Source organism: Capricornis sumatraensis, chromosome 2 (genome assembly GCF_032405125.1).
Source record: "Capricornis sumatraensis isolate serow.1 chromosome 2, serow.2, whole genome shotgun sequence".
NCBI lineage: Eukaryota > Metazoa > Chordata > Mammalia > Artiodactyla > Bovidae > Capricornis > Capricornis sumatraensis.
The window spans coordinates 87,518,332-87,572,576 of record NC_091070.1 but is presented as its reverse complement, the minus strand read 5'-3'; the positions used below and the strand labels follow the sequence as shown (position 1 = coordinate 87,572,576).

The 54,245-nt window shown below is 42.3% G+C and overlaps 2 protein-coding genes and 1 non-coding gene across 5 annotated transcripts; 1 reads left to right on the top strand and 2 right to left on the bottom strand.

Annotated features, from left to right (window-relative positions):
- The first annotated feature begins 4,910 nt into the window (after window positions 1-4,910).
- DIS3L (DIS3 like exosome 3'-5' exoribonuclease) lies at window positions 4,911-35,011 on the top strand. 3 transcript variants are annotated; one of them, XM_068964472.1, is made up of 16 exons: window positions 4,911-4,969; window positions 13,518-13,646; window positions 15,179-15,314; window positions 17,386-17,562; window positions 18,945-19,023; window positions 20,326-20,505; window positions 22,550-22,719; window positions 23,812-23,973; window positions 25,882-26,129; window positions 27,149-27,241; window positions 30,068-30,601; window positions 31,356-31,510; window positions 31,618-31,796; window positions 32,961-33,106; window positions 34,201-34,375; window positions 34,462-35,011. In XM_068964472.1, the coding sequence occupies exons 1-16, from the start codon at window positions 4,926-4,928 to the stop codon at window positions 34,765-34,767; spliced, it is 2,913 nt and encodes a 970-aa protein (XP_068820573.1). In that variant the 5' UTR covers window positions 4,911-4,925; the 3' UTR covers window positions 34,768-35,011. The 3 variants fall into 3 exon arrangements, with proteins under 3 accessions (XP_068820573.1, XP_068820574.1, XP_068820575.1); XM_068964473.1 differs by lacking the exon at window positions 13,518-13,646; XM_068964474.1 differs by lacking the exons at window positions 4,911-4,969; window positions 13,518-13,646; window positions 15,179-15,314; ... (1 more) ...; window positions 18,945-19,023; window positions 22,550-22,719 and having other exon boundaries at window positions 20,452-20,505.
- A 1,227-nt stretch (window positions 35,012-36,238) lies between these two features.
- TIPIN (TIMELESS interacting protein) lies at window positions 36,239-52,981 on the bottom strand. Its single transcript, XM_068965546.1, has 8 exons — window positions 52,935-52,981; window positions 43,684-43,824; window positions 43,490-43,568; window positions 43,203-43,278; window positions 40,966-41,088; window positions 40,677-40,740; window positions 38,335-38,541; window positions 36,239-37,027 (listed from the first exon to the last, which is right to left on the bottom strand). Exons 2-8 carry the CDS (start codon window positions 43,814-43,816, stop codon window positions 36,840-36,842), a joined length of 870 nt encoding a protein of 289 aa, XP_068821647.1. The 5' UTR covers window positions 43,817-43,824; window positions 52,935-52,981; the 3' UTR covers window positions 36,239-36,839.
- Window positions 40,124-40,259, bottom strand: LOC138074770 (small Cajal body-specific RNA 14). Its single transcript, XR_011144580.1, has one exon. It is a non-coding gene; the product is annotated as a small Cajal body-specific RNA 14 (non-coding RNA).
- Window positions 52,982-54,245: the final 1,264 nt, after the last annotated feature.

The window sequence follows — 54,245 nt, the reverse complement described above, 5'->3', positions numbered from 1 at the left end:
TTTCCAATGCAGGGGATGAGGGCTCATCCCTAGTCAGGGAACTCAGATCCTGAATGCCCTGCAGCACAGCCAAAAGATAAAAAAGATTAAAAAGGACAACAACAAAAAATATGTTCTCCTAGAGCAGAGGGCCCCAACACCACTGCCCCCTGCCCAGGCCACACAGCAGGAGGTGAGGGGTGGAAGAGTGGACAAAGCTTCACCTGTGCTTACAGCTGTTCCTCAAAGCTGGTATTACCATCTGAGCTCCACTTCCTGTCAGACCAGCAGAGGCACTAGATTCCCATAGGATGCAAACCCTAAATGTAATGAGGTTGAATCATCCTGAAACCATTCCCCCACCCAGCCACCCCACCCAGCCACCCACCCACCTCCACCCCTAGTCAGTGGAAAACTGTCTTCCAAGAAAACTGTCCCTGGTGCCAAGAGGGTTCAGACCAGTGCCCTAGAGAAAGTAATCAAACTGAATACTCTAGTTCCGCTCACTTTAGCATAAAAGAAAGTGCCAATGCTCTTCCACCAGCTGGTTGAGGTGCCTTAACTAGCACTGAACAAGTTGACTATAAACTCCTTAGATATGAGTTCTATTTTATTCATCTGTGAAGAGTGAGGAGCCTGCTTTGGATTCAGCCAGATTCCAGCTTGGATATTGATTCCATCACTTAATAACTGGATAATCCTGACCTTGATAAGCTTAACCTCTCTAATCTTTTTTCATCATCTGTAAAATGGGGATAATAATGCCTGACTCCACTGACTTGTTGTGGAAATTAAATGACACTTCTTTGTTAAGCTCCTGATGCAGCTCAAAGGTCTTTGATGAGAGTTTGGAGGAACAGTGGCTTCCATCCAACCAAGAGAGTATGATCTCAGAAGAGACTGTATTTTAGTTCAGTCACTCAGTTTTATCTGAATCTTTGTGATCCCATGGACTGCAGCACACCAAGCTTCCCTGTCCATCACCAACTCCTGGAGCTTGCTCAAATTCACGTACATCAAGTTGGTGATGCCATCCAACCATCTCATCCTCTGTCGTCCCCTTCTCCTCCCACCTTCAATCTTTTCCCAGCATCAGGGTTTTTTCCAATGAGTCATTTCTTTGTAGCTGGTGGCCAAAGCACTGAAGTTTCAGCTTCAGCATCAGTCCTTCCAATAAATATTCAGGACTGATTTCCTTTAGGATTGATTGGTTGGATCTCCTTGCAGTCCAAGGGACTCTCAAGAGTCTCCTCCAACACCACAGTTCAAAAGCATTGATTCTTAGGCGCTCAACTTTCTTTATAGTCCAACTCTCACATCCATACATGACTACTGGAAAAAACATAGCTTTGACTAGATGGACCTTTGCTGGCAAAGTAATGCCTCTGCTTTTTAATATTCTGTCTAGGTTAGTCATAGCTTTTCTTCCAAGGAGCAAGCGTCTTTTAATTTCATGGCTGCAGTCACCATCTGCAGTGATTTTGGACTGTGTTTTAGTCTCCATCAAATTTCAAGGAGAATTCCTTTGCCAGAGGCTGCAAATGCTATCATGCTGAGGTTGAATAGATAATGTTTACCTCAAGGGAAAGGATTGGTTTCCATTTTATCTGCATTGTTTGAATTTTTATATGAATTAAAAATACATGACATTAAAAATAAATAGTTTTTTTAAAGGGAAAAAAAATGTTGAGTTAGCAGGGTTGCTGGCTTATTTGCTGAATCTTTTAGCTCTTTCAGGGATAGCAAAAGCAACAAACAGAACATACTAATAGTTATCTATATTAATACAAAACACTAATAATTGGGCTTCCCTGGTGGCTCAGCTGTAGAGAATTCATCTGTCAAAGCAGAAGATAGGAAAGCAGGGTCAGAAAGATCCCCTGGGGAAGGAAATGGCAACCCACTCTAGTATTCTTGCCTGGAGAATCCCCTGGACAGAGGAGCCTAGAGGAGCCTACTGTCTATGGAGTTGCAATGAGTCGGACAGGACTTAGCAACTAAACAACGACAAAAAGATAAGTATCCATATTAATAAGGGAGTCTCATTCCTATATGGACCTGAAGGTAGAAACAAAGTACAATAATCCTTCACAGTTGCACCAAATATTTGCAAGACTTTAGTAGTTTCCCTGTACTGACAGTTTCAACTTCCCATGATTCCACTTATAATATTTGGATTTTACCATGGTGTGAAATACCCACTTGGAATTTTTATCTTTCCTGGGTTAATGGCACAAGACACTCTCCCATGATGCTGAGCAGGGGAACAAAGTCTAAGCTCCGAGGCAGCATGGTGATCAGCAGAGTAAAAACCGAAACGCTGGCAACCATTCTGCTTTTCACTTTACAGTACAGCATTCAATAAATTACATGAGATATTCAATACTGTCTTAAATAGGCTTTGTGTTAGATGATTCCGCCTAACTCTTGGCCAAAGTAAGTTTTCTGAGCAGGTCTAAGATAGGCTGGGTTAAGCTGTGATGTTGGGTAGGTTAGGTGTGTTAAATGGATTTTCAACGTAGATGGGTTTATCAAGACCTGATCCCATCGTATGTGGAAGAAGATCTGTATTATCTTCGTCTCCCTGAAGTCTTTTCCACCCCTCCCAAGCAATTCCACCTCCAGGCAACCGTTAAGGAGGGGAGAAACTGAGGCAGGGTTGGGGAGAGACTGTGAGTCCAGCTAGAACACCCACACCGCGGGCCTCTTGCTGCTCACAACACCGGGGTTCGGGCCGTTAGGGCGGTTTTCAGTGTGGAGCCCGGAGCGCTCAAGCCGCCTAGGAGGGCCTGCCCGCCTGGAGCTCCGCGGAGACTAGGCCGAGGGGGCGGGCCCGAAGCCTCGGCCTCGCCTCCGCCCGCGCGGCGCCTCGGCTGCCGCTTCCCGGCCGCTCGCGCAGCGGGCGCCTCCTGGGGCCCGGAACTGTGTCCGGGCGCGACCAGCATGCTGCAGAAGCGGGAGAAGGTGCTGCTTCTGAGGACCTTCCACGGCCGGACGCTGCGGATTGTGCGGGAGCATTACCTGCGGCCCAGCGTGCCCTGCAACAGCCCGCTCTGCCCGCAGCCCGCCACCTGCCACAACGGTCAGGGCCCGGGGTGCGGAGGGCTGGGGGCACCGGGAGCCGAGGCCGGGCGGGAGCTGGGTGGCCGCTGGGTGGCCGCTGGGTGGCCGGGGCTGGAGCGCGGGGCGCCGAGGCCGGGCGGGAGCTGGGTGGCCGGGGCTGAAGCGCCGGGAGCCGAGGTCGGGCGGGAGCTGGGTGGCCGCTGGGTGGCCGTTGGGTGGCCGGGGCTGGAGCGCGGGGCGCCGAGGCCAGGCGGGAGCTGGGTGGCCGCTGGGTGGCCGGGGCTGGAGCGCGGGGCGCCGAGGCCGGGCGGGAGCTGGGTGGCCAGGGCTGGAGCGCGGGGCGCCGAGGCCGGGCAGGAGCTGCAGCTGGGGCGGCGGGGTCGGGGTAGAGCGTCGGCCTTAAGGTGGAAGGGCGCGGCCCAGAGGCAGAGAGGGGGGCCGCGGTGGCGCAGAGTCCGAGGCCCTCGGGCCTCCGCCCGCCTCCAGTCATCACCTGCGACCCGGCTGCCGGTCGCGCGCAAGGGGCAGGCGGCTTCCAGACCTCCGAGAGCTGGGCCGGGCCACGGCTCCGCGGTGTCTCAACCCCGACTCCCGATTGCTCTGCCCCGGGAAGCGGAAAGGCCGAGGGGCAGGCGCCCCCGCCGCACAGATGCCTGGTTTGGGGGCTCTCCGGAGGGCCTGTGGGCGCTGGAGCGTCCGGCCCCAGGCTCGCGGTGGTGAAACCAGGAGGTCCCGAGCCGTGGGCCCTGCAGTGCCAGGAGCCGTGGGCCCTGCAGTGCCAGGAGCCGTGGGCCCTGCAGTGCCAGGAGCCGTGGGCCCTGCAGTGCCAGGAGCCGTGGGCCCTGCAGTGCCAGGAGCCGTGGGCCCTGCAGTGCCAGGAGCCGTGGGCCCTGCAGTGCCAGCCGGGGAGCGGGAGCAGACGCTGCCGCTGCTTCTCGTTGTACTTTGCTCCCCACCACTTTTCTGACCTGCCAGCACCGAGGCCTCAGACATTTACCCAGCGGAGAGCCCACTTGACTAGGATTTGTGAATCATTTGGGCCCTCCTTGTCTGGGAAGGTCATGGGGAAACTGGATTTGGGTCGGCTGCCCACTACACCTTCCTCCACTTGATTTCTAGGCTGCTGGGGTGGCCGATTTAACGATGGAGGTTGCAGGTTCTCTTCCCCGTGGTGGCAGAGGAGCATGGTGGTCCTTTTCAGCGAATATCTGGGATCCTCAGCTTATGGTTATTAATGTGAACATTTCAGTTACAGCTCGGCTAATCAGCTCCGAGACACAGGCTGGGTGGAAGTCCCACCTCTGCCCCTCCTTGCACTGAGCATCTTTTCTAGTCAATTCAGCCTTCCTGGCCCAGGGAGACTTCTGAGCACGTTCACAAGCTTGAAACAGAACCGACTTGAAACGCCTGGGCATAAACAAGTGGTTAACATGTTTATTTGTAGTGCCCCACTGGAATGTGAGTGTAGGTCAATGAGTTAACACAAAGTTAAGTTGTGCTTGGATTTGCTTGTTTTTGTTTTTTGTATTTTAATCTGTCATCCTCTGTACGACTGGCAACACCATAGACCACATTGAGCTTTTATTTATCATAACTTCAGAAAAATGAAGGTGCTGAATTTACCTCTACCAAAGTGGATTTGTCTTTTAAAAACTTCACAGTGTTGTTAAGATTAGAAGTTGTTCTGCACATGGGGACACCGTGACATTGAAATCATAATAACCCAGGTTTGCAAACGCTGTCTGATCTCTTCCGTTTTGAATTATGCTTCAGATGGAAAACTCTTGTCTGGTGACGTGACTCATTACATGGTTCCAGATTGGAAAGTCGTTCAAGATTACCTTGAGATCCTTGAGTTTCCTGAGTTGAAGGGAATTGTTTTCATGCAAACGGCTTGTCAAGCTGTGCAGCATCAAAGAGGCCGGAGGTATCTGTTTTGCATTATTTATTTATTTATGGTGCAGGATTTTTTTCCCCTTTAGAAAAGGTCCCTTGTTGTAGAGAGAGGGGAGGAATTCATTATTTTCATCAGAAAGGACTTTTTGAACTAATCTGGCATTTTCTTTGCCAGTAAGGAATGCAGTAACATTTTTATATTTCTTCTTCAACACCTGGCCCGAAGATCTGACTGTAAATCAATAAACTGCAGTGTCCCCAGGATGTCGGTATTTAAGATTCTTGGCTTTTGGTTTGCATTTTTATAGTAGCAGACCTATTGCTTACTTCTGGTTGAAAACTACATATTATTTAATCTTCTTATTTATAGATATATTGTTTCAGAAACGTACATTATTTTCCCCCTGGGAAAAAGAAAGTGTTTTAAAATTTGAGGCTCCTTTATTGGGGAGGCAAATTTCTTTATAAATTTATTTAATCACTTGTGATTTATTCGGTGAAACCAGAATTAACTTGTTTTATTTTTAGACTACTGGTATAACCACCAACCTTAGTAATTGTATTTGCTAAACAAAGAATTTCTGGTTGAACTCAGTCTAAATGCTTGCCTTGTACGTAAAGGAAGAGCAGTTTTTCACCTTTTAAACAAATACACTATAAATGGTTTTGCTTCTTTTAAGTTGGGAAAAGATTTATGATTTGAACTTGATGGCTGTATGGAAACAGCATATGAGAATTATACACCCAACTTCTTAACACCCCAAGTTAAGCAGAAATTATGTTTATTCTTTTTTAAATGTTGTGGTTTCTTCAGACGTTGGTAGTAAAAGATGAAGTGTGTTTATTTGTATATGAAAATGATAAGTTGTCCTTATTATATGCTCAATTCAAAAAATATGCATTTACTAGACTGTGTGCAGGTTTTTCAGATAGAATATTTTTATATGAGCTTGAAGTTGATTTTGTGCAGACACAAAGATATAAATGTTTATACGCATCCAGGTTTAAATGCTGCTCCAGGTGTCGTATTTCAATTTCTGCTACTAAAATCAATTTGCTGTTATAGTGTGAATTGCTAACACACTGCTGAGCCTTTTCAACTTCTGTTTTCTAAAATATTTTTAATATTAAGGATTGTTTTAAAAACCAATTCCTGGGACATTTGAAAGCAAAGAATTGGAATTTAAATAGTCTTTTTTCCTGAACATTTCAAAAGTAGTTAACTTGAAAAATTACTGGTTTTCAATTACTTCACCGTGTCTCTGAATGTACTAAATACGAAAACAAAAGCTGAAGAGTCATGGAACAGACTCACAGGGTAACACCCTAGTTTTGCCATTTTTGAGCTCCTAGTTCCAGGCTTTCTGAAGTACAAAAAGAAGTCTTGGTCCCTCTCTCAACAAACTTGTCTTGTTGGAGTTAGATGCAAGAAGCAAGAAGGTAATTGTGGTATACCTTGGACACATGTAAGATGATTTAATGTGGAAAGTGCAGAAGTGAACATGGGGTGTGAAGTTGAAAATGCCTTCTGAAGGAAATAGTTTTGAGACTGGTCTCAATGCAGGGAAATGAGCATGACTGATGGCGAGGAATAAGAAGAAGTAAAAGGAATCAGCAGGTTTGGGACTTGGTGTCCAGCAGCAGCAGGTGTATTCAGGTTGAAACAGCTAAAGGAAGTTACCTAAGCCCTGCTGCTACTGCTGCTGTTGCTGCTGCTGCTGCTGCTAAGTCGCTTCAGTCGTGTCCGACTCTGTGCGACCCCATAGATGGCAGCCCACCAGGCTCCCCCATCCCTGGGATTCTCCAGGCAAGAACACTGGAGTGGGTTGCCATTTCCTTCTCCAATGCATGAAAGTGAAAAGTGAAAGTGAAGTCGCTCCATCGTGTCTGACTCTTAGTGACCCCATGGACTGCAGCCTACCAGGCTCCTCCACCTATGGGGTTTTCCAGGCAAGAGTACTGGAGTGGGGTGCCATCGCCTTCTCTGACCTAAGCCCTACAAAGTGTCATATATTAAAAGCTAGCTTTATAGTTGATGACAGCCATTGAATGTGTAAGATTCAGGAGATAAGCTTGATTAATTTGGCCTTTGTAAGTGTTACATGTAAATCATTTGAGTATTTGTATTTAACCAAAGGTGGCCTAGCAGAAGTGGTAAAGAACCCCCCTGCCAATGCAAGAGACATAAGAGGTGCAGGTTCAATTCCTGGGTTGGGAAGATCCCCAGGAGGAGGGCATGGCAACCCCCTGCAGTACTCTTGCCTGGAGAATCCCCATGGACAGAGGAGCCTGGCAGGCTACAGTTGATAGGGTCATACAGAGTCGGAAACGACTGAAGTGACTTGGCACGCCTGCGGCCTAGCAGAGGCTTTCTGGTGGTTTGCTTCATTTAATGTTGGGGAAAGTTTTTTCAGTTCTTCCTTAGAGATTTTTGAGATGCTGGTAGATAATTCATTCTATTTGGCATGCTTTTAGGAACATTATTGCTTAGCAAAGTTTTGTCAAGTGAAAATACCTGGTCTGCTCTAGTGTCTGGAAGAAGGATGCCTTGCTTTCTCCTTTTGACTCCTTCCTAAATGCCATCTGTAGAGCGTGAGTCTCAGTCTCTTAGGACATAACATAAGACTAAGATCAAAGTGTTACAGTTGGAGAGGATCTCAGAGGTCAACATAATCTCCCCACTCTATGTCAATGTTACTCAACATGAATAATGCAGTCAACTTTGTTTCTAAAAGAAAAGAAATTCTCATAGATACCCAGTGTTAATTTAAATTGTTACTTAAATATGTTTCAACATAAATTTAGGCATAAATCCTCATACCTAACTACTTAGTGCAACCCTAAACCCAAATCAGACCTTCAAATTAAACAAAGCTACAAAATCAGAAAACTGCAAATGAACATTAATTTAATGGGACCAATGTCATTGTTTTACTGAAATGAAATCACCCGAGTTGGCTGTAATGATGGAAAGACACAGCCTCTATTGGAGTACGCAATGGCAACCCACTCCAATATTCTTGCCTGGAAATCTGCATGAACCGAGGAGCCTGGCAGGCTACAGTTCACGGGATCTTAAAGAGTCAGACATGACTGAGCGCCTAAGCACGCACACGCTGCCTCTGTGTCTATAGCCATAGATTCTATATTTAATATGATTTTGTAGTTTGATTTCAATAATATCAATGCAGAAAATGCCTGTTCTCATAAGTATGTTGTACAAAACAGTATGAGGAATGTCAAGTTTTTGATTGGAATAATCACACGCTCTGCCATCTAACAGTCCTCAAATGTTTATTTAATGAGGGCTTATGTGATAGCCCTGTAAGGCTGACATTCATTCATGTGTTAAGGTGTTCATCTGTGTATTTGAGAGCTTCTGTGTGTCAGAAACTGCTAGCACTGAGGATACAGTGGAGAACAAAAGCAGACGTGCTCTTGATGGGGAGACAGGCAGTAATGGATACTCAGATGGGGAAGTGCGACTGTGACAGGCATGCTGAGGCATGGGGCTTGGCTCAGGAGAGCCCAGACTAGGTGCCGGAGGAAAAGTTTTCCTGAGGGAGAGGCCTGTGGAGCTCTGAGGGGTGTGTGAGTCCCAGGCAAAGAAAGGAGAAAAGCTTTCTGGGCAAGGGAACTGTGCCGTGCAAGGTCGGGGGAGGGAGTACGTGGAGGAGGGAGGAGAGGCCCTGGGCTGGACTAAGATAGGGCCCGTGGGCCTCAGAGATGTGTCGAAGGGTTTCCAGCAAGGGGGATAACATGATTGGATTCCAATTTTGAAGAGATTACTGGGCCAGTGGAAAAGAGGCTTGGTGAAAAGAGGAGGCACTTGCTTTAGGTCACGTGAGCGATGTGGCTAGCTTAGAGACAGGGAGAGAAATAGACTTTTCTAAGAGCTCTTTAGTAGGTAAGATCTATAGAACTTTGTAAATATATAACAGATGGAAAACACGTCCACACAAAAACTTGGAGACAGATGTTCATAAGAGCTGTATTCATAATAGCCAAACTATGGGAAGAACCCAAATGTCTAGCTACTGATAATGGTTACACGAAAGGTGGTTTAACCATACAATGAAATATTATTCAGCCATAACAAGGAATGAAGTGGTGATAAATGCTACAACATGGACTTGAAAATGTTATGCAAAGTGAAAGAATCAAGCCACACACATGGAAATCCTGTATTGTATGATTCCATTTATATAAAATGCCTAGAATAGGTAAATCCAAGAGACGAAAAGTAGGTTAGTAGTTGCCGGGGGCTGAGTCAAAGGGAATGGGAAGTGACTGCTTGACGGGTATAAGTTTCTCTGGGGGTTGATAAAAATGAAGTTAGATAATGGTAACGGTTACATAACTCTGGGACTACACTAAAAACCATTGAATTGTACATCTTAAAAGGGTGGATTTTATAATAAAGCAACTGTTTTTTAAAAAGATCTATAGGGTTTAGTAATGGATTTATGTAAGTGCGATAAGGGAGAAGGTAGTGTCAAGAATGACACTAAGGTTTCTGGCTTGTGTAACCCGATATAGAGGGGGAACACTGGAGGAGATCGGGGTGGGAGGGTGGAGGTCTTGAGTTTGAGGTGTCTTTGAGGCTTCCAAAAGGGCAGGCCCTGCCACCAAATGGCATTGCAGCTAGAAGCCTGGTCCAAAATATGCTCCATTTAAAATGTTTTAAGAATATCACCTAATGCAGACAAATACTGTTTGATTCCACTTATACAAGGTACCTAGTATAGTGAAATTCACAATCAGAAAGTACACAGATAGATACCAGGGGCTGGGGGGCGGCGGAGGGGAGAGGAGAATGGGGAGTTAGGGTATAATGCGGACAGAGTTTCAGTTTCGGAAGGTGAATAATTTGGGAGATGGATGATGGATGAGAGTTGCACAGGTTGAATGCACTTCATGTCACTAAACTATAAGTTAAATATGGTTAAGATACTATGTTTTCTATTATATGACTTTTACTACAGTGAAAAAAAGAAAATTAAGAAAGGATACAACCTAATATAAATGGAAGTAGAAATTTTTGAAATTCTTGTAGAAAACTTAAGGACCTCTGAAAGCAGGTCTAGGAGACCTCACCCAAATTCTGCAAAAACTGAAGCAATGCAGCCTTGAGTACGGAGCCCACTTCCTTGTACATCTCCCATTGGTTGTATGACGCCCACTTCTAATCCCCAGAGAGAGGAGTCAGCAGGGGAAGGTGTCTGCAGATAAGATCACTATTGAATAAAAATAGAAAGAAAAAAAAATCAATCTAGAAAAGGTAAGTTTTGCTGTCCCCTGAGAAACTGTCTGTAGATAATGGAGATTTAGAAAACACTTTAGCCAGACCAACTTCAGATAACTTTTTTGTGCTTGACTATTTGAAACTCTTGTCCTGTCATTCAGGCAGATTTGTTTAAGGCCCTGTGATGATCTCTGCTGGCTGCATGCAGGATGCTCATATATCTCATTCCACATGTGCGCCACCAGCCCTGGCTAGCAAAAAATACGGCTGTATTCTATGGATATGCTATGAAATTATAACCATAAGCCCACATGCCTACAAGAGCACTTGACTGTCGCACTCAGAGTGATGCGCTATTTGTTTCCTGCTTTCTCCATTAATATTCTCCTGCCATTTGTTCATTTGTTTTATCTGGCTGATAGGTAGCTGACAAATGGAAGCACACTCTAAAAGTCTAAGGAAAATATATGGGAGTAGAACTTCAAGTTGAGAAAATTCTTTTTGCTAAGTGATAAATCTTTCTAAACATTGGCAAGGATTGTCATTACGCTTATTTGGTGGTAAACCCCCCTGGGTCTGGCTTGTGGAGCATCAGGTATTTGGAGAGGACTGGATTCGAGAAGCCCCACGTTTAGAGTATGAGTGTGCTAACCAATGCAGTGATGTGTGCGAAGCCTAGCAGAAGAGCAACTGGGTTCTGACATGTCAAAATTTGTCCCAGGGCATTTGTGTCTTGTATTTGGTTCACTGTTGTTGCAACGGGTTGTGAGTTCATTGACTCATTTGGAAACATTTTTTGAGCACCTGCCATGGGTTAAGTGCTAGAGATGTAAGGAGGAAGCATGCTGTCTGCTCTCTCGAGCCTACTGTCCCCTCTCTTTCCTCCCTGGGGCCCTTTGTCCACTTAATGCTCACCCATCCTGTTCCCTCCCTCCTGGATGCCTTCCTCTTCCCTCCTGGGTTCCCATCACACCCTGCACATTGCCTTTCATGGCACTTATCCCACTGAAATGGGTTGTTCTATCTTTTATTGTGGTTTTATTTTGACAATTAGTGTAGCTATTTTTTTTAATCACAGTAAAATATATATTACATAAAATGTACCTCTATCTAAGTATACCGTTTGGTAGCATTGAATACAGTGACACTGTTGTAACAACCCGCCTTCAAAACTTTTTCATCTTCCCAAACTGAAACTCATTAAATGTTAATTCCCCCTCCCCCTCCCCCAAGACCCGCGACACCGCCCCCGCCCGCCGACACACACAACCACCGTCCTACTTTCTATCTCCGTGTATTTGGCTCCTCAGGGAAATACATATAAGTGTAATCAAGCAATACTTGTCCTTTTGTGACCGGCTTGTTTCACTCAGCATAATGTCCTCAAGGGTCATCTGTGCTGTAGAATATGTCAGAGCTTCCCTTTTAAGGCTGAGTAACAGTCCATGGTAGGTATATACCACGTCTTGTTTATCCATCCATTCCTCTGTAGACACCTGGGCTGGTTCTACCTTTTAGCTAATATGAATAATGTTGTTATGAACATGGGTGTGCAAATATCTCTTTGAGACGCTGCTTGCAGTCCTTCGAGGTCTGCACCCAGCAGTGAATTGCTGGGACATGTGGTGACTTGGATGACTGTGTTGCATTCATCATGAGCAGGACCATGCAGATGAAGGGCAGCATCGGGGATATCTAGATGGTTCCCCTGAGGGCCCTCAGCAGAGCACAGAGAAGGAGTTTGCTAACTGCAAGCTGTTTAGTCTGGTATAGTGCAGCCGATACCTGCACTGAACTCAGGTGCTTTATTAGGGATATGGCTAAAGGGAGCAAAACACTGGAGGAGATCAGGAAAAACAGGCAATAGTTTTCAGTGTTTTCTCTGAATTAATAAATTTCAGATGTTTATAAAACCTCTTCTAGAATTTTTTATTGCTTAGCAAGAAAAGTACTCATTTAAAACATTCATGCATGACAGAAATGTGTGAAGCAGAAAGTGAAAGTCCTTGCCTAGCCACCTGGTAAGGAGGGTCTGGGTCTCAGAACTGTGTGGAGCAGAAAGTGAAAGTCCTTGCCTAATCACCTGGTAAGGAGGGTCTGGGTCTTGCTAGCACAGTGATGGAGACTCTTCTGTGCATATTTTCAGAGGCTGTGAAAAATGATTTTAAGTGTATCTTTGTGAAAGTGGGAAAATTATAAATTTAATATGTTCTAGGCATTTCCAGGGGAAAGGAGCAGCTTTTGTTTACACAAGTGGAATTCTATGAAGGAAAGCTACCATTCACATAAATGAAGCTGAATCCTTTTGTTCATTAGGACAGTTTTATAAGTTGTAGTTACTTGATGATTCTTTTTGCTGTTGATTCCTTTTAAAGTGGCTCAAAATTAGAATTACTAAGAAAGTAAAATGTGTTTCTTGTTTTCCAATGAAGTGTTGAGACAATATAGATTTGATAGCATTTATTTAGAGGAAAAAAGTTAAAGTTCTGCCTTTGCTTTATTGAAAAGACTCATTTTTAAAAATCCATGGTGGTAGGCTGGAGGTAGGAATGCAAGGACACAAATTTTATTATATTAAATGCCAGTCATCTACCTTGGATAATTTATATGTTAATTTAACATCTGATTTAATATTAATCCAATTTTAAATAAATAATTGTGAATATTATATATTTCATCTTACCAAGGCAATTGAAAAGCACCTTCTTAGAAACTGACTTAAATGAGACTTTACATTTTATTTGCTTTGGCTGAGATTAACAGGAAGATCTCCTGATGGGGAAAAACCTTAAAACTTTCTGTTAGTTGTCTGACAGATGAAGTTAGCCTTCATTCATGTAAATGGTGTGGCTGCATCAATAAAATTCACAGATAAATCCCCAAACTTACCTTACATGCCTTTTCCAGATCTGCCAGCAGAAAATAAAATGTATTAAAACCCAATGTCATTTATGGAATAAAGTGAAGTATAAAAATACAGCCCTAAACTCTGCTTGCCTCTGTGAGCCTTTGACTCAGGGGCTACATGAGACAAGGTCGTATAATTACATAATAAACAGCCAGAGGTCTCAGAAAGGGAAAGGGATGTAGAGGAATTCAACTGACCCATGAGCTGACTAATGAGGCTCTGCCCACGCCCATTCCAGCAGGTGAAGTGGAGAAACAGCAGCCCAAGCGCGCTGCACACACTAAGGCCAATATAAATCAGTGTTTCTCGGGCTTTAAATAATCAGTCTTTCACTCTAAAACACCTCATCTTTTCTGAACCTCAGCAAGAGCCAGCAGGAGGTGAGTACATGCTACGTGAGACTGATTCTTCTTCTCTGTGCCACAGACAGTATAACAAACTGCGGAATCTCCTAAAGGATGCGCGCCATGACTGTGTGCTCTTCGCTAATGAGTTCCAGCAGTCCTGCTATCTCCCTCGGGAAAGAGGGGAGTCCATGGAGAAGTGGCAGAGCAGGTATGACCTGAATAACAGCCAGGTTTTCACCCTGTCAGCTTGTTTCATTTCTCTACCGTTGCTTATTTTGCAGTTGATCTCAATATAATGCCAGAACAAACCAACAGTCATTCTGGAACTGCGATTAATACTGAAATGCTTAATTTGTCCACATTCTAGAGATGTTATTTGAATACAATTTTAGAAATTGTAATTAAGGAGATACAGGTGGCTAGAGTAAGTTTGCCCCAGGCCCCTAAAGGCTAATGGGATCCGGAAGTCACAGCTTTAATGCAAGTGTGTGTGTGTGTGTGTGTGTGAGATGAGTTGTTTATGTGAGAAGCAATTCCCAGAAGCAGGAGTGAGGAACTGGGGAGAGTGATGCAGAGAAGCAGGGAAAACAGTAAAGGATGTGTTGCTGCTGAGGGAAACTGAGGCTCCGTCTTCTGGGAACCTCTGCAGAGTGTGCCCCAGAAGTCACCTCCAAGGGCAGAGGCCAAGGCACTTAGTTACCACTCTAGCTGAGGGTCATTCCCTGAGGGTGTTAACTCCAGTCAGTGGGCCCTTGAGAAGGGACGGAACTGTCACCCCGCCTCAGCTGAAGCCAGAGGCAGCCTTAGGGTGCAGGTGCTGGGCACCCGTAGCTTCTGCTACACTCTTCTGTAGAAGGCAAAAGAGACTGTAGTTTTAAAATAGCTTAGCCGTACAAAATATTTACATCATCTTTTCCCTTGTAATTCTTTGTCTGTGTAGCCATTAAATATTTAAGTTCTCTAAAGCAAAATAAGCACTGATATATACTGAGTCTTTAATGGACTAAGTTCCCACAGGGCTCCACAGCAGAAAGGGAAAAGCAAATCTTTTGCTAGATTGGGTCACGTGTGAGGACTCACACTTACTAACTACACAGCCTTGCACGCAGTCAGTGCTCAGTGAATGTTTTTTAATTCTAGAACTAAAGGAACCTTATATAGCATCTTCATTTGCAGAAAGGGAGACAGATGCCTACAGAAACTGACTTTCCAAGTCCATCCACTTCATCGGAAACACGATCCTTTCTTGAATACATCTCCAGACCTAGACTCCATTTTCAATTCAGATTCTCCTCAGGAAGGTTTCCAGACATTTCACGTGGTACTGTGTTGGATTTTGCCGTTACTGGGTTATGATCTTCAGCTACTTGGCGTCCAGCCTACTTTTTCTCTTAGCCAAAAGCTTGTTTGTGGTGCTATGTGGTTCATCCGTCAAGTTAAAAAGTGTTAATGGTGTCAGAGCTTCATGGTTTCTAAGACATATCAAGAAATGGATGAGGTTTCTGTGGTACTTGGATGTCTTAGAAAAAAGAGATCTCAAGCACTTTGTGATTCTTTTTATCCCCCAGAGTACTCAGTCTAGGACATGTTTATAATGGGTGCTCAGGAAGAATGTGGTGAATGAATGAATGGTTGTCTGTATAAACCAAAGGGGAGCAGATTGAAAGCCAAGTGTGAGGTTCTAATCAAGAGCTTGGGTTTGTCTGCCTTGGGAGGGCTCACGCGCCTCTTGCTTTCTAGGAGCATCTACAATGCAGCCGCTTGGTACTATCATCACTGCCAGGATAGGATGCCCATCGTTATGGTGACAGAAGATGAAGAGGCAATTCAGCAGTACGGAAGTGAAACAGAAGGAGTGTTTGTGATTTCCTTCAAGGTATTTCCAGCTGGGGTGTGTGTGTGTGTGTGTTCACTTCCACAGTGGTGCTCATAAGGCTCTGGATCCCTTTGGCAATACAGAAAAGGGAAAATAAAGAATGAAGACTTTAAGAAGTTCCATGTCTTTATCACTCTCCACCTAATTAATCTTATCTTTGGCAAATTTGGGCAAACTCCCTGTGACTGTAAGGCCTAGTTTCTAAGACTGCAGACCAGTAAACGCCTATTGACAGTGAACACATGTTTAGAGTTATAACAGTAATACTAGTAGTAATGATGATAGGTTGAATCTTATAAAATTGCCAATATTCTGTTGTTTTTGACTGAACAAAATGGCAGGTTTACATGGTTCTACCTGAAAATAATAGCCAACATTTATCTATGCCAGGCACTGTTCTGAGTTTATTATTTCATTTAGTTCTAACAACAACCCTTTGAGACAGGTTAGTATCCCCATTTTATTGGTGAGGAAACTGAAGCACAGGAAGGCTAAAGCAACTTGCCCAAGGTCACAGAGAGAAAGTGATAGAACTGGGATGAGAACCCAGGCAGTCTGACTCCAAAGCTCTTAATCACTATGCTCTGTTGACTCCAACACTGTTCTGCTGAATATACACAAAACATAGTTTTAAAGGCCAATCTTCTTTTTCTGCTATTCCAGTGTTCCTCACACTTCTTTACTTGTGACCTTGGGCGTGGGTCAGCAAGGGTAAGGGAAGAGGTGGCCTGTGATATTACTTCTGTGAAGGCTGTTGGACCAGCTTGGTGTCCATGTAACAGACAGGAGCAGCATTAGCAGTGAGTGTTTTTTGAGTTTTCTGACCCAACACAGTTCTCCTATTTCTTAGGTACCTTTTTGGAGAATAGGATGCCTGTTAATCTCTCAAGAGATTACTGGTCACTTCTGCCTGCCAAGTCGGTCGATCAGGTTTCAATGGTGAATATTGTTTTTTGATTCAGAAACTAGAATGAGGCCCTCCATTACCCCTGTCAGTTTACGGAACATCTAGTTGGATTTTGAATTGCAGATCCTATAAAGGTTCCCATGTACATGTATTGCTAAAGATTTGCCAATAGAATTTTCTTGGCCCTGCTATAAAGAAAACGTGTTCTGACATGCCAGAAAAATCCAGGGGCGCTGGATATTAATGGCAGTGTCACTTATTTTTTCTGTTGCAATACATCATGTCTTGTTCCTGCAGAGGACAGTTGACTAAAATTACGTTTTTCTACTTTTTGTGAAAATTACTTTTCTCTGTAGCCCAGTTGCACAGTACAGTTTGATTTTGTATAGCATTTCCTAAGCAAACTGTGTGACTGAGGGCTTTGTAGCAGTGTATGATAGAAGAGAAAAAGAGACACTGTGAAGTTCAGATGAGCAGGAAGCCCAGAATTTTCTGTGGAGACTCGAAGGTAGATTGGAAGGAGTGAGGACAATAAAGTCCTCTTGAAGAAGTGAGCGTATGTAGCCTGGACACGAGGTAGATGAAGCGTGGGCAGCCTCACCAGTCTCCTCTGGGTGTTGACCTTAGTGTCTTATCTAGGGCCTCTCTGCAAGTTACACCAAGAAGTACAATAATATTCAGTAATGTTCTACTTGGAGGGGACCTTGACACTTGTTTGGAAATTATGTTTCATACCAGGTCGTCACACTGATTGATAGAGCGTCCCCACAAAGGTCTCCACATGAATTGTAAGTGCACATGTAGGAGCTTTTCCTCTCCATTCACTGGGGGCTGTTATCTGCAGCAAAGTAAAGACAGGCAGCCCGGATGTGTGCACATACTTGCCTGTTTTTGGAGAGTGAGGGAGACTTGAAAATGCAGAGTGGTCAGGGGGTAGAAGCGTTCCACGGTAGGAACAGCCTCTCCTGCGGTTCCTTGGGCAAGACTGCCAGGATTAATGAGATGGTAGAAAGAACCAGTAGCATGAGGCTCGGGAGGGTACTGCCATTTAACACCTCTTCAAAACCGCGTGCCAGCAGTTCCCGTTCAGGAGTTTTCATAATGCTGCTATAACAGAACCTTTATCTCCTGACCATGTTTCTCTTGTGCCTTTATTAAATGCAGAACTACCTGGACAATTTTTGGCCTGATTTAAAGGCCGCCCGTGAGCTCTGTGAGTCTATCCTTCAGTCGCGACGAGAAAGAGAGAATGAGAGTCAGGAGAGCCACGGGAAGGAGTACCCAGAACACGTACCCCTCGAGGTGCTAGAAGCCGGCATCAAGTCTGGGCGCTACGTCCAGGTGAGGGTGGCGGTGGAGGATCGGCGCAGGACCAACCAGTGTGTTTCCTGCTCTTCTTTATCTGGCTCCTGCCCCAGGCCTCTGATTTCAAAGGCTGTCAGCGAGATGGCCTCCGTAAGCCAGAGTCGCCAGTGTTCAAGGCGATGTGGGAGTCCCCTCCGTAGGCATCGCCCCTGGGTTTGGAGCTACTCCCTAGTGCTCTTAATTAGGTTACACACTAAGCATCGCACAGGTAGCCTTTAAATGCCTCCTGTGGGCTTCCCAGGCGGCACTGGTGGTGAAGGAACCACGTGCAAATGTAGGAGATGCAAGAGATGCTGGTTTGACCCCTGGGTCAGGAAGATCCCTGGAGAAGGACATGGCAACCAGTATTCTTGCCTGGAGGATCCCATGGACAGAGGAGCCTGGTGGGCTACAGTCCATAGGATCGCACAGAGACAGACATGCCTTAGCATGCACTGGGAAAGAGAATATCTTTTTGCATTAAGGTCTGGAGGTTTGGCAGAATTGTAAAGTTGTTGAAATTTTACTTCCTCATGCCTTTCCCATTTTCCTGCACCTTTCAAGTGTGTCTGTGTGTTATTTCAGGACCCAGGACCCAGATACTATCAGGGTCTTGAGAGGAAATCAAAATTATTATTCAGATTTCAACAGTTCTATGTGCTTTACTCTGTGTGTGCATGTGTGCACACATGCAGTTTTATCACATGTGTAAATTTGTGTATTTACCACCACAGTCAAGATACAGAACTGTTCTACCATCGATTTTACATACAGATTTTTACATAGATTTAGGTTGAACCTACCACATTAAACTCCCTCCCTAAAGTGTAGGGTTTTTTTTTTAAATTATTTATTTCTTTGTGGGATCTTTGATCCTTGTTGTGACATGGGAGATTTTTAGTTGTGACATGTGAACTCTCAGTTGTATGTGGGTTCTAGCTCCCTGACCAGGATTTGAACCCAGGCCCCCCTGCATTGGGAGCAAGGAGTCTTAGTCACTGGACCATCAGGGAAGTCCCTGAATGTGGGTGTTTAAAAACTATATCTGTTGGAGAGGCTAATGCTTCCAATTGGTAATGACGTTTACAGCATTCCTGAGGATATTTTGGGGAAGAAGATATTTTAAAGACTGCTCATCACTTAGGTGATATAAATCGTAGTACTTGCAACACTTGGTACAGCTAAGAGTAGGTCAAAATGATGGTACATTCTCTGGAGAAAATAAACGTTGGTGATGAATTATTATTATTATTCCTAAAGAAAGGGATCATAAACCTTATAAGAATACAATGGGGATATTTTCATAAAGTTTTTGAGCTGTACCTTTTGGAGGTTAAAACAGATAGAAAAGAAGCTTCTCATATTGATTTTGATTTTAGGGAACTCTGAATGTCAACAAACACAGAGCACAAATAGAAGCTTTTGTTCGACTTCAGGGAGCCAGCGGTAAAGATTCAGGTTCAGTATAACCCTTACATAAATTTCCATACTGCTTTTTTACTCTGATATTACACACTGAAGAAAGCAAAGTTGAAATTGTCACTTCACATGTGCCGTGTCAGATATCCTCACATACACTGGTTGTGTGGGATCACGGGCTGTTTTTTTTTTTTTCTTCCCTACCTTTTTTGTCTATAATTTCTGATTTTTTGGTAATAACTCTAACAAATGGTAATGGCTACCATTTTATTGGGTGCTTATTATGTATCAGATACTATTCTAAGCACTTAAAGTAGGTATTGTTATTGTTTACTGCCTTTTACACATGAAGAAATTTAACGACAGAAAAGCGAAGTAACTGTCCCAGGATGGTGCACCCGGTAAGCAGCGGGGCGGAACCTGTGAGGTTTTAAGACATTGTCCTGTACTGCATCACTGAGCTATATATTGCCTCATTGGAGTCTTTTAAAAAGTAATATAGATGAAAAAACATATGTGAATAAATTGGATCATAATAGAGGGTACTGTTAGATCTGCCATGACAGGGTGAGGCTGGAGGAGGGTGAGAAGCAACAGCTCTCTCCGGGCTGCTGCTCGTCAGGCTCCTAGTTCTGCAGTTTCTGCATCCAGTGGCCTGCTGACTGCTCCCTGGCTGCGCGGCCCCTGAAGGTATGGGACAGAGTCCCAGTGTGGGGTGACATGGTCTCCTGCAGGGAAGAAGCTACCTTAAAAGACAGTTGAGGGACTTCCCTGGCTGTCCTTCCCTGGTGGCTCAGAGGTTAAAGCGTCTGCCTCCAATGCGGGAGACCTGGGTTCGATCCCTGGGTCAGGAAGATCCCCTGGAGAAGGAAATGACAACCCACTCCAGTACTCTTGCCTGGAGAATCCCCTGGATGGAGGAGCCCGGTAGGCTACAGTCCACGGGGTCGCAGAGTCGGACACGACTGAGCGACTTCACCTTCACCTTCACCTTCACCTGGCAGTCCAGCGGTTAAGAGTCTACACTTCAGGGCAGGGGATGCAGATTTGATCCCTGGTTGGGAAACTAAGATCCCATATGTCAAGCGGTGGGGCCAAAACAAAAAGATGGTTGGGAGTGGCTTTGTGAAAGCACATTATACAGCATGGCCTAGCAGTAGCCTTTCTTCCTTCCTAACCTGTGGAACAAAAGTTGCCTTCAGTTTGACTTTCCATCTTTGAAAGGAGGGAGCTTTTATTTGCAATAATGCTGATTAGATCTGGAACGGATTATGTTGAAAGGTCTCACTGGCCTCACCCCCCTTGGCTTTATGGGGTTTCTCTGTGCTGCTCCCAAAACAGATCTCGTCAGTGATGTCCTAATCCACGGGATGAAGGCTCGAAACCGCTCAATTCATGGAGACGTGGTGGTTGTCGAACTGCTCCCTAAAAGTGAATGGAAAGGGAGAACCACCGCCCTGGGTGAGAATGACGGTGATGACAAGGCCTTGGGCGAGTCCCCGAGTGAGCCCATGCCCACAGGTGAGCCAGCCCGAAAGCTGCCTGGCCGTCCGAGGGGACTGTTTATTTTTCCTCTCCTTAGTCCAGAAATACTGCAATTATTAATATATGATATCGTCTCTTTTCCTACATTATCAGTTTCCCGTCTCTGCAAGTTTATTTTGTTTTCATCAGCACTCAAATAGGCTATAATATGTCTCACCTTAAAATAAAAACCCTCTTAGGTCCCACATCCTCTCCAGCTATCGCCGTTTTCTCTGCTTCAGTTTCTGGACAAACTCATTGAAAAGGGAATTCTCCCTCTCCTCTCCAGTTCCTCTCTCCCTGGTCTCTCCCAAAACCACAACATCCAGGCCCCACCCCCTCCTGCCTCTTGTCCTTTGTCAGAGTCACCGGTGACCTCCCTGCCCACAGTGCTCAGCACCTATAACCTGCCAGCAGCATTTGGCTGGCAGATCACCACCTCATCTTCGGCTACTGGGCTCTTCTCCTCCACTGGTGGATTCCTCCTTATTCCCTTGCTGGTTCTTGCCCGTCTTACTGTGCTCTCGGATGCACGCTGCCTCCTCCTCCTCTGGGTCTCTCCCTCTCCGCACACTCTCCCCAGGAGCTGCCTCCAGCCCTCTGACTGTCTCTCCAGCCCAGACCCCCTCCGCATCCAGTTTTGTCTACTCAGTCATCTGTTTGGCCTCCTCCCCTGGATGTCTAACAGGCACCTCAGACTTTGCACACCTAATAACAAACTCCTGATTTCTGCCCTCCAACCTGTTTCTCTCCAACTCTTCCGCATCTCAGTAAATGGCAAGGCTGTTCTTACAGTTGGTCACCCCAAGACCTTGGAGCTCTCCTCACCTTCGTTCACACATCAGCATGTGCTGTCCACTCTAGCTTTAAGGCGTGGTCTGGGTCCAGCCGCTCCTGCCCTCTGCCCTTTGACTCCTAAGTCAGTGCACTAAGACCTCTGGGTGAGATTTTCCGGACACTGACACACCTGCCTCCCTGTGCCTGTCCTTGCTCCCAGAGAGTCTTCTTGGCAAGGGAGCCACGGTGATCCTTTTAAAATCTTCAGATCCTGTCAGGTCTCTGCTTCTGCCATGGTAACCAACTTGTCCTTTACCACCTGAGAAGCAAGCTTTCCCCAAACCTCACACCCCTTTTCCTCACTCAGGTCTCTGCTCAGAAGTCACTTCATTTGAAATAGCTGCCACTCTGACCCTTCACCCCTCCTGGTCACCTTACGCTACTCTGCAACTCTTAGCTTTCTCACTCCTCACATATTTGTCCCCCACCCCCACAGACACCCAGACTGGAGTGTAAACCCCAAGAAGTCAGGGACTTTGTTCTGATGCAGCTGTATTCCCTGCTGGAACCTAGAACAGGGCCTCATCCCTGTAGGGGCTCCATAAATACTTGTGAAAAGCAAAGATCGCACTTTTAACTATTGCACTTTGCCTTTTCTTGACTTCAGTCTGTGATGATTAAAAGTTTTACGTACCAGGCTTATGATTTGTATACTTTTTCTGTGAATAATGTTGAACCAAATGATTTTGGCTGGTAGGAAAATGCAAGACAGTGAAAATGCACAACAGAAGGCATAAGTTTAAAAAGGTGAAAATCAGGGACTTCCCCGGTGGCCCAGTGGTTAAGACCTCATGCCTCCCCTGCAGGGGGCATGGATTCGATCCCTGGTCAGGAAACTAAGATCCCTGTGGTCAAAAAAAGAGAAAATAAAGGTGAAAATCATTGACTTTTCCCAACATACCTAAACCTGAGATTGGAGAAGTCAGGGCCAGAAAGTGGGACTAATGTCTTCTGAAAGTCACACCACAAAAAAACGGGGGTGGAGCGCATACTAACTGTTTATTTTAAAAATTACCCATCTTAAAAAAACATGATCCATCCTTCTTAGAAGGAAGGCAAATGTTTGCATCTCTCAACTTGTGTGGATGTGCTTGAAAAAACTGGATGTTGCATTTCCTGTTTTCTTCCTCACAGCTGAGCTGGTCAGAGTCCAGTTAGCTGACACCTTACCAGTGAAGGTTTCTTTTGTTTTGTTTTCCCGAAGGCAGAGTGGTAGGCATCCTTCAGAAGAACTGGCGGGACTATGTGGTGACATTTCCATGCATAGAAGAGGTCCAATCACAGGGCAAAAATGCTCAGAAAATCCTAGTTACACCTTGGGATTACAGAATTCCCAAAATCCGAATCAGCACTCAACAAGCAGAAGCCCTCCAGGTACCTCCTCTCTTCGCCTCTGGTCTCTGCCAGCTTTTGAGCAGTACCAGGAAACGCTGTTAACTTCTTTGCATAAGAAGGGGTAAATTATTGATGGCATGTGGCATTCCGAGATCCTGTTTTCTAAAAATTCTAAATATATAGAACCATCTATTAAGTAGTCCTTGGTTAATAAATGAAGGCCAGAGAGAAACCGTCCTAGAAAGAGCTGTGCAGGACAGCTGGAGAGAACATTCATTATCCAGCTGTCCAACACAGAAACTTCCAATAGATACACTTTGCCAGCGCTAACAAGCTTTCTTCCAGCAAGTGATATAGAAATACGATTGCTCTGCCCTGTGGGGATGATATAGTGGTACTTCACAGAATCGATTATCCATAAAGGAACGGAGCCCCGGAGAGAAGACGTAAACAAGAAAGTTAGAAATTAACCTTTACTGTGGCAAAGGGTGTAGGCATCACCCAGTCTGATTTGCCCGATGTTCTGTAGTTTGTAAATGAGACGCTGAAGCAGGATGTCCCCAGCCTGTAACCTGTTCATCGTGTACCTTTCCATCCTGAAGCCTCACTCAGGCTCTCAGAGGCCAGGTGCAATAGCTGCTTTCTGTATCTGTGGCTTGCTGGAATATGGGGCAGTGAGGTTCAGTTCACGCTGATAACCTTCTCCCCCCCAAAAGATGTCTTAAGAAATTAGAAAGTAACTCCAAAACACACACAAATTGAAATTTTTTGCTTTGAAATTTCATCTGGACTCGGCATAGTTGGGCTTTTCCCTTGGGCTGCCTATGTTAACTAGGATGTGTCACAGGTGGCTCTGTCCCTCAGCTTTCCATCTCCAGCCCACTTACTTGGTGCAGAGAGGTAATGCCTCCCTTCAAAGCACTGGGTTAAGCATTTACCTACCATCTGGCAATTTAGTAAAACAGGAAAAACCCAATAAAAGGAAAAAAGAGAACAGAAGATGGTTATTTGTATTAATAAATTGGCCACTCTCTGTGGAGCTCAATGCTGTTTATCCCTTGTTTGTTTGGTGTTGCTAATTGATCCACTTAACTCCTGACACTGGGTTTGTGTTTCTCCCTCTCTGTGCAGGACTTCAGGGTGGTCGTGCGCATCGACTCCTGGGAGTCAACATCCATGTACCCAAATGGACATTTCGTGCGTGTTCTAGGGAGAATCGGAGATCTGGAAGGGGAAATTGCAACCATCCTGGTGGAAAACAACATCTCAGTTGTCCCCTTCTCAGAAGCTCAGGTCAGCCTGGCCCCGGTCCTTCGGTCTGATAAAAGGCATTTTCTACTTTTTCGTTTGTTTGCCCTTGTTGTTGTTCTGTCGGTAAGAAAGAAAAATTTTTGTACTGTGTAACAAACTGCTGTCTAAACCAGAGCTAATGGGAAAAGTTCATTCCTCTTTAACTTTGTGTTTGAACGAGATTGAAGTCAATGTCAAGTGCAGTTAGTTTCTTACAGCCTCATAGCTCTCAGATTTTTACATGTTTCCAACTGTGCTTACAAATGGTATGTCAGTAGCTTATAGTCAGTGTACATCCGTCCCCTGGAACTACGTGGGCACCTAGTTGTCACAGACCCACTGGGCTCTGCTCCCTGTCTTGTTCATTCAACCAGAGGCCTGCAGCAAGCGGTGGGAAGCAGCTTCTTGGGATACGTCTCCGACCCATGGGTCAAAACAGTCATGCTCATTAGGAAATCATTTCTGTGACCTTTACAGAAAACAAAAATTGTGTGAACATAAAGCATCAGCTATTTCTGTCACATTATGATCTGTTAAAAATCCTCGTAAATCTTGTTTATTATTCTTGCATAGCTATATTCATAGTGCACACAGGCTATTTTTTGCTTCTTGCACTTAAAATTATTTCTATGTGCTGACATAGCCTACTTATTTTTAATAATGATGGCAAATTACTCTATATTGATGTACTCTAGTTTGCTTAAGCTTTCCTCAGTTGTGGAGCATTTGGGATTTTTAATGTTTCAGTATTATAAAAGGTGCTACTTCAAATGTTTCATAAACATCACTTTTTTTTTTAATGTTTTGATCATTTTCTTTGGAATGTAATACTTAAAGTGAGATTACCAAGTCAAAGGGCATAAAAAAATTTAAATAGCTTTTGCTGTGAATTGGCAGGTTGTCCTCCAGAAAAACTGGGCCAGTTTGCATTGTCATTAAGAGCATATGGGTGTTCTTATTTTCATTATAATTTTTGACAGAATAGTAACTATAATGGTAAAAATACTTTAGAATATCTTACATTATTAAAATTTTATGTTTAACATTAGTATCTCGAAATCATTTGTTGACTTGTTTTGACAGCTTAGTGAAAATGTTGGAACAAAATGAAACATGAATTAGACTTCATAGGACTAGAATTCTTCCCTTTTAGCCTACTTAACTGCAAATTGATGGCTTGAATAGGTAATAATGCAGAAAAAAAATGCCCAAGATTGATCCTGCTTTAAAAGGGGAATATGCTTTTAATATCTGGGACATGTTGATTTTTTTCAGGGCTTGACTTGAATTAAAAGCTCAAATATATTTAAACAAATGGATCATTTGAAAATGCGGTAGATATTGTACTTTTTATAAGCCACCCATTCATTCTTGCTCCAACCCTCACAACTAAAGAGACCATAAATGCTCTGGAACATTTCCTGTCAGACTGTAGAGCCTTCAAGGGCATGCAGATTATGTCTTTCCTATTGAGTCCCGACTTTCCAGAACCTCACACGGCTCCTGACACCTATTAGGCACCTAATAAATAATTATTGCTCAAAAGAAACAAACATAGGTAGAAGGTAGTGAGTAATGAGGGGCTTCCCAGATGGTACTAGTGGTAAAGAATCTGCCTGGCAATGCAGGAGACGTAAGAGACTCGGGTTCAATCCTTGGGTCGGGAAGATCCCCTGGAGGAGGAAATGGCAACCTACCCCAGTATTTTTGCCTGGAGAATCCCATGGGCAGAGGAGCCTGGTGGGCTACAGTCCATATGGTCGCAAAGAGTCGGACATGACTGAGTGACTTAGCACACGCACACAATGAATAATGAATGGGGTTTCTATGCGGTCACATGGAGAATGTTAGAGAGTTTTTATGGAAACTTCTGGTGCAGAATTGCTGAATCTTGGGCCTCTCCTTGTACAGATGTGTGAGATGCCAGTCAACACACCGGAAAATCCCTGGAAGGTAAATTCCCAAGAGGAACGAGAACGTGAAGACCTGAGGAAGACCCACCTGGTGTTCAGCATCGACCCCAGCGGCTGTGAAGATGTGGATGACACCCTGTCGGTCCGAGCCTTGGATAATGGCAACCTGGAGCTTGGAGTCCACATTGCAGATGTGACGTACTTTGTAGCACCACACTCTTACGTTGACATTGAAGCTAGGACAAGGTACCGCTTTTAGAAATCAGCACTAGGACTGTGTGTGTGTGTGACTATAACGTGCTCTGCAGCTGTGCTAAGTCACTTCAGTCATGTCTGACTTTTTGCGACCCTATGGACTGTAGCCCACCAGGCTCCTCTGCCCATGGGATTCCCCAGGCAAGAATACTGGAGTGGGTTGTGATCTCCTCCAGGGAATCTTCCCTATCCAGGGATCAAACCCAAGTCTCTTACATCTCCTGCATTGGCAGGTGGGTTCTTTACCTCTAGCGCCACCTGGGAAGCCCATGCTAGTTTCAGATTTTTAAAATAAAGATTTCACAGTCGGGAACAGTCCTAAAGATCCTTCCAGGAAAAAGAAAAAAATTTTTTGAAGTCCACTTCCCCTTTTCCTTTAGAAAAGTAGTATCTTGATCAATTTACGTTTCCTTTATTTGTTTTTCGGCTGCATGTGGGCTTTCTCTAGTTGGGATGAGTGGGAGCTACTCCCTAGTTGCGATGTGCGGGCTTCTCTTTGCAGTGGCTTCTCTTGAGGGAGGTTGCAAAGGCTTAGTTACCCCATGGCATGTGGGATCTTCCCAGATCAAGGACTGAGCCTGAGTCCCATGCATTGGCAGGTGATTCTTAACCACTGGACACCAGGGAAGCCCCTGCCTTTCCTTTTTTAACAAAATCTTCTCACATGTTGTACCCTACAGTGAAATGGGTTAAATTTTTCACGTAGTAATATCCTATTGTATATAAATACTGGGTCATTACACTTTAATTTTTCCTACACAACTAAGATTTGTGCCGCTCTGTCTTTCTCTTTTATATCAGTGGAAGAATATTCAGCCCAAAGCGGTACCACTTAGAAAAGTGGGAACACAGGCATAGCTTTGTCGCCCAGTCTGCTGCACTTTGTGAAAAGCAGCAGCCTTGGGGGATTGGCGCGGAGCCCTCGGCCATTTCCTCACCGCAGCCTGTGCCGTCAGCAGTTCTGCCTCTCGCTGCCGAAGGTCATGGACCTGCATGTGTGTCGTTCACAGGGCCACCACTTACTACTTAGCGGACCGTCGCTATGACATGCTGCCCGCCATCCTCAGCGCTGACGTGTGCTCCCTCCTGGGAGGCGTTGATAGGTGAGTTGCTTCCTTATTTCTATCGTCAGCACTCGTCTTGGTCCTTCCGTGATGCCTGGTAGCTCTGCTGGCCGCTTCCTACTTTCCCACCGCCCTTCCCACCCCTGCTCCCCCCCCAATCCTCTGTTTGGGGGCAGCTTTATTCCTCGCACCTTCCCTTCCCTTCCCTTCCACTCCTCTTTTTGACTCCTTTCCTTCTGCCCAGCTGGGAGGTGGCTTCTCCCTCTTGTTGACTTTTTAAAGTCAAAGTCTAAGAACAAATGTGTGTCACTTTGTACACATATGTTCCCTGGTTGACGCTGTTTTTCACAAGGATCACGAACTTAGGGAGTTTTGTGTTTATTGTAATTAAAGTTTATATCTGTCCTTGAAGCTGAAAATTCACACCTTCCAAAAGATGTTTAGTGAAAGGCTCCCACCTGCCCCTTTCCATCAGTTGCCAATTTCTTATGTATTTTTTTAGATACAATACTGTAACAAAAAAGCACTCCCCATTTTCCACCTTCCTGTATGGGGAAACACCCAGTTCTTCCCCGCTCTTTCTTTCCCATAAGTCTCCCTTGTCTTTACAGAGGGCACATTACATCTGACACTGCTCGCCACCAGACACGTGGAGGTCTTTCTCCACACCGCGCTGTTCTCTGCAGCCCCAGCTGGGTGTCCTACAGTTTGATTCAGTTCTGATGCTGTCTTCCCCAGAGATGGCATCAGGTTCCACAGCGTAAGGGCTCAGCCTCGCACAACTGTCCCCCTCTCCCCAACTTCAGACACTGTCACAGGCCCAGATTGTCACCGTGGTTCTGACTGACCCGCTGTAGGTTAGAGCAGGGGTCCCCAACCCCCAGGCCATGGACTGGTACCAGTTAGGCACCAGACCGTCACACACTAGGTGAGCAGTGGGCAGGCAAGTGAGCGAAACTTCATCTGTATTTACAGCCACTCTCCATGGCTCGCGTTACCACCTGAGCGCCGCCTCCTGTTGGACCAGTGGTGGCATTAGATTCTCACAGCACGAACCCTGCTGCTCTTGACTCATCCTAAAGCCATCCCCAGTCCACCCCTGGTCTGTGGAAAAACTGTCTTCCATGAAACTGGTCCCTGGTGCCAGAGAATTGGGGACCGCTGGATTAGAGCTTTCCACTACTCGGTCCTTGCACTTCAGATGCCAGTTGAAGTCCACATTGTTACCTGTACTTCTAACCAACTGGCTATAAATCAGAGATACCCAGACCTCCTCCTCAGTTTCAGTTAATTGTTAGAGCAGCTCTCAGAACTCAGCAAAGCAATGTACTTATGTTCACTGTATAAAAGTATATGATAAGGGATACAGGCGAACATCCAGATGAATGAGTTGTGTAGGGCAAGGTATGTGGAAGGAACACAGAGCTTCTAGGCCTGGGGTGCCACTCTCCCAGCCCCTCTGTGTGTTCACCAACCCAGAAGCTCTCCAAACCTCTCTCACTGGGGATTTTATGGAAGCTTCATCACATTGGCGTGATCCATTAGTAACTCCATTTTCAGCCCTTCTCCTCGAGAGAATGAGGGCCAGGACTGAAAGCTTCTAATCATGGCTTGGTCTTTCTAGTGACCAGCCTCCTGCAGGAGCCCACCTCATTAGAACAAGACATGCCTGTCTCCCAGGAAATTACAAGGGTGTCAGGAGCCCTGTGTCAGGAGGTAGGGACAAAGACCAACATAAGTCTTCTGTTATTTCACGCACTAATGCGCATATTTGGACATGTGGTCTTTCTTTGTTGTACAAATGGTGACCATATATATACTCTTCAGACTTTGCTTCTTTTTTAACTTAACAATATGTATCTTGGAGATCACTCCATATTAATAACAGTTCTCTATCTATGGGAATTTGGATTGTTTCCAAGTTTTTGCTATTATAAACAAAACTGCACTGAATTACTTGGAATATAGCTCATTTCACATTTTTAAAAGTACAGTATTTATGGAAGATAAAGTCCTAGAAGTAGAATTTCTGTGTCAAACGGTATATGCATTTGTGTTTAAAAAGCAAGTTGCCTTCCATAGAGGTTATACCAGTTACATTCTCTGTCACTGTATGAGAACGCTAGTTTCCCCACAACCTTGCCAACACAATATATTGTTTTTTTATCTTTGCCAATTTGATAAATGAACATGGTATCTTAAAAGTGATTTTGATTTGCATTTTTCCTTCTATGAGTTAAGTCATTTTTTTTCATATGCCTTACAGTCATTTGTGTATCCTGTTCTATGAACTCTTTCATGTTTTTTGCCCCTTTTTCTTTTGCTTTCTTGATCTATTAGTAATTGGTATGAAAGAGCTCTTCACATGTTAAGAAATTAGCTTTTTTTTTTTTTTTTTAAGAAATTAGCTCTGTTTTTGATATCAGTTGCAGATGTTAGCGTTATGGTGGTAAAGTCATTCTTTACTAAGTGAACTTTTTGCTCATGAACCTGCTGTCAAGACTGATATCCTAGTTCAGTGTTACCTAGTAGCATTGAAAGGCTTGACTCCTCTTTGCTGGAGAGCCCAGTAGACTTAACTCTAATTCTATCAGTGCTGTGCTGCTCTAAGGAACATGGAGAACCATCAAGTTGGGCTTGCAACAGTTCGTGTGAACTCATTTCAGATTTGCTCAGAGATCCACAGAACCTTGTCTAACCTTGTTTTCATTTTAAGTATCTTTCACCTTAGCAGCTGAGTGTTGGATTGAAACATCAGACTGGAAACCCATAGCAATGTCATTTCTTTCGTTAAATTTAGGCTCTAGTTGTGTTCATTTCAAAAAATGGTAGGATTAACAATGATGAATGTGACTGGTTTTGCAGGTATGCCGTAAGCGTGATGTGGGAATTAGATAAGACCTCCTATGAAATTAAGAAAGTATGGTATGGCAGAACCATTATTCGATCAGCATACAAACTGTTTTATGAAGCAGCCCAAGACTTGCTAGACGGAAACTTCAGCGTTGTGAAGGATATTCCGGAATTCAAGGATCTGGATGAGAAGAGCCGACAAGCCAAGCTGGAGGAGTTGGTATGGGCAATCAGAAAGCTGACTGACATAGCCCGCCACATCCGAGCCAAGCGAGACCGCTGCGGTGCCCTGGAGCTGGAAGGGGTGGAGGTTCGCATCCAGCTCGATGAGAAAAAGAACATTCACGACCTCATCCCCAAGCAGCCCCTGGAAGTCCACGAGACCGTGGCTGAATGCATGATCCTGGCCAACCACTGGGTAGCCAAGAAGATCTGGGAGAGCTTCCCTCACCAAGCCTTGCTGCGCCGACACCCTCCTCCCCACCAGGAGTTTTTCTCCGAACTCCGAGAGTGTGCTAAAGCAAAGGGCTTCTTCATAGATACACGGTAGTTTCTCTCTTGAAGGGGCAGGAAAATGGAAGGGGTTACTGTACATGTATATATTTTACAGTGGTTATTAAAACGTGACAGCCAGATTTTTGACCAAAAAGAGAAAACTTCTTGGCTTTTCTTCATTTACTATAATGTAGGTAAAGAGGCTTCCTTTTTTCTTTTTGGCTGCCCCGCATGGCTTGGGAGATTTTAGTTCCCCAACCAGGAATTGAAGCATGTAGTTTTAACCACTGGACCTTGGCTCAATAATTCTTGATTTAAAAAAAGAAAAAGTTTATTTATTGACCTATACAGGATGTTTAAGGTTAAGGGTGTTAGGAATTTAACTCGAAAGGTACCTGGCCACCCACTGTGTGCTGAGCGTTAACTTCACCTCATAGGTTCAGCACATTATTCTTCACTGCTTAAGAAAGGTAGAGGAGGGAATTCCCTGGTGAGCCAGTGGTTAGGACTTGGTGCTTTGACTGCGGTGGCCCAGGTTCCATTTCTGGTTGGGGAACTAAGACCCCATAAGCTGTGCAGTGTGGCAAAAACAGAAAACAATGTTATTTGAATTCTGAAATGTTCTTTGTTTAAATCTCAAAAGCAAGTTAGATTTGAAAAAAGTTGCTTCTCTGAAATGTGTCCCAAATAAATTTTAACTATGGGGAGATGAGCATATTCAGTTAGTGAGTAAAGGATTCTCCTTGAGTGTTGACTTGTAAATTATTGCTGGGGACCAAATAAGAATTTTTCCATTTTTTGTCAGGTCCAATAAAGCACTGGCTGATTCTCTGGATAATGCAAATGACCCCAACGATCCCATCGTCAACAAGTTGCTTCGATCCATGGCTACGCAGGCCATGTCTAACGCTCTGTATTTTTCCACCGGATCATGTGCCGAGGAAGAGTTCCATCACTATGGTGAATGATTGCAATTTTCTTCTGTTGTGGCCAAAGCCTTGAGCAAACTGTTTAAAGAAGTTTTTTGTTATTGTTGTTTATTTTGATTTTTTGGTTTATTTTTTAAGGTCTTGCATTAGATAAATATACTCACTTTACATCTCCAATAAGAAGATACTCAGATATTATAGTGCACCGATTACTAATGGCAGCCATTTCAGAAGATAAGAAAATGGAAATTAAGGAAAATTTATTCAGCAATAAAGATCTTGAGGAGTTATGCAGACATATCAACAACAGAAACCGAGTAAGAGGGATTTTTAATTCTCTTACCATCATCTCTTTTGCTAACAGAATATCAACTTTATTGTGTAGTAGAACAAAGTACCGTATATTCCAGCAAATTAAACTCTAGAATTATTCCAATCAATGAGAAAGATGAAAAATCATAAAGTTGGTTGAGTACCTCTCAATACATTTACAAATGTTCTGAAATACTTAATGTGGATTTATGAGATTCAACGAGTCAGATTTTTCCCCCCAAAATGTAGAAATGTGAAAGATTGTCTATCATCTTACTACCCAAAGATAATAACGATTCTAGACAATGCTTTTTATTTATAAAAATATCCAATCATACCTGCTGTTTGAAGTAGGGCCTTTTTTCACTTAACATTGTTATTTATAGATACTGTATCAATATAGTTACATCATTATTTTATAAACTTTGTATTTTATTTCATATTGTTGCTACTGACCATGTTATACAACTTAGATAGAACTAGACCATTTGGTTAAACATCAGATTGGAAACTGCCTAAATGTTTACTATTATCTGTATCCAGTTAGAACACTAGTTTGATACTAAACAGTCTTGTAGCCAGTACTCATGTGGGTTTAAATTAAAAATTCAGCCCCTCACTTGCACTAGCCACATTTTACATGCTTAATAGATACGTGTGGCTAGTGGCTACTTATGGGACAACACAGATACAGAATGTTTCCATCATTTCAAAGTTTGGTGAGGCAGCAGTGTTCCTGGCAATCTAGTTTACAACCATCCTCATGTCTGTTTTTACAGATTTTTCACATTTTGCCTGGATAAATTCCTGGCAATAATGAATTACTAAATCAAAAGAGGTACACAAAACTTTCAGCTTTTAATTGGAAGATAATTGCTGTACAATTTATAGTGAAATAAATCAGATTAATGAATCTGCCATACATCAACACAAATCAGGCATAATTAAAACTTTCATACCTCTTAAGAATTAATTTTCTAAGACATTTTTGAGGGATTGATAAAGGGTCCTACAAAAATTGATTTAATTAATAATAGAATATTTGTATTAATGGTTTTCTAGAACCTCGCCTTTTTAAAAGACATTGTTTCTTTGGGAATATGAATCACATGTTTCTTCTGGGGTGTCCAGAAGTCCATCATGTTTGGGGCTTGTGCTTCTTCTTACAGGCAGCACAGCATTCTCAGAAGCAGTCTACTGAGCTCTTCCAATGCATGTATTTTAAAGACAAAGACCCAGAAACTGAGGAGCGTTGCATATCTGATGGGGTCATTTATTCAATTAGGACAAATGGTGTGCTTGTGTTTATACCAAGGTATGTTATTTCTAACACAAAAGTTGTTACGAAGTCATAGTTAACCTTAATATAGACACAGTATAGAAATGGTAGGTTCGATTCCTGGGTTGGGAAGATCCCCTGGAGAAGGGAAAGCCTACCCACTCCAGTATTCTGGCCTGGAGAATAACCTTAATATAGACACAGTATAGAAATGGTGGGTTCGATTCCTGGGTTGGGAAGATCCCCTGGAGAAGGGAAAGCCTACCCACTCCAGTATTCTGGCCTGGAGAATAACCTTAATATAGACACAGTATAGAAATGGTGGGTTCGATTCCTGGGTTGGGAAGATCCCCTGGAGAAGGGAAAGCCTACCCACTCCAGTATTCTGGCCTGGAGAATAACCTTAATATAGACACAGTATAGAAATGGTGGGTTCGATTCCTGGGTTGGGAAGATCCCCTGGAGAAGGGAAAGCCTACCCACTCCAGTATTCTGGCCTGGAGAATTCCATGGACTTACAGTCCATGGGGTCACAGAGTCGGACACGACTGAGTGACTTTCACTTTATAGAAATGGTACATTAGATATCATTCTTTAAAGCACTTTAGCAACTGTTTTGAAGTTACCATATGTACATAATGTAATATATAATTCATTATATGTAAGTATAAAAAAAAGAGATCCCTGGTAGCTCAGATGGTAAAGAATCTGCCTGCAGTGCAGGAGACCTAGGTTCAATTTCTGAGTCAGGAAGATCCCCTAGAGAAGGGAATGGCAACCCACTCCAGTATTCTTGCCTGGAAAATTCCATGAACAAAGGAGCCTGGCAGGCTACAGTCCATGGGGGTCACAAAAAGTTGGACAGAACTGAGCGACTAACGCATTCACTCACTTCTGTATAAGTCGTCGGACAGTTTTACTTTCTTCTTTAGCAAAACATTTTGTTTTCGTCTGTTCAATGAAGTAGATATTTGGAGGCTAATCAGATGTAAAAGTTCTTTTTCTTGTTTGTTGTTGGAAGTTTTTTGTTGTTGTTTTTAAGCTGTAAGAAAAACTAGCATTCTAGATAAGTATACAAGATCTGCATACTAAGAATATACTATCTCTGAATTTTTATTCTAATACTTCAGGTTTGGGATTAAAGGTGCTGCTTATTTAAGAAATAAAGATGGTTTAGTGGTCTCATGTGGCCCAGATGGCCATTCTGAATGGAAACCAGGATCCCTTCAACGCTTTCAAAACAAAATCACCTCTACCACGACAGAAGGGGAATCTGTTACATTCCATTTGTTTGACCATGTAACAGTAAGTCTGTATTTAATTAAGCATTGCTTTCAATGCAACAAGCAAAGAATGTGACTTAGTAATATCCACTTTCTCCTCTATGATAGGTGAGAATATCTGTACAGACCTCACGTTGCCATTCTGATACAATACGGCTTGAAATAATAAGCAATAAACCACACATGACACCAGATACAGAACTTTTTCAGCAGAGTTCCCTCTTGCTAAAGAGTGATTTAGTGAAAGAAGTAACTAGATCTGTGGAGGAGGCTCAGCTTGCTCAAGAAGTCGCAGTAAACATCACTGAAGATTGTCAAAAATACTGCCAAACAAAGGGAAGAAGCCTGTACACACTTCTAGAGGAAATAAGAGACCTAGCTCTCCTGGATGTTTCCAACAGTTACAGCATATGAAACTCTTCTGACTTCACTGAAAGAGAACTCTGTCTTCCCTGAGTGTTTTACCGTCTTTTCAACATCAAGATAAAAGTTTCTGTGCCATTGAGTGCCACCAATCCCTGATTGCGGGGTGAGGGGGAGGCAAGATTGGGTAGATTGTGAAATGTTTTATCACTAAGTTACATTAAAGTACAATTAGGTCAGTATGGAAAGTGGTTTTTCAGATACTGGATCACTGAACCCTGGCTCTGCAAAACAGGTTGCCAGTCTTGTTAATAAACCTAGAATTGACTTTTGGCCAGCTTGTCTCAAATCAGTTCTTTTATTGCGTTAATTTTCCAGTAATTTCTACCCTGGGCCATTTGGGTCACAGGTCCCTCTGACATCTGCCAGAGTAACTTTTCAGTCTCCTTCAGACAGTAAGACTCAGCCCTGTCCCTCTGTCCACTTTAAAACTCTCGACTTCGTATTTGACTCAGTCTCCCCTGCTGTCCCCAGCACCAGTTGGGGCTGGGGCCTAGGGAGTGGGATGGGATACACAGGGTAAGGTCTGTTCTCTCACACCTCCCTTCTATCCTCTCATTGAGCTAAGTACTCCTCAGATGAGCTGCCCAGGCCTTGCTCTTGCTGGAGACTTATTACTTAGCACCATCACTTTGCCAGTCTACACCCTCTCCCCAGAAGCAACTTTCCCCATGTCCTAGTTCATAAAGATTAGCTCTGCCTTTCCCTCTCCCCCGTGGGAATCTCCTAAGAACCAGACAAACCTTTAAACTTGATTCTCAACATAGTACTATCTGTAATTACCCCTCCACCAAGTTGATAAACTGAGGCTGGAAAAACTCCAATTAGATCTTCCCACCACATGCCTGTAACACTTCAGCCTCATATCCACCATTCCCAAATCTCTTATTTCCTAGATTTTAATTTCTATATTATTGCACATGTTCTTCCCAGTCCTTGGCATCTCCACCAACACAAGGTCTCCTGTGAATCGTCCCGAGGTGCCCATGATACTTGGCAAATTTCTCTCCAACTAACTAGTCAGTAAGGTACCAACCTTCCCTGGTGGTTCAGTGATAAAGAATCTGCCTGCCAATACAGAAGATACGGGTTTGATCCCTGGTCTGACAAGATCCCCTGGAGAAGGAAATGGTAACCCACTCCAGTATTGCCTGGAGAACCCCATGGACAGAGGAGCCTGGTGTGCCACAGTCCATGGGGTCACAAAGAGTTGGATACAACTTAGTGACTGAACAACAACAAAAAGGTGCCAAGGAGTGTTTGAACTTCCCTAGGACCTATGCAGGCCAACCAATACGTCTGCTTTTCACTGACCCTTTGAAAGTATTAAAGTGACTTCTCAAAAGACATGTAAACACATATATAACAACTGTAAACATTTTACCGTAAGTATATAGTGTAGCACTAAAGAGCACTAAGAAACTTTTATAAAGCCTCTAGGGATAGTTCGTGAGATTTTTATTTAAAAAAAAATTATTATTTATTATACATATTTACATCTTGAAACGCCACCCAATTTAATAAAAATAGGGCATTCAATGGAACATACGCAGCAAAAGCTACTTATTAACTACCAATCATTTTTACAAGGTCATACTTATATACAAATAAACACTAAGGAGAAAAATAGACAACGGAAGTTAATAAGAAACAATTATAAATAAGGCCTCCGCAGTGGCTCAGCACTAAAGAACCTGCCTGCAGTACAGGAGACACTGGAGACTCAGGCTTGATCCCGGGGTCGAGATCCCCTGGAGGAGGAAATGGCAAACCCACTCCAGTGATTCCTGCCTGGAAAACCCTATGGACAGAAGAGCCTGGCGGGCTACAATCCATGGGGGTCACAGTCAGACACAACTGAGCACATCATAATTAAAATAATGCCAGATTTTAAACAGGAGTCTAAAAGTTTCACTATATAAAGATGTTCACTCAAAGCCAACAAAATGCACTGCACCGTCATCTCAAATTTGGAAGACAGCAAGTTAACAGATGTTCTCAGTTGAGGCCTATCCAACCTGAGGAACATTTCTAGATGAAGCCTTAAGTTACTACCATACATTCTAAAAGGATTGGTCCAGCTGCGTTTTCTCGACTTTTAATTCGTCCTCTTCTTTTACAGTACTGGCAGCACCAGCATTATGTGGACTCTCTAGGTCTTTGTTAAATCCATTTGATCCTTCCTCCTTTTGCTCCTCACCTGCACTGCCCTCTTCAGGTGTGTGTGTGCTGGGTGTGCTCACTGACAAGTCTGCAAGAGAAACCATGATCACTCATTACAAGCACCGGACCTGATCTTACCTAGTACAAACTTCTTCACAAGTCTAGATCAATAAAAATAAAATCCATGATCACTTTAATGTTAATTATGATCCCTTTCTTCCAAATAAAGTCATTTCTATACATGTATTATTATAAAATCCATTATAAATGCAAGTTGAACTCAAACTTTCAAATCAGCCAAATGCAACTAACTGTTCACATTTAAAAATCACAATTACTAGATAGGTTTTGTAAAGTCAAATATTCTTATGAGATATATAAGCGACCTATAGTAAAAAAATATTTAAGATACTCATTTCTACTCAGAAAATTCTAAAGTCATATATTATAAATGGAAGATGTGCCTTAAAATACTAATTGCCAAGTAAACTTCAATTATGACAGCAAGGAAGAACTGCCACCAACAACAGTTCTATGTTCATGTAATTTTTCACAAAGTAGTACAAAACATCCATTTGTTAGGTTAAAAATTAAATTCATTCTAACTGGGAAAAAACTGATAATACCACTCAATAATTTTCACTTGAGAATTTCATTATTTTGCGTGAAACTTGTTTTATAACATGGTATCTTCACTACTATAATGCTTATTTTCCCACTTCAAAAGGAAAGACTGGACTGGAAACTGACAAAGATAAATGTGATTATGTGTGCTTCATTCAAAGGCAATTTGCAATTATTTTTTAAATACAGGTTTCCAAATTTGATTATCCAGTTTCCAAACGCACAGTCTGTTTTAAATCAGCAAATTTTAAGGCAGTTTTAAGAGAGATAAGGGAATCAACAAGAAAGCAAATATGACAGCTCACAACAGAAGTGACACAATGCAATAAAAAGCATTTTGGGACCTATTCATGTCACAGCAAATGGCTCCAAAGTCCTCAATGGGTGCAGAGTATTTTATATGTTTAGGAAATAACAAAGCAATTAATGTTTTAATTATGATCATTAAGATAAAATCATATGTCACATGCTTTAAGGAGTCAGGGAACAATCTGTTTTTGAAAGATCCAGAATCAATTTTAAATGATTATTAGAATAATTTTTTAACAGATGCTCAGCTACCCAGAAAGCTATCTTGAACTTGTATTCTTTGTGGATTCCAACTAGGTCTCTCGCTCACTCTCTCTCTTGAATATACGTAAATTTAATATACTATACCATATTTTTCTATTCTTCGAGGTATTTTATTTGGAGCAATAGTAAAGAAGTTAAAATTTCTAACATGCCCTTGATATATTAATGGTAGCACATAAAATGCAGCATAAAATTTACCATTTCCTAGGGACTGACTGTTACTCAGTAGCTTTGCCTGTCTTCTTTCCAAGGCCAGTTGTTTATTTCTCTCAATTCTTTGTTGTTGTTCTTCTGTTAGGCTTCTACTGGACTCAGAAGCAAACTCTACACTTCCATATGAGTTTGTCAGAAAGGGATCTAATTCGGTAGCAGTTACATCGTGGCCATTATTTTCCTCTACTTCATCTGCAGTAGAAAAGAAAAAGTGTGTCTGTAGTGTTAAACTAGTTAGAAAAAGAGTTTCTGCAGCTATCGACTGAAAACCAGTTTAAAGCAACAAGGTACCAGACATGAAGAAACAATTTGTGAGGTAGGAGAATGTCAGATGCCTGACATGCTTGACTCAAACAAGTAGAAGGAATATTTAAAGAGTTAAGTCAAACGGGATACTAGTTTAAAAATATGCATTAACAGAGAGCAAAAGTTTGTAGTTGCCAATAAAAGAACTTAAAGAATCCAACGCATATCCTTGTTTTACATTAAAAACATTTTACTAGCTTGCTACATTGTTTGTATGATACACAGTAATTATTTTATACAGGCTATTTTTATATAGGGTAAAACTAAGACACAAAGTGAAAAAGGAAAAAGAAATTTAGAGGTCTGTGGACATATTTCCAAGCTAATTTTTTAAATTCAGTGCTCTCTACATTATTGTCTTAATAAATTCTTAAAACTCTTTACACCAGTTATCTCAAAGTAGGATGTTCCTAAAATGATCCACAGGGGTATGAAAAGTAAATACTAAATTTTCCCTTTATACTTCATTTAAGAATTAAGAACAGTTTATATTTTTTCTTCTAACTTACATCTAGAAGAAGAATTGGCGGTAACAACCTATCACTTATCCTAAGCTATCTTCAAGGCAGGGTGGAGATGAGTCCTCATTTTTTAAATTCAGCATATTATGACATACAGATGATATGCTGATGACCTAGTTAAGCAAACTGACATACTATCTATTTTAACCAAAACAACCCTAACAAAATGCACAAGTGGTAACTTTAAAAGATTTTTGCAAAATAACAGAACATCTGTAGGTGGAAGATAACAGAAGTATAAGCATGAACTAAGAAGATGGCAAAGCTGACACTTCAACTTCTCTTTGTATCATTCACATTATGGAGTTTTTAAAAAAAGATAACTCATCAGATCTGACAAGTGGGGAAAAAAAATTTATATCACCAAGACAACCATTTGAAATATGAATTTACATCTACTCTCTGTTCCTAGGAGAGAGAGAGAGAGAGAGAGAGAGAGTGTGTGTGTGTGTGTGTGTGTGTGTGTATTGTACAGTGTTGTTGTTATTTAGTCACTATGTCCAACTCTTCTGTGACCCCATGGACCATAGCTCACCAGGCTCCTCTGTCCATGGGATTTCCCAGGTAAGAATAGTGGTGTGGGTTGCCATTTCCTTCTCCAGGGGATCTTCCCCACCCAGGTCTCCTGCATTGGCAGGCAGATTCTTTACCACTGAGCCACCAAGGAAGCCCATTAGCACATAGTACGAAGCTCAAAAAGTTCAATGAATAAGCTAACTAACCCAGTAGGATATGCTGTGGGATTCAGTCTAATAACTAATCCCTTTCACATATCAAATCCCATGCCAACATTTCATACCATACCTCACCAAATAATAAAACCTTGGATTATTTAAATCACAATCTTTTACACCTTTAAAAGCAATTTATAAATAACTTTCGGGGATTCTATATGGAGCCTGTATTTTCTACTGCATCTATTAAAAATTTTAAAAACAGAAAGCAAACATGTATGGAGCCATCGCACAGAAAATCTGATAACTATACAGACCCTGTCGGCAGGAACCATATGTTTTGATGTATGTGACTGCCTATGGCTGCACTGTACGACTAACAAATGCAACCAATACCAGGAACAGTCACACAGGTCTAATTAAAGTCATACACGCAAGATCTGTACTCTTCTGTGAAACGTGAAGTAGTTCAACATCAAATTATTCTAATTTCCCAGAACCACTTTTTTATAATGGGCATGTATATGAACACTGTATCTTTTCATATATTTTTATTAACAAGCACTACAAAAGATCAATGGGTCATGACCAACAGTTCACAAAAACTCATGCTTTTTGTGAACATGTAAAGATGTTTTTACATCTCTTAATGGCATACCACTGTGTATTCTAGATGTACCAAGGCATCTTAATTCATTCCTATTTACTATACGGTAATTATATACTCAAAATAGACTAAGAACTCGGTCCTATAACACTGCCAACCCCAACTAGATCCATTTGTAAAAGCAAACTTATTATCAAGTAGATAAACCTATATTCTTACCATTATTGCTTACAAAATCTTCATGTACAATAGGGAGATCAAGTCGAATTCGTTTTAAACAGGTCTGAAAATAAAAGACATTTTTACATTTTCACTTAGATTTGGGAGAAAGTGGTCACTGATTTTATTATTAGTTTCAGAAAAAGTTGCTCAAGTAACTACTATTAACTCTCCTCCTCTCTACTAAGACTGCAAAATGAAGACCGCAAAGAGCTACTTAGCCTCAACTAAATATATCCTTATACAATTTAGCATTGTGAATGAGATTCATAATAATCTCAACACCTACCTGAACTTCCTTTTTATTTCCCAGATATTCAACTCTGTCAATAAAATCTTCAAACTGCAGTTTAGGGAATAGCCTGTGTGCCCAGTGCTCCATGTGTCTGATTAGTGTCTTCAAGTCCTCAGCCTGGCACATAAAAATAAAAATGCTAAGTAGAAGATTCATTCGCACAAGTGACCTTGTCAGCAGATTTCAGAATTGAACAGTAGTACCAAAGTCACGGGTGTCCTTCTATAGCTATAAGGTTAATGAAATTTTAGAAGAAACTTTAAGAAGAAAAGTATGTATTAAGGGCTTAGAGGATTGCAGTAGGTTTAAGACCTGCAATAGGCTTTAAAATTTGGAGGAAGAAAGAAATGTAGTGTGAAAACTTAATAAAAGTTAAAAGATAATCACATGTGTCTTTTCAGGACTATAGAATAATACTTGAAAGTAAATTTAATAAAATAGGACAAGGTTATCTTTTAGAAATAACAATACAAACTGACACGCCCCTAAAAATCATATACAGAGAAGAAAGCACTGAGAATCAGCTCTGCGAAAATATACTCAGAAATTCCAAGGGCAAAGTACTGAAGACCAGCAAGAAAAGTGCAAACATTCTCAGACCACAGTACCTCTCTACATTTGAAATTTCAATTTAACACTAAAAAATTTTAATGAAAAACAAAATTTAATAAACCACAGTAATAAATGAAAAAAGTTCCAAATTCCTGATTTTACTATAAATTTTTTTTTTCTTACAGAATTTTAAAATAGGAGAGTGATTAAAAGTTCTGGATCAGACTGCATAGATTCAAATCTAAATTCTACCACTTAATAGCTGTGTGACATTGAACAAATCACTTTACCTGTGTAATTTTTCTTCATGAATAAAATGAGATTATACACACCTCACAGGGTTGTTAGGAGGATTAAGTCATACAAGTGAAGTGCCTGACATAAAGCAAGCCCACAAATGTCCACTATTATTGTGATGGTGGTGTTTGATCTTGCTGATATTTGAACCATAAGAAGCTTGTGGTTAAAACAATAAACTCTACCAATAACTCAGTATGTAATACCGAGAACATAATGTCTTATTGTTCTCATTCTGATAAAGATAAAAGTTCTTTTAAAGGCTCAACCACCTATGACCATCTTCCAGTTGTTGACCAGCCACCTCACAATGTCATGTTAGACCCAAGGGACAGAGAAGAGACATACCTAAATACAGTGTAAAGTCCCAAATCATACCTGGAAAAAAGGTATCAGTGATGCAACTTTGTGAGAAAATAGTAAGAATTTTCAAAGGCAAAGTATAGAAGACTAGACATCCAGAGCCCACCCTCACCCAGTGAAGGAATACAAAATATTTATTCTTCATATAAGTTTATTTATCTTAACAAAGAACTTATAAAAATGATGAAGATGTCACAATTTCAAAGCACCAGTTTATCATTACTACCTGAAAATTTCGATAAGAGCAATGAATTAACTGAGCTGGGCATGGTTTTAAAATATCTTGACTTAGGTTTAGTTTTGTGGCAAAATAGAACACAGGCTTATATTCTTCCTTATTGTCCACCGAAACTAAGAAAATGTAATACAGGTTTTTCAGCTTCCTAGGTTTAAAATTTGGGGATTAATTTTTACTTTTGTACCTCCCAATCACCTCCAAGTATTATATGTTGTTCATCCCCTTGCTATTATTAATATCCTATCTAGGCTATTTCACTTCATTCCCCTGGAAGTGAAACAGCCTCTGAATTACTGTCTGCTTCTGTTCATTTCCCTCTTTCCAACTCTCCTGAACACCACACCAAAATCATGCTCATGTTGTATTAATGATCCTCTAGCTGGTCCATGAAACAAAAGTCAAGGGTCTGCTCTTAACCACTGGCAGTGGAAGCTTAAAACTAAAACTCAGTTTCCTTCACTACATAATGGGACCAACACCTACCCCAGAGGTTGATAATTTAAGAACATATTTGAAAATCCTTTATAAATTATTACAAAGCTCTACAAAGATATCTGCAAAAAAATTATATCTGCATTCTACATGATGCAAAGGAAATTTTTAAATGTCCACTTGTGCAGAGATTGACAGTTCCTAGATGTCTTCAATGTCCTTTCCACACATCACAGTTTCTAAAGAGAAATGAAACATTCTAAGATTCCTGAGAGCATGATAATAGGCACACAGTCTCACCAATATTTTAAGAAACAAAGGTCTAAAGTACAAAGCAGACATTTCTTACCTCATGACCTTTACCTTTGAATTTTGCCTTCTCAAACACATGCCTTAATGCTGGGAGTCCTCTCTCTGAAATTAACCTGTGAATAGAAGTATTTTTAAATTTCAAGTTTTCTAAAGACATCAAGGCCAAAGCAAGACCATAAGAAAAAAATGTTATCTATTAAACTGAAAAAAAAATGCCTTTAGAAATATCTGATCCCAAAATCACCCCAGCCAAAAGCTTGTAACATAAGACGGAAAAGATGATGGAAAGCAAAGTATAAATGTTTAAGGAAATAGTAAATGTACCTCTCAGCATTCAGCTTGGGTATATTCCTTTTAACTGTTCTCTTCGGAGGTACAGGAACAGGCGCTCCTCTCCCTGACTCTGGTGAAATATACCAAGATTTATTATTACTTATTTAAGCCTCATTTATGAAATGTGTCATTTGTAAGCGGACAGAGGGAGAGCTGAACATGGACACCACTTTGGTGTCATGGACCTTCTTCAGGTTCAGCGCCTTCACCATCTTCCCTCTCCGGAGAGGCTGGAGGTGGGAACGGAGGAAAAGTTTCATCTTCTATACGCTCATAATCTGGTAGGTCAACCAAGCCATTCTCCTGTGGTTCTAGCATCTTTTCCTCTAGGGAAAAAAAAAAAGTAAAATGTTTATTCATCCAAGCAGTTTTTATATTACACAGTTAAGTTCCACCTGCAACAAAATGCATGTTTTTCAGTCAGTTAAACCATATTTCAAACTCACACATCGTGAAACAAAGTGAAGAATATAACAATTACAGAAAAAAGAACCTAAGTTAGAAACTGGAAGAACTGAGTTCTAATGGACAGCCTACCACTAAATAACTATATGGGTTTGAGCAAAACATTTTACCTTAACTGTTGAGCTTCCCCATTACAAAATGATTTTAACTTTTCAGAGGGTTTCAAACTGTGGTCCAAATGGGCTGAAACAGGCAGGGTACAAGAACCTCACCTCCACTCCAACCAGAGCTTTTAAAAATTATTACTGGGAATTCCCGGGTTGTCCAGTGGTTAGGGCTCTGTGCTCTGCCAGGGGCCTGGGTTCAATCCCTGCCCTGGGAACCAAGATCCCATAAGCTGTGCAGTGGGGCCAAAAGAGGAAAAAATAAAAATACTGTTTACATATTGACTTTCTAGTAAAGTTTCCTTTGAAAGGGAAATAATTTCTTGATTGGTAACACGAAAGAATGCTTTCATACCATCTCACTTGACCTCTCAGAAACATCTGACACTTTTAATCAGTTCCTTTTACTGGAAAAGTATTTTTGTTGACTTCTGAAACACAGTACTCACCTGGTTTTCCTCCCTTCCTGGACACGCCTCCTAAACTTCTGCAGATTCATCTTCCTCTAACCTGGTTAATAAGTATCCAAGATTTCATCCTCGGCCCTCTTCACTCAGTTATGCACATGACTCTAATTTACAGATGACTTGCTAATTTTTTATTTCTACACAAGCATCAAATCTGAGCTCTAAATCCCTACTTCGCATTCTACAGCTCTAAAATTTTTCAAAGGCATCTAAAACTTACCTTGAATAAAACCAATCTTCTAAATTTTCCCCATTCACTAAATGACACCAATCCAGCTACACAAGTCAGAAACCTGCAAGTCACCCTTAATACTTCATTCCCCTCTCCTACTTACCCTGTCCATTTACTTCCAGATTACTCCTTGAGTCTGCCATTTCTATTTCCACAACTACTTCCTAACATATATTGGATTATTCCATTACTCCTATCCATTTTGCCCTTTCACTCCATTCTTCGTATTACAGCTTACCTAACCTTTGGAATGTGACAGAGTATCATCTACTGGAGAAGGCAATGGCAAACCACTTCAGTGCCTTGAGAACCCCATGAGCAGTATGAAAAGGCAAAATGATAGGATACCGAAAGAGGAACTCCCCAGGTCAGTAGGTGCCCAATATGCTACTGGAGGTCAGTGGAGAAATAACTCCAGAAAGAATGAAGGGATGGAGCCAAAGCAAAAGCAATACCCAGTTGTGGATGTGACTGGTGATAGAAGCAAGGTCCGATGCTGTAAAGAGCAACATTGCATAGGAACCTGGAATGTCAGGTCCATGAATCAAGGCAAATTGGAAGTGGTCAAACAGGAGATGGCAAGAGTGAACGTCAACATTCTAGGAATCAGTGAACTAAAATGGACTGGAATGGGTGAATTTAACTCAGATGACCACTATATTTACTACTGTGGGCAGGAATACCTTAGAAGGAATGGAGTAGCCATCATGGTCAAAAAAAAGTCCGAAATGCAGTACTTGGATGCAGTCTCAAAAACGACAGAATGATCTCTGTTCGTTTCCAAGGCAAACCATTCAATATCACGGTAATCCAAGCCTATGCCCAACCAGTAATGCTGAAGAAGCTAAAGTTGAACGGTTCTATGAAGACCTACAAGACCTTTTAGAACTAACACCCAAAAAAGATGTCATTTTCATCATAGGGGACTGGAATGCAAAAGTAGGAAGTCAAGAAGCACCTGGAGTAACAGGCAAATTTGGCCTTGGAATGTGGAATGAAGCAGAGCAAAGACTAATAGAGTTTTGCCAAGAAAATGCACTGGTCATAGCAAACACCCTCTTCTAACAACACAAGAGAAGACTCTACACATGGACATCACCAGATGGTCAACACTGAAATCAGATTGATTATATTCTTTGCAGCCAAAGATGGAGAAGCTCTATACAGTCAACAAAAACAAGACCAGGAGCTGACTGTGGCTCAGATCATGAACTCCTTATTGCCAAATTCAGACTTAAATTGAAGAAAGTAGGGAAAACCACTAGACGATTCAGGTATGACCTAAATCAAATCCCTTATGATTATACAATGGAAGTGAGAAATAGATTTAAGGGCCTAGATCTGATAGACAGAGTGCCTGATGAACTATGGAATGAGGTTCATGACATTGTACAGGAGACAGGGATCAAGACCATCCCCATGGAAAAGAAATGCAAACAAGCAAAATGGTTGTCTAAGGAGGGCTTACAAATAGCTGTGAAAAGGAAAGATAAGCTTCTGAATGCAGAGTTCCAAAGAATAGCAAGGAGAGATAAGAAAGCCTTCCTCAGCAAACAATGCAAAGAAATAGAGGAAAAGAACAGAATGGGAAAGACTAGAGATCTCTTCAAGAAAATTAGACATACCAAGGGAACATTTCATGCAAAGATGGGCTCGATAAAGGACAGAAATGGTCTGGACCTAACAGAAGCAGAAGATATTAAGAAGGGGTGGCAGGAATATACAGAAGAACTGTACAAAAAAGATCTTCACGACCCAGATAATCACAATGGTGTGATCACTCACCTAAATCCAGACATCCTAGAATGTGAAGTCAAGTGGGCCTTAGAAAGCATCACTATGAACAAAGCTAGTGGAGGTGATGGAATTCCAGTTGAGTTATTTCAAATCCCAAAAGATGATGCTGTGAAAGTGCTGCACTCAATATGCCAGCAAATTTGGAAAACTCAGCAGTGGCCACAGGACTGGAAAAGGTCAGTTTTCATTCCAATCCCAAAAAAGGCAATGCCAAAGAATGCTCAAACTACCGCACAATTGCACTCATCTCACATGCAATAAAGTAATGCTCAAAATTCTCCAAGCCAGGCTTCAGCAATACGTGAACCATGAACTTCCAGATGTTCAAGCTGGTTTTAGAAAACGCAGAGGAACCAGAGATCAAATTGCCAACATCTGCTGGATCATGGAAAAAGCAAGAGAGTTCCAGAAAAACATCTATTTCTGCTTTATTGATTACGCCAAAGCCTTTGACTGTGTGGATCACAAGAAACTGTAGAAAATTCTGAAAGAGATGGGAATACCAGACCACCTGACCTGCCTCTTGAGAAACCTGTATGCAGGTCAGGAAGAAACAGTTAGAAATGGACATGGAACAACAAAATGGTTCCAAATAGGAAAAGGAGTATATCAAGGCTGTATATTGTCACCCTGCTTATTTAAGTTATATGCAGAGTACATCACGAGAAACGCCGGGCTGGAGGAAGCACAAGTGGAATCAAGACTGCCAGGAGAAATATCAATAACCTCAGATATGCAGATGACACCACCCTTATGGCAGAAAGTGAAGAGGAACTAAAAAGCCTCTTGATGAAATTGAAAGAGGAGAGTGAAAAAGTTGGCTTAAAGCTCAACATTCAGAAAACGAAGATCATGGCATCTGGTCCCATCATTTCATGGGAAATAGATAGAGAAACCGTGGAAACAGTGTCAGACTTTATTTTGGGGGGCTCCAAAATCACTGCAGATGGTGATTGGAGCCATGAAATTAAAAGACGCTTACTCCTTGGAAGGAAAGTTATGACCAACCTAGATAGTATATTCAAAAGCAGAGATATTATTTTGCCAACTAAGGTCTGTCTAGTCAAGGCTATGGTTTTTCCTGTGGTCATGTATGGATGTGAGAGTTGGACTGTGAAGAAAGCTGAGCGCCAAAGAATTGATGCGTTTGAACTGTGGTGTTGGAGAAGACTCTTGAGAGTCCCCTGGACTGCAAGGAGATCCAACCAGTCCATTCTGAAGCAGATCAGGCCTGGGTCTTCTTTGGAAGGACTGATGCTGAAGCTGAAACTCCAGTACTTTTGCCACCTCATGCGAAGAGCTGACTCATTGGAAAAGACCCTAATGCTGGGAGGGATCGGGGGCAGGAGGAGAAGGGGACGACAGAGGATGAGATGGCTGGATGGCGTCACCAACTCGATGGACATGAGTTTGGGTGAATTCCGGGAGTTGGTGATGGACAGGGAGGCCTGGCGTGCTGCAAGGGGGGGTCGCAAAGAGTCGGAAACGACTGAGCGACTGAACTGAACTGTACCTTTGGAAATGTCAAGCTAAACATATCACTACCAGGCTTAGTCAGTGATTTCTGCTGCTCTTACGATAATGACAAAACTCTAAGGCCCTGCAGGGTTTAGCACTTTCCTACTTCTCTACAGACTTCACACCATTCTCTATGCTTTGCCTAACCTCTCAGGCCACTAGACCTTTACAAAGGCTCTTCTCTGACTCCTCATCCCTTTCAGATCTCAACTGTCAAATCAGAAAAATGTCCCCCAATCTTCCTAAATTAAATCCTCTATAAGCATTCAAAATGTCAAGTAGTAGTTTCATAGCACTTACCCAGACCCTGTATTAGGTTCTATTTGTGTCATTATTTGATAAATGTTTGTCTCCTATAGGAGACTGTAGCTCTAAAAAGGCAATGACAAGGTGGGTCTTTGTTCTCCTCTATTGTATCCCCAGAGCTGATACACAGCTGGTGTTGGAGAAACAGTTCTTGATCTTGGTCCTCCCAACTTGTACTAGCAGAAAACCTAGGCAGCTCTACAGTCCCAAAGGAGAGCACACCTCCCAATGCCTACTTCAAATATGGCCAAGAGGGAAATGGACAGGAAAGGGACTCTTGGAGGGCAAGGCTGGAACCCTGGAGGAAGAGAACAAAGTGTTGGTCCCAGAGAGGAGAACTGAACTGACCAACTGACCTTTCTCATTTCACTGCCAGAACAAGTAGCCCAAGAATCCTCACTATCCAAATTCATGTTCCCTGAATTCAGATATTGAGAGTTACTTTTAGTGAGTTCAGGTCATGGGTGGTGTAATGCTTTATCCCAATCTATCAGATTCCTGAGTTTTGGATAACAAACATGAGAGTTCATGAAAGAAAGATATCTCAAAAAGTTATCTGAATCTGTTCAGTTCCTGAGTTTGGACAGGGACAGTTCTGATGGCAATGATACTTGACAATTGCAATTTCCATCTAGAAGGATTAATAACTGCAATGGACCACTGAAAAAACAAAAGTAATAAAAAATAATTGTTGAATGGAAGAATGAAGAATTTCAAAATTTCCCCAAACTATAAAACTACTAGAGCCAGATGATTTCCAAAGTCTTGCCAATTCTAAATTTCCAAGACAACAATAAAAACAAAACAAAGTCATCAACCAGATTTTCACAACTGGAAAGGCAGTTAAAGGTCATACTGAAGTTTCTTTGGTTTTTAAGTAAAAATAGAAGATACATTTTTCATTTTCACCAAGAACATTATTGAACAAGGTATTCACTGTGGTTCCACTACCTTCTGCCATTTTTAAGGCAAGTTTGTAATTCCACCTTCTCAAAACTATTTATCTTTTTGAGGAAAGAACAGTTCTAGGTGCCTTCTACAGTTTTCCAGAGAATGGAGATTTTTTTTCCATTAAGAGAATCTTGTACAGACTAAAATAAATGGAAATCCCAAGGTGCAATGGCTGGTGGATGAATCAGAACTTCCCAGCCAAGTTGTAACAGTTTTTGCCTGATTATCAAAGAAATATATGATACCAGAAAAACAAAATAACCCAATCAAACAGTGGGCAAAGACCTAAACAGGCATTTCTCCAAAGAAGACATATAGATAGCTAATAAGAACATGAAAAGATGCTCAACATTGATCATTATTAGAGAAATGAAAATCAAAACTACAATGAGGTATCACCTCACACCAGTCAGAATGGCCATCATCAAAAAATCCACAAACAATAAACACTGGAGAGGGTGTGGAGAAAAGGGAACCCTCTTGCTCTACTGGTGGGAAAGTAAACTGATACAGCCACTATGGAAAATATGATTCCTCAAAAAACTGGGAGTAGAACTGACATAGGACCCAGCAACCCCACTATTTGGCATATACTCTGAGGAAATCAAAATTGAAAAAGGCACATGTACCCCAATGTCTTCTGCAGCACTATTTCCAAGAACTGGGACATGGAAGCAACCTAGATGTCCATCGACAGATGAATGGATAAAAGAAACAGTGATACATATATACAATGGAATACTACTCAGCCATTAAAAGGGACACATCTGAGTCAGTTCTAACGAAGTGGATCAATCTAGAGCCTATTATACACAGTGAAGTCAGAAACAGGAAAACAAATATAGTATATAATGCATATAGAATCTAGAAAGATGGTAGTAATGTACCTATCTGCAGGGCAGCAATGGAGATGCAGACATAGAGAAAAAACTTATGGACAAGGAGGGGGCAAGGAGAGGGTGGGATGAATTGAGAGAGAAACATGGAAGCATATATACTACCATATGTAAAATACATAACCAAGAGGAATTTGTTTTATGACTCAGAGAACTCAAACTGGGGCTCTGCAACATCCAAGAGGGGTGGGAGGTGAGAGCGAGGCTCAAAAGGGAGGGGACATACGTATATCTATGGCTGATCATGCTGATGTATGGCAGAGGCCAACACAATATTGTGGAGCAATTACCCTTCAATTAAAAATAAATGAATTTTAAATAAATAAATATTTTTAAAAGAAAGTAAAGAAACATATGGTCTTGCATTCTATTTGTTTTCTGTTGACTAATTTCAGATGCTTTTTGTTAAGTGCTTTCAGCTGGTCTAATATGGAAACTAGCAGATTTCATTTTCTTGAGCTCCAGAATCACTGTGGATGGTGACTGCAGGCATGAAATTGAAAGATGCTTGCTCCCTGGAAGAAAAACTATGACAAACCTAGACAGAGTATTAAAAAGCAGAGACATCACTTTGCCAACAAAGGTCCATATAGTCAAAGCTATGGTTTTTCCAGCCATCAGGTACAGACCTGAGAGCTGGACCATAAAGAAAGCTGAGCACTGAAGAATTGATGCTTTTGAACTGCAGTGCTGGAGAAGATTCTTGAGAGTCCCTTTGACTGCAAGGAGGTCAAGCCAGTCAATCCTAAAGGAAATTACCCTGAATATTCATTGGAAGAACTGATGCTGAAACTCTAATAATCTGGCCATCTGATGCAAAGAGCCAACTCACTAGAAAAGACCCTGATGCTGGGAAAGATTGAGGGCAAAAGGAGATGGGGCAATAAAGGATGGGATGGTTGGATGGCATCACCGACTCAATGGACATAAGTCTGAGCCAACTTAGGGAGATACTGAAGGACAGGGAAGCCAGTCATGCTGCAGTTCATGATGTCGCAAAGAGTAGGACAACACTTAGTTAATGAACAACAAATTGGGACCAGTATTTGTTGGAATCAATCCTTTAGTTTTCCAGAAGGAGCTTATAAGAGACGACTTCCTTCCAATCCCACCATATTCACATCACCTTCTTTGGATGAAGACAGGCCTTTGGTGTGGTAGATGGTTCACTTCACTTGCCCCAGGATCTCTTCCATTCCACATTATTGTAGTGCATCCATTTTTAATCGCCCATAACAAATTGTTTTAAAAATGGAAGTTTTTTTTTTTATTACATTTAAGTTAAGAATTGCATGCAAAACTAAGGTCAAGAAGGTTTTTTCCACTTAACTTATATGGAACCCAAACATCAAAGCGATGAACATAACCAAGCTGGTGCAAATGATTTTCAATGCTTAATTTGGATATCTTGAGTATGTCAGCTATCTCCCATGTAGTATAACATTGATTGTTCTCAACGTCTCGATTTATTCACTGGTCTACCAGACCATGGAGCATCATCCAGTGAGAAATCTCCAGCATGAAACTTTGTAAACCACTTTTAACACTTTTGCTCAGTCACAACACCTTCTCCATACACTGTACAAATCTTTTTTTGAGTTTCAGTTGCATTTTTACCTTTCTTAAAATAATAAAGCATAATATGCCAAATATGCTTTTTTTCTTCCATCTTCAATATTAAAAAACGGCTACATAAAAATTCACCAATTTTGATGTTTGTTTTTTTTAACGCATGCTGATAACAAATTTGTTTTCAATGAAGTTAAAGACAACTAAGTGCTATTAAAGCCATTATACAAAAAAAAAATTTTTTTGGCAAACCTAAAATAATCTAGTTTCATATCATCAAAAAGTATACTTAGCCCCATTCTACTTAAGCCTCCTGGAAAGAAATGTGGTTCACATCTTTGAGACCAAAAGGGAGCTATGAATGAGGTAACAAGGCACAAACTATATTAAGTGTAACTTAGTCAAGCCTGGAGTGGGACTTGTCAGTAAACTGGTAGCGAATATGACAGTTCCTTGCATATATTCTTTTTAGACACTGATGAAGCTCTCTTCACTTCCTCCTCTAGGCCTCAGAATCGCAGAGGAGTGAAGGTAACAAAGAAATTTAATATACAAATTCATTCCCACAGTCTTAGGTGTCCAAAGTCCAACTTTTAAGTTATCAAAACAGAAGACCTTGTCGCCAGAAATCCTACCAAACTGACTCCATGATCTTCTTTGCTGCTGCTGCTGCTACCCAGGCTTAAAACCACAAAACTTCCCATCCTATCCCTCTTCTCCAGTCTCTCCTCTTCTGTGCTTCCTTGTCTAGCCTCTCTTTCAACCGTATTCATTCACCATTCACAGGACGCCTCCTGAGTTTAGAAGTCGCGGTACAGAAGCCGGAGATGTAAAGATGTATCTGACACACGTCCCCTTCCACTAAAAGGTTTGGTTTAGAGAGTGGCAGACCCGAACGTAAACGAAGTAAAAAAGCGGCAGCTCTGATCCCCACCGACCTCCTCTCTGCACAGGTCGTGGCCGGTCAGGCCTCCCTTCCCTGCAGTCCTAATCAGCCCATGTCCGTCTAAGTCACGTCCGCCTGCTTCTTCTCTCTCTCCTTGCGACTGCCCAGCATGCCCGCTTCCCCGCTTGACTACCTCGACCATCTCTCCCCTCCGTAATTTCACTCGCCCCTCGGCCCGCTCTCACCTCGCTCAGGCCGCTGCCGCCACCAGCGCAGAGTTCCGCGCGGCGGAAAAACCGCGTTTCTCTCGAACTCTCGCGAGAAGACTCCTTGGCGTTCGGCGCCAAATCTGCGCACACCCTGGGCGGTGCCTACCAGACCCACCTCCCCCAGGTCCCGCCCTCCCATGTCTACCCAACCTTTCCCAGGTCCAGCCCATCGCACTACTGCCTTCCGCACCGCCTCCGCCTTCCTGAGTTTCTCCCAGAAGCTTAACCTCCTTGCTCCTATGATGTTCGTGTTGCTTATGCTCTATGCACTTTAGACTTTGGAAATAGATCTCAGGTTTTTCAGAAAACTGGATTGTGGATGAAATATAAAGGATAGAGGCAAACAGAATGACTGAGCGATTTCACTTTTTCACCGATTCTTCAGATTTACTAACAGAAATCCTTCAACATGAATTCTCAGGTGGCTCAGTGGTAAGGAAGCCGCCTACCACGGGATCCCTTGGAGGAGGAAATAACAACCCACTCCCCTATTCTTGCCTGGAAGATCCCATGGACAGAGGAGCCTGACTGGCTACAGTCTATAGGATGGCAATGAGTAGAACACCACTGAGCCACTGAGCATGCACCATGTGAATGTAACTACCACAGTTGTAAGGCACTGACATATTAATGTCTGACTGTCCTTTTTCACGTGGGAGAAATACTAGAAATACATTTTCCTTTGCAATTGCACCAGCCATGTAAAAAAATATATAGCTTTCACATAGGCCATGTCACTAAAACTTTTAGAATTGTTTGGTGTTTTTAAAAGTGAATAGTGTTGAAAACACATGAGGCCATCAGTTAGAGGCAGCTGCACATGGAATTGGAAACTCTGGCTTCAGTGTGGTTGAGTTTCTCCAGTTATTACCTCAATGAGCAGGGAGACCTTGTCTACATGCTGAAGAAGCTTGATCTTGTGGAACAGACCCGCTCAACCCATCCTGCTTGGTTCTCCCCAGACAAATACTTTGACACCGCATCATGATCAAGGAACCCTTCAGGGCTTCCCTGGTGGTCCAGTGTCTAGGACTCCATGGTTCCATGGCAGAGGGCCCAGGGTTCAATCCCTGGTTGGGGAACTAGATCCCACATGCTGCAACTAAGACTTGGCGCAGTCAAAAGAAAAAAAAAAGATAAGGAAAGAAACATTCATCGTACTTCACTGGTGGTTCAGTGTTAAGAATCCGCCTTGCAATGCAGGGAACTTGGATTTGATCCCTGGTAGGGGAACTAAGATCCCACATGGAAGTAAGCCTGAGCGCCGCAACTAATGAAGCCTAGCAT

Excerpts from the sequence above, each read along its gene's own strand:
- TIPIN (XM_068965546.1), bottom strand. The coding sequence starts at position 43,816 with ATGCTAGAACCACAGGAGAATGGCTTGGTTGACCTACCAGATTATGAG. Across the intron at positions 43,279-43,489 it reads CCCAAGCTGAATGCTGAGAG|GTTAATTTCAGAGAGAGGAC; the intron begins GTACATTTACTA and ends TTCTATTCACAG. Across the intron at positions 37,028-38,334 it reads CAGTCAGTCCCTAGGAAATG|ACTTGTCAGTGAGCACACCC; the intron begins GTAAATTTTATG and ends TTTCTCTTGCAG.
- DIS3L (XM_068964472.1), top strand. The coding sequence starts at position 4,926 with ATGCAAACGGCTTGTCAAGCTGTGCAGCATCAAAGAGGCCGGAG. Across the intron at positions 4,970-13,517 it reads CAGCATCAAAGAGGCCGGAG|ACAGTATAACAAACTGCGGA; the intron begins GTATCTGTTTTG and ends TCTGTGCCACAG. Across the intron at positions 31,511-31,617 it reads GGAAGAGTTCCATCACTATG|GTCTTGCATTAGATAAATAT; the intron begins GTGAATGATTGC and ends TTATTTTTTAAG.